This window comes from Nipponia nippon, unplaced genomic scaffold, assembly GCF_047370975.1.
Source record: "Nipponia nippon isolate SJK-2023a ecotype South Korea unplaced genomic scaffold, ASM4737097v1 scaffold_14, whole genome shotgun sequence".
Taxonomy (NCBI): Eukaryota; Metazoa; Chordata; class Aves; order Pelecaniformes; family Threskiornithidae; genus Nipponia; species Nipponia nippon.
In genome coordinates, this window is record NW_028262330.1 from 6,852,676 (window position 1) to 6,924,764 (window position 72,089).

Genomic DNA, 72,089 nt, shown 5'->3' on the forward strand with positions numbered 1-72,089 from the left:
TTACAGGATATTTGGCAATATTTTGAATTCAGGCTTCTTTTTTTTAGCTTCTCTGGTGCAAAGACGATTGGATTTATATTTAGTCTGTGTTTCTGTCCCTATTTTATAAACACAGGAGTTCTGAGACAAAATAATAATAGTGTGAAAATGGACCGACCGCAGTGATGGCAAATATATGGATAGACTTTTTAGTTTATAGTTACACAGAAAATGTTTTCTGAAGTGGTGGTCCCTAATGTAAGATTCACTTTTAATTACCCAGTACATTCAATATTTGAGTAAAAAAAATAAATAGATAATAGAGATAGAGAGAAGGATGTGAACTTCAGTGGTCATGAAATCATTGACTGGAAGACCTAAATGATGTATTTTATTAATTTAACTAAGGCTGTATAGCCATAGCTTTTCATTGCCAGTGTACTCATTTTGGAGTTTAAGCTTTTATCTTTCCACAGAATATTTCACGGCCTTAAAGCTGTGTGGTTTATTTGTCTAACTCTGCTAAATTTCTAACTGCAGTAGCAAATACTATTTACCAGTTTTAAAAGGGTTGTCAAAATTATTAGATATCAGATGAGTGTAATGAGTATAGGAAATAAAAAATATTTTCTTTTCCATGTCCAGTAAATAATAAATATTTTAGATTTCATCCGTTAACTGTTCATTTGACTTTCCAGTTGGAAGCATTACCACTGTATTAGTAAAGAGTCACTATAGGAAAAGACTAGATGTTAAATTACATTTTCAGCTATCTTGACATGCCATATTTGGCACAGCTTTCTCAGTGAACAAGCTAGTCTATATATTTCTGAGAAATTAAAACCATATGGCAACACCTTAAAAAAAAAAAAGCCCTTCTCTGGAAGCATCTTTGGAGTTTTCAAAATGTATATGAATTAAATATAGCCATATTTATTTAGAAAGGATCTGTTCCGATTAGACATAGACCCCTCATTTCTGCTCCAAGAATTAAACTGCCAATATATTTCTGCTCTAAGTCACAACAGGAGATTAACTTAATGATTGCATTTCTATTAATAGCTTCTTTGTCTCTAAGTTGAATAATGTATTTAATTTTGGCTAAACTCAGCTTTTGTGAAGACTATTAAATTAGGACATCGATTAGAGGATGAGAGCTTTCCTCTGCTAAGCCAGATAATTGGTGTGATAATATTGTCACTGGAAGGCGATTCCACTCTACACTGACATTTGAAAGACTTTGGAAGACTTTATATGAAGTTAAAAATTTGTGATAGATATTAGCTAGTGCTCTGCAAATCAGTACTGAAACTGGCTTTGAGCTTCCCTTTGCCTGCTGGCCTTAGGACAGCTGGCACGACCGGGAGGCAGGAGACCTCAGTGCCCTTGAGGCACAAAGCTCCTTGCAAAAAATCCCATTCGGGACACAGGGCCAGGGAGGTGGAGCACAAGTGGGCTCATGGACCTTGCCAACACATGCAGATATCCCTTCTGGCCAGATACTATCTTATTCCTCAATAAGCTCATCAGAGATTGTTTAATATGAATATTTAGAGAGTCTCTAATTTCCCCAAGGCAGCGAGGAGGAGCTGGGTCACAGTGCTGCCTTCTCCTCATGCGCTTGAGCTGGAAACAGGTGTTGGAAAAAGGTGCCTCTCTTCTTGAATTATCTGGTGACATTACAAGCTTTGACAAGAAGAGAAATCTCCTCCAACTCCTACCCAGCCCAATATGTGGTCAAATATATGACTTAAGCGGAAAGTATTTGATTAGATGAATGTAGGCATATAAAACCATTCAATTTGGTATAGATATTTTGATATAGAAAACATATTTTCAATTTTGTATTTTATGTCAGTGAGGAAGCATGTAAAAACTTTTCAGCAACATAATACCCTAAAAACTAAAGCCCTCAATTTTCCCCTGCCTCTGTTGCTATATACTTCTTGTATATTTGCACATTTGGATATGATGACAATTAGTTCTGTGCTACGGGACTGGATTGATTTCGGTTTCTGGGTCTCGTCCAGCTAAAACGTTACAGGTTCAAATACAGAAGCCTCTGGTTAATGAACTCCAGAAAGTGTAAAATACTGAGGCCCTGCAGTTACACGATCACCCTTCCGAACAGAAGCACTAATATCTAACAAGGCGAGCTACTGTTCTGCCCTTTAGAAGAAGCTCATAAAAAGTAGGTTTAATTTGTCTGGGAAAAATAGACTTTAAAAAACTGGTATAAGTTCCTTGGTGGAAAAACATGCTTCTATTATGAAGCCTTCCCACCAAATGTCTTGGAAATTAGGCAAAGTTAACATGTCCAGTTGGAGCCGAGCCAGGAAATGAACAGTGGATGTTCTCTTGTAAAAATCCTGAAAGCTGCAAGTAACCCATAAACAGTTTGCAGAGTGAGTCAAAATGGACCATTTTATGTTCCCTAATGGAAATACAGCTTATTTGTACATGGATTCAAAGTAACAATGTGATGTCATCAAATGATTTAAGGTCAGAAGCATAGCAAGAGTCAATATACAGTGGTGGATGGAAACATCCTATTCTTACTGAAGTATTTTGGAGGAACCACCAACACTAGGGTTTGTCTTGGCCCTTTGGAGCTGGTACAGGAAAACCTCAGCAGCTCTATTCCTGGAATTGCAAGGTGGGAAGTTTACTGTTACCATCAGTCTAAGGAGGGCTTTCAGGAATATTAGTAAAGTTTGCATTCAGTTCAGAAAACAGAGAAATTTCCTACAAAAAGCACGCCTTTGGCTGGTGTGGCCAAATAAACAATCTGTGTTCAGTATTATCTCCAGAACTGACACTGAGGTTCACAGATCACATTCAAAGCACAAACATCTTTGAATCAGGTAGTCCAATTCACAGATTTGCTGCAGAAAAAGTGCGCACCTGAAAAAGTGTCCCTTGAGGACCAAGCTTCCTCCAAAGTAAGGGGAGCCGGGATGTCCCTCAACCTTTGACTTACAGCCAGAGGCCCTTTCCTTGCATTCTGAAATGTGAGATTTGATCCCTTCTTTCACAATATGATTTTAATTTGTAAAGTGGTTTTGAGCCTGTGGCAGAAAAAACAGAAGGTTGAAGTGTTATCCAGCACTGATACACAGTTTTTCCAAAATTTTAGAACCAGATGAGCTAGGAACAGTCCTTCCATTTTTCTTTCAAAGGCAGAATACAGCAGTGGAAGGTTCAAATGAGGTGCTTGCAAACAGGTAACGAGGAAAATTTTTGCCCAGGTAATATAACTCCCAGAGATTACTGAGAGCAGCAAAAGCATCAGCAATTATCTGCAAGAAGGCTGAACAATCCTCAAAGCTCTTTTTTCCTGAAACTATCTTAATGAAAGAATGCTTCCTTAGCTCCCTGAGGTGAAGTTTGACAGTGACTCCTGAGTCATTTCTGTTATTTATCTCACGTCATTTTGTTCATTAGTCATACTTATTACTATGATAAGAAAACATACACATTTTGATGCGGGATGTCTTGCTTTGTGCTCAGTTCTAAGTGTTACCTTTTGTTTAGAAACTCAATACAAAGTGGTCAACCTCAATTGCTAACAGAAATAACTGATTCAGAATCAATCTCTAATTAAGGATGAGTTTTTGGAACCTAAACTGGTATTTGAACCACATGTCCTCGTCTCAGTAGGAATATTAAAAGCCTCATCAGAAATGGTCTAGCTGACAATAGGGGATAAATGGAGAATATAATTAATTAATATAAAAGACTCTAATTAAATAACAAAACTCAAGATACGTAGAAGGAGCACAAAGCTCACTCAGGTATCTCTCGAGGACACTGCATTGCTCTGTACAGACCCAGCTGGATTTCCTGTACAGATGTTTTCCTACATGGTTTGTGGAAGTGAGTAGGATGATCATGATTTTTACAGACATGCACAGGCACAGCAAAATTACATGAGATTATTGAGGTCAGCTGGAGGTAAACAGCAGAATACAGGAGATTTCTATTCCCTGACTTCCAGCTCATAGGTCTTTTCTTATTCCATGAATTGTATGGTCTGTTTTCTCTAAGAAAATTTCTGAAATAAGATGAGAGCTTACTCTCTGAACAACATGGGAAATCACCCGCCATTTATTGAGAAATTGTTGGGAAACAGTAACACTCATCATTTATTGTTAAAAACTAAACCTACGATTTTCTGGGGTTTATTCATTTTGAAGGAAACTTCTAAATCCGTTCTACTTATTGATATTTGCAAGCACTCATTTGTCTTCAGTTTTGGCAGTAGGTTAGCTGCAGATTCAGTGGAATAAGTCACTATTTAATCACCTTTCTGTATTTCATGGCAGCTGCCAATTAGAAGGTGGGAGAGAGGCATGGATAGGCTACAACCATATGGTGTACTCTAAAAGCAGATAATTTAGGAATGACATTTATTTGTATAAAAAATAGTGCCTTCTCTTACCTACCTGTTAGGCATGGCCCTTTCATGAATCTTGCCCACAGTTGCAAGAAAAGCAAATTGGAATAAAATGAGATGCCAAGAACAGCACTTGCTGGTTGGGAACATTACTGTTTTATTATAGGAAAATACCTGTATCACACTCATAAAGAAACTATTAAAAATGTAGGTAGGCTACCCTTTCTACCTACTTCCACATACCCACACCTACGCACAAAACCTCCCTTTCTTCTGAGCCCCAGTTTCAGCCAATTTCTTTATGAGGGTTGTGTCTAACTGAGCATCAGGAAAGTCACAAAGAAGGGTATGAGCGGGAGGAATCTTTCTGTTTCCATTATGGCTCCATAAAATTTCAGTCCAAAAGGTGTAGCTTGGGATGCAGCAAGGAGTTCACACAGACAAACTGAGTAGGAGATGGAGTTCCTACAGACCCAAATACACACAGCAGCACAGGTAGACTTGTATCCTTTGTACTTGTCCTGTAACAAGTAGATGTGATTTTGAAAGATTTAATTAGATACACACTCAAATGTTGCTGAGAAAGAGAAATTCAAGAGGAGAATTAACAAACTGCCTTCCTCTTCAGCCTTTCTGTTGAGCTGCATAGAGCTGGAGTTGAGCAGAAGCCACTAAATAAAGCAAGGAATTTAAATGCTGTTTTCTTGCAAGTTGACTGAAACCAAATATACTTGATAACAGGGCTAAGTCCTTGCAGGAGCTGAGCCGAGTCTTTCACACATTTCCTCAGGTAGGAAACCGCTGTGCAACATTTCAAAGCAATGTCCCTCCCATTTTTCTTAAAAGAGCTCTTTAGTGACTCCCTAGGTTGTGGTTTCCGAGTCCCACAGGCTGGACATGCCGCTGGTTCCTTATAGAACATGGTGTATGGGAGTCTCTCAGGAATGTATTTTCCCTCGTTTACAGATCCATACCCCCACCCTGTGGTATGACCTGGCCTGTAAAGCCAACAGCAGACAGAGCTCCCTCGCTCCAGCCAGGCTCAGAGCCTTGCTCTTGGGACACCCTCCTGCCTCCAAGCTTAGGAAAAAAGGAACAGAATAGGTCAGAGGAACTACACGGTGGAAAGAGGACACAATTCAAAACTGCTTTAGAGTAGCCCTGAGGACAGCGAGACACACAGCTTGAGTCCTCTCTATGTACAGTAAAAAATTGAAATTAAATTCACTGTACCAAGAAAGATCCTCTGGATTTCCATCAGAAGGGACAGAGGAATTTAATACCTGGAATTCAGCCAAAGGCTGAAAGATCTTATTCCTTTCATGTCTGCACTAGACTATTTCATTTCACTACAACATTTTCATTTCCAATTAGAATACACATGCACTCAAATTGCTATGCATATAACTTTCCTACGGCAGCCTCTCACAGAGGGTGAGCACAGCAGTTCTTGAGAACTATTATGTCTTCAGCTGACCATGGGTCCTCCACATCCAGATTCCCAATTTTTGTTATGCCATTGTAAATCTAGAGAAACTCCAGTGATTTCACTGAACTTGGTCTAGTGGAAAGCCAAAGTAAATACAATGAGTTGTCAAAGGAGTTATATCACATTGGCACTACTGTAACTGAAAGCATAATTTGCACTATTTTTTAATAATATGATGTCTTAGATCATTAGGAATGAGGTCCTGCAAACACATACGTGAGTAACTTTCTTCATGTGAGTAGCCCCTGTGCTATTTATGTGAAGAATGCTAATATGCCAGATGTTGGGACTTCATCAGAAACCATTTTGACTTACACCACCTAAAGCTCTGGTTTACTATGCTCATACAGAAAAATGTCTGCTGGATCAGGCCCTTCTGACAATGTCCCCATGAGCTGATAAAAAGAATAGCTGAGAAGCCTTGAAACAGGTTTATGGCAAAATCTGTAGAGTAGAAAATCTTGAAACTTAGGGGTGGTAGGTCTCGCAAAAGATTTAAAAATCAGACTGGCTTTGCATGACAGTCTGAGAGTCAGATGAGAGATGAAACTTTTGGCTCCTCTGAACTATTTGGCATTAAAATCATATGAAAGTTTGGAAGAAAGTTACAATTCTGAAAGAAATTCTTCATGTTCAGATAATCTTTGTGCTAGCAGAATCTCATCCCTCAGTCCTCCTTGTGAACCACCAATGAAGATAACTACTGTCACAGCCACTGCTGTTGCTACAGCAGAGCAGCAAAGCCTTCCCAGCCAGCTGTACCACACCACAGCAACAAACACTCATCACCACCTTGCTATTTCAGAAAAATAAAAGATGTTACATCCAGCCTAAAGAGTGTGCTGTTAGCTCCAGACTCACTGGGAACGCATGAGCAAAAGGAGAGCAACTGAAAGGAGGAATTGAAAGGTGAGATCCTGGTCCCACTGAATTCAGTGGCAACACTCACTGACTTCTAAGTTATTATGGTTTTGCCCCAAATTAGGTTCCAGTGACAAAATTTTCCACGGCAGCGCAGTATGATTGAGGTAAAGCATTGCATTCAGCTCCTTCAATGTAAACTACTTCTAGGGTATAGGAATGAGGAATGGAGTTTGTTGGGGGGGTTGTTTTCAATGAAAAGGTATTCCAATATACCTTTAAAAAATACGTTCCAGAGAAAACATAAGGAAATTAAGTTTGGGTATGGCTACACAGCCATTTCCCCCCTCCCCCATCCCAGATTCACTTAGAGACATAAAACATCTTGATATTTCATTTTGAAGGGTCCTTTCTTCAGCCTTTTAGAAACAAATTTTACCTTGCATATAGTTGTAAATAAAAAAGTAACAAAATCAATTCATCACGGACTTTTATGAAGTGAAGAGAAAGTTAACACACACCATTGGTTATAAATTGATTTCTGAAGGCATAAGGACCAATAAAGTGCATTTCTTATTTGCCCCTGTCTACTTGCGTGGAGTTTCCTACAGGTCAGAAGGCACACGAGCTAAGGTCAACCCCTAGGGTGTATAATTTGCAACACAGTGCCTTCATTGCAGAGCTTCCCTGCCACAAGGCACAAATATGTTTTCCTTGGCCAGAGGAACTGTATGAAATAAATTATTCTGCAGCCAGTCTGACAGAGCTGGGCATGGGGTACAGAGAACTGGACAATTTCCCAGTGGCCTCTTGCCTAGAATTTGTTCTGAATGCATGCAGCTGAGCAGGATTTGCAGAAGACAGATGTGGATAGTGCGTATTAATTCCCAATTCAAGTTTATCTCTTCACGTCACAAAAGGACAATGAGTTGCTTCAGCAAATCTCACTTAGCAGAACTCAGTGTGACTTCTACCAGAGCTGGAAAATGCAAATGTATCCATCTTAGCATGTTTAAGGTGGTTGCTCTCAAACCTTGTGTCTTATCACATATTTCATGGCTGTACAGAAAGACTCTTAGGTTAAATTAATTGCTGGTGTAACTCTATCAAAGCCACGTGTGCAGGTCTCTTGAAAATTGTGAGACAGTGTGAACCTTACAGCAATAGCAGTTATATGATCAAGGGGAAAAAAAAGACATACAATGTTTCTTTTGCTATCAAATACATGTTTCCATTTTGACCAGAAAAAAAAAAATCCCTTAGCTTTTCCAAAAGGATGTCTAAAAAGACATTAAAGATCAGATTAAAAAAACATTTTGGCACCTAATACCTATTGAACTCAAGGACAACCAATGTGAAAAAAAAACCCAGCAAGATGAACTTACAGTGTTTTGCTTTCAAAAATATGATTGTCTATGATCAGGTAAGTAAATATTATGTTCTCTTCTGTTCTATTTGACTCCAGTCATGTACCTGTCCTGCTCTCATTAGGATAGCATCTGATTTTGCTCCCTCATACCTGTGTGTCTCCAAAATCTTTAACATATTTAATGTTTACATGCACGCATTTAATGAAAGGAAGGAAGACAAGGTAGGAGCTTTGTACTTCTCTCTGTTCTGCAAACACATCAATGTGATTTTACTGAATCCACATTACTGGCTTTTGAATTGGCCAAAACAAGAAAACCTGCAGAATCTGTTGGTTAAGAAAGACACTCTGATTTTTACATTGAGAAAGCAGTCTGAGATCTCTCTTTCTCTGAGTTATTCCGCACATTTACTGAAAAGGAAAATGCTATCATATGGGAAAAATCACTTCCAGAAGTTGTTTCTTCACTAGGTCATACAGTAGCTGCTTGGAAGGACAAATCCAAATCAGAGGCAATGCAAGGTGGCAGTTTCAGACTGAAATTTTGACTGCATTGCTTATTAAGATTTTTCTCCTGCCTGAAAAGCAAACATTTTAAAACAACAGAATCCCACATTTTATATAGCAAAGTGGGAAATGTACTCCTTTCAATCTTTAAATTTGCACATCTGAGAACTAATACAGCAAAAGTTTATCAAATGTGATAAGGTAAAACCTACATTATTAAAAGTGAGAGGAAGGGAATTCTTTTACAGCGCTGGTGAATATTTGAGTGTTTTTTCAGAGTGTCTGACTGTTATTTCATCTTGAACATCCATTCAAAATAATTGGGAAGTCAAAGCACAGCAAATATCTCCTGCCGCTTGTTGGACATACCTGGTACGTTATTGGATAGTTAAGTGGATAATGGTGTGAAATAAGCCTATAAAAACCAACACACTTCATAGTTAATATTTTTTCAGAGTGTAGTTAAGTTACTATGACACATCTGTCATAACTCTTATGGGGAGCTTCATAATGTGTCTGATCTTATATACTCAGAGCTGTAATGTATCTCGTGAACTGCAGTAGACCTATGGAAACTGAATATCCACAGGTCAATGGCAATATACTTTATAGTGTCAATATAGTATACAGTTACAGTGGTAGCGTGTAATAATGCCAAGGTCTCATCTTGTTCTAAAGGATCTTCTTTTCCACCTGTGCACTGGCTTAGAAAGCTTTGCAGTTTGTTTTCCTGAGGAGACCAGCACCTAGGTGGGATTCTGGCACCATGCTGTGTGCTACTGTAGTACGGTGCTCTCAGCCTGATAAAAGTCACGATTCGTGCATGCATCAACCCTGCAAGAAACTCTGAAAATTCCTAGACAAGGAAAGGACAGCACTGCAGAGTCCTGTGAAGCTGATGAATGCTTTCACGTACCGGACTGAACAGTGAGGTAAGAATTTCCAGTCTGAAAGACAGTCCTACTATTACATTTTAGCTAAAAATGCTCAAACTGAAAAAAAAAAAAAAAAAGCACTAGTGTCTCATTTTCCACAGCTGAAAAAAAAGAAATAAAAAAATCTGTTGTGAACCTGCTTGAAGTCTTAGCTGGGGTGTCGAGTCCCAGCAGGCTGCACTGGGAGAGGTGAGCGAGGGAGGAAGCGGAGAAGCCCAAGGCAGGCTGCGCTGCTCCATGGTGTCCTGCCTTAGTGGGGACAACCTCTTCTCTGCTTGTGGCCTGAGATGAAAAGCATTGAGCAAAACCTCCCCACAGCCCTGCCTCTTCCTCACATACTGATAGACACTGATTTCATGTAATGCTGGCCTCCTACAGATGGTTATTACTCAACTCCTTGCCTTATATTAACACAGCATCTCTATTGCAGCTGAGAAACTGTGCGAGTGGAGAGAGAATGATGGTGAAACCTCCGCCTCTCTCCAAACCGAAGCACGAAAAGGAGCAGCTGTCAGCTTAGCATGCTGGGAAAAACAGACTACTTATTGAAGTTCCCAACTACAGACTGCAGAGCCTGACACAAATTGCAATTTAAAAAATTCTACCTCATGAATCTATTACATTTGGTTTTTAATACTTTATTGAGATGAAAAACACTTAATACTAAAAATCTGCTGAAAAGAAATTTGCATTATTACATTTCATTATAAACTAGTGGAGGCTCTAGAAAAAGTTGAAGAAATAGGACCCACGCATCAATTATAAACTTTATGATGTAGCTCATTATTCCAGGATGCTTAGAAAGCTGTTTTTGTGCTGAGTTCCTGGGCTGATTTATCTGAGCACTGGTATGATGGGAACTTCTGCTGTGTTAGGAAGAATCACTTTCCTCTGCATCACCCATCAGTGGCTTTTTCTAGAGTTCCTCTAAGCAAAACAGTAATTTCAGTCCAGTTTTGGAAGTGACAATTTTCTGTCCTCAAGCTGCTGTCCATGCTCTCAAACTAAGAGGAGCAGAGAAGCAAAGCGAGCGATTTGAGTGACGAGCAGGTCTGGTACATCTGGGCCTCAGACACCTAAAGCTATGGGATTCCCATTCAATACAGTGGAAAGTGTGAAATTTGGAAGTCTTAGTCCTCACTAGCAAACTATGGGTCTGGGCTGGCTTTGTGCTTTTTATCCACATAAAAGAAGAAAAATCTAATATAGCAGCCAGCTACTGAAATTATTCCTGTATTACAGGCAATGAAGGCTGAGTCTTGAAATGTGCTGGATTCCTACATACTTCAAGAACGAGTGGTACTTTATGGGTACCTGTGATTAACTCCTGTAGTTTTAAGTCAAGTTGTCTCACAGACACTAAGCTCTGCTTCATGTTAAGTGTTGACTTCCAGGATTTTGGCTGAGCTCAGCGAGGAGATGGGAATCATTTCCAAGGAACAGACCTAGCTCTAGATTCTGCTTTCAAAGAAACCCGAGGGTGTCCGCACTCAGAATATTTCTTCAAAACCAAACCATTCTCCCTGGCTTGGACAAAAAACAAAACCCAATTCCTATTTGCTCAAACGGTTTGCAAGACAGAGGGAAAGAAGCTGAGTTGAATTCTGAATTCTCAATAATGGTTTTCAGCTTTGAAATATCTCCTGGTGTTCCCTTTTAATAGAGATATTTAACACTATCAAATGATTTGAGGGAGTACTTAAAACGTGGAGCAGACATCTAATCATATGGCTACAGGGAAAATTTTTCAGCTCTGACATTCAGCATCTCTCTCTGCACAAAAGCAGGTAACTCAAGAGCCTCTCCTTCAGATGACTGGGGTATAAACTTTATATACAGCACAAAGTTTCTAGCTAAAAGGGTTAATGACAGAGTGGGTTTCCACCTAGAGGCTCTTCTTTAAAAATGAAATGAAATGAAGTGATATCAAATTAAATCAAATAAAATCCTCCATTCTATCCTTCTGATAGAGTGGTGCTAAAAGGTTAACTTACAAAATGGTATTGCTCTCGGGCTGATCCTGTGGTGGCTCTGTGGTTTCCGCCTATATAAATTTGATAATATTTTACAAATGCAGTATATGAAATATATTCTTAACATGTGTTTAATACATTTACAATCTATTAAAATGAAAAACAGAATATGCTTCAAATACTGCTTGGGTATTTGCTTAATGCAGTATGTCTGGAACATGTTAAACATTATTTTAGAGGTAATTGAAACATTTCACACACATTCACCCTGAGTACTGTATGTGTGTACTGCATGCGCTTTGGGGCCAAATCTTGCCCCAAGCACACAGCCTGAATATCCAGGCTGAGGACTGAGAGGTTCTGTCAGCCTGGCATTTCCCTGCCTGCAGTGCTGCTCTGGTCCCCGTGGCTCTCCGAAGGAAGCGTAATTCCTCTCTTCCTTCAACCCCACTGGCACGTGACCGGGGGGTCTTCGTAGCGTAGGTCTCTCTGCATCTCTCAGCTTCATTTTTGCTAAATAAATTAGATCCAAATTTACTCTGGGCAACTGGTTACCGAGTTACAGGGTATTATTTCAGCTCACTTCAGCACATAGCCTGTCAAAGCAGCCATTAAATACTTCTCAAATGAATATTTATGTAAATACACATGGTACGGGAATATTCTTATGTAAGTATTTGCTTAGTTTCACAACATGTTCCTCTCACTCATGCCAATGTTCCCAAAAAGTGAACAAGGTGTATACAATAATGATGGAGAAAAGTCCTCGTTCTTACTCAAATAAATGGCCACAAAGACTTGATTATAGTAGTTTCTTCATTATCTCTATATAACCATTTCATGTCCCAGGGCAAGGCAGGAGGATTAATAAATTATACATACCTATTTAAGTTGATAGAGTGGCTATCATTGCTCCAGAGAAGCAGTACAGTTTAATGAAGAAGAGTGAAAAATGTATTCATTTCCAACTTAGAAACAAAACTGTGATGTGTCCCCAGCATTTGACTTCTCTATGCCATTTCCTTTTCATTATTCAACTGTGCACAGTATACACTTTTCAGACTAGGAATCTAAGCTTAACTTGCCATAGAGCTTTATGTTTTCCCATTCTTTAAACCTAAATCAACAAATTCTGTAATAAATATTGAAGGAGATAGTAGTTACACTTCTAGCTGGCTGTCAGAAAAGCTGTACTTTGTGCTGAGAGATTTGCTGCTTGGAAGAAGGCCATTTGTGTACAATGTAAACTCCTAAAGCTAAAAAGTCAGGGTTTTCTTCACTTGCATGTGGATATTTTGCTTAGTACTTGGGATCCAACCTCTTTGGAGCTAGGAAAGCAAATTAATTTTGGAAAAAAACATGAGAGATGAAAAGGGAGAAGATCTCTATGCTCATGAAAATGAGATAACAGCAATACTCAGCGGTTTTCCGTCTCACTTAGTTGGCAGTCTCATACAATATGGACCTTGATATCTCAACTTCTTTTTCCCAGCGGAGCCTTTACTTCATCTACTGCCTCCTCCTAACTTTTTTAATCCTTCTAAAATCCTTTCCCTCTGCCAAGTAATGTGGGCAGCTATAAATTTGTCCTGGTGGTGGTAGACTACAAGCTATTTATCATTTCAACTTTGGTTGAGACACAAATTTTAGCTGGGAGCCATTAGAAGAAAAAAAAGTTAATCAAAGCTTAAAATAGACTAAATTAGGTCTCATTAGAGTGGTTTGCGGATGTTTAATAATTTCTGTGTGATCCTTTTTCTATAGCTCCTTCGGTAAGTTATCTTAGTCCACACATTCAGCTAAGATGCCTCTTAAAATGAATTCATAGGAGAAAGCAGAACAACCATTTTCCAAGGACAACTCAAGCCAGAGAGCATAATTTTAATGTTATTACTGCCCCTCTTTGCATTTGGGTTGTATCTCAGGCAAGCAGCTAATGGAAAGGAGAGGCTGTACTCTGTATTCCACCTTCTTCAAAGGTAATAACTTTTTTTCCAATGAAAGGTTGTGCCATGTAATTATTTTTTTAAAATAAGAATTATTCCACATTATTTATTCATAAATAAATAAAACCCCCTCTCCTTTACAGTTGTATTAATGTGCTCTATTCATGCAGTCAGACGCTTCAAGACGTTTTGTACAAAATTCACCTGCAAGAGGGTTGCAGGCACGTAATACACATTATGAAAGGTTCTTGCTAAAAGGAGATTACTAATTTTAGTCATAACTGTCCCATGTACCTCACCAAGACTCGAAAGACCATCTTGATGGCAAGGGCACCTCTACCAGATTCTGAACACCCCCATAAAGCTCTTTTTGAAGATGTCTTTCATGTTCATGGCAGACCTTAAATGCAAATGTTGCCATTGACACCAGCCTGTGATCTGAATAAACCAATAAATAAATAAATAAATAAATCATACTGAGTTGAAAGAGGCCAACACGGCAAAAGCCACAATACTGAATTTCATTGAGCAACACAGCGGGTGAGACAAACATTTGTCCAGAGATACAGAAGCAAAGATTACACATTTGGTGTATCAGAGAACTGGAGCAGCTGTATTGCTCAAATTTACAGTGACTGTTTCTGTACTTTTTACTAATACAAGCCAAAATCTGAAATAGGCTTCAGCTGTTTCCTAGAAGGGTTTAGGAATAATTTCTAGTCCCCTGGATAATGCATATTATTAACTCTTTCTGCTTGGGTTACAGACTATTTTTGTAATCTCTGATTCTCCGAAAAGTTTTCCTGAGCATTTTTCAACATTCTCCGAGGGGCAAAGAAGGGCAAAATCTACCTAATTTAATTTTCTTCTCATTTTAAAATACTCACTGTTCACACCACTGTGAAATGGAGACATGACCAGCAAAGAACTTTAGTTTATGTACCTTACATTTTTGGCAAGTCAGGTTTTATTCCTTGCCTCCTCCCTTTCCTTTCATCTCTTCTTCCCCTCCTTCAACCCACTCCATCCAAACCCAACGTGCCCTTTTCAGCCTAGGAGCCTAAAGGAAAGTTTGTAGATTACAAATTTGAATAAACTTCATTTCAACAGTAAACAAGCAAAAAATGACCACATTGGTGTCAGGTTCCTGATAAATATTAGGCCTGACGTAGGTTGGGGTTTTTCCTTGGACTTCTGCTTGCTGTTTGTGTTCCAGGAATCCATTTTTTATAGTAGGTCTTTTTCCTTTTTCTTTTTTTTTTTTTTTTTAATGAGTTGAAAATTTGATGTCGTTTTCCACCCTGTAATCACGGAGTGCAATGTACTCGCTACTAAATGACACGGTCAGAAGCAGAAACCTGGCTGGTCTGTCTGAAACCATGTCTTGAACATACAAATCTCTCTATCTCAAGATATTTATTTTTCATAATAGAAGGAGAGGTGTCAACATAGTGGCAGCTAATTTTATAGAAAATAATATACCTAGGCATTTTATTATTTTATTTTAATTTATTTTATTTTATTTTATTTTATTTTATTTTATTTTATTTTATTTTATTTTATTTTATTTTTTCAACAATTTGTCCTGTAGAGTTCTCAAAAAGTAGAGTTTGTGTCTGAATAACAACCAGACATGCATCTACTTTGCAAAGCAATGAAGAAATTTCCACATGAAAAGTAATGAAAGCTGCCAGTGCAGGAATTATGTAGCTCAAGCAGAACTTACTAACCACAAGACATTTCTGAAATATCAACCAGATTCTTTGCCCCATCCTATGCTGAGTTTTAGCTTCATATATGAATCAGCCTAAGCAATTTTTAAAACAAAGATTGGCAAAAGAGGGACAAGAGGCAGGAGTCATCATGTGAAAGAAATGGGCAAAGATTGATTTTACATAAGGTACAGAAAGGGCCGTAAAATAAAAGACTCAGGGAAAATGATAGTTCTTCAAAAAGAGGTGAGATTAGAACAAATTGCACTTTCCAGGTCTAAGAAGCCTCAGGTTTTTTTCAGAGCAGTGTTTCAAATATAGGAGTGGCTGAACCGCAAAGAAATCTGACTGCCCACATTTTCCAGTGAATGTCTTTTTGAAAACAGGTGACTTTGCTGGTGTGGAATGAGAGGCTTTAAAAATCTATTCAGTTGCTGAATCTAAAATAAAGTTTAATCAGGACATGGGAGTCCTGAATACCTTCCTCTACTCAGAGGTTCAGCTTCTGAAATCTTTATGCAATACAATTAATTTCAGCAGACCCTGAATAAAACTGTTAGGGTAGAATCCGAATAAATTAGGATTTATGAGCCTAATCCTGCACATTCCACTGAAAATGTCTGCTTGGGCCAGTGGTCCCATCTACTGTCAGAGAGCTCCTGCCTCATGTGCCTAGTCCAGAGCTCACTGAAGAATATATAATATTTTTCTTTAACTTGAGGGGGACAGGATCAGTTCATAGGTGGATTAAAACCACTCAGAGGAGTAAAAGAGCAGCTCACTGCTGCTGAGTTCACTGTATTGTGGGACCAGCTGAAAATAACAGGCAGTGCTGAGCAACCAACCCGGAATTTGAGAGATTTGGCAACGCATCCCCGAGGAGACTTGCCATATCTTCAGCCCTGACACAGCATCCTTGTTACATTTGAACTATGATTATTTTTAAAGTCCTGGACAATTTCTGCAAAACGTGCTTTTGTGAATATTCGATTGATTCTCTCAGATTGAAAAGTATCTGAGGCAGGGTCCATCTCTGATTCTGTGTTTAGCACAGTAGTGCCTGTCTGAGATCTCCACATACTGGTAAATAGCAGTAAAGCTGATGGTGGTGTTTCAATAGCATTCATATCTTATTTGTGACTATTTCTGAAAATATTGCAGTAGCTGAATTTATGATAATACCTAGTCATGGCAAGTGAGTTCTGAACTGATAAATACCAGAAGACTGAATAAGCACTGCAGTCATGTTGTCAGGCAGTAAGTCCATTCATTTGATCTCTGTGGCCAGTGAAAATAAACAAGCAATGCTGAGTGCTAAATACACTTAATCAACTGATCAAAAATAATGTATACTTGTTTCAGGATTTACTTCTTCCAATTATTCAGAAATATTTGCCTTAAGTTTTTTTTTGCTGCTGTATGTCTCTTCCCAGCATTGCATTATCTTTAAGAAACCTGCAGCCGCTCCACCTAAGGCTGTGGTCTAAGATGGGCTGGTTATGTTTATTTGTACTTAGACTGGAAACCTCCAAAAATAAATTAAAGACCAGGTGTATCGAGAAGTGATGCTAAGTGACTCAAGAGGTGGCATCTAGCCCATTGAGTCAATACTGCACTGAAGATCTGGCACTGAGTGAGGACACAATGTCTTCTTGCTGGTGCCTTCCACAAGACAAAGCATAAAACTTTCAGTTGTTCATACATAATATAGCATATTGTTTTCTTTTACTTTTCTTAGGTTCCACTCTGTAAGCTTGTACTTGTGAAAATGAATCTTGGTTTTCTCAATAACAGAGGCGGCCTGATGGGAGAAGAAAATATGAGTTGCCCTCAACCCTTAGCGACTCAACATTTTGTCAGAGAGCCCAAGAAGATGGTAGTGCTGGAACATCTCAACCTGGGTGTTGCCTACTTCCAGGCAGCCTTAAATCTTGAGGACTTGACTGGACTTTTAAGCCTGGATTCGCTTTTCCCTGATGAATAGCAGCAGCACGAACTGTCTCTGTCCTTCCCAGTAGGATGCATTTCCCTTCCAGCATTACAGCCCTTGCTGGTGGAGGGAACAGAAATTGCATATGTTCTGCAGCTACCAAGATGAGTCACGACGATTGCCAATAGTGTTTGTTGTACAAATATTGCTCAGACAAAATAAACAAAATAATCACTGGTTGGCAGTCTCCCTTAGCCACCGCAGAAATGGAAGTGTCATCTATTTTGGTGGTCAAGCTGCGAATGGGCAAATGTGATCTCAGCTTAACCCTGATATTGACAGTGACACCACACACTACGGCAGCCAGGAACAGAAACGTCAGGGGGCCAGGCCAACACTGATTTTACATCCAAAACCTAAAGGAAAGCAGATTGCAATACATGCTGTGAGAGCAGCTTTGGCGTTTATGTTTCCTGAATGAACCAGTCTTTCAAGGTGGTTGTCTCGCCCAAATCGATAGGGCAGGGACGCGGTGACAGTCATGCTATTGCAAAATGGACAGCCACTGGTGTGGCTGAAGGCAAACACCTCCCGCTGTGACAGAGATGCTTCACGGCAGCCCAGCTACACGACTCTATGAACCTATTGTTGCTGACTTGCCATTACATAATTTGCACCAGCATAAATCAACGTGTGTTCAGAGATCAAATTTGGTTGGCAGGGTCCTAGTCCTTTCCAAGTTTCATGGCTAGTTAGCACCATATTAATTCCCCAAATGCTCCTATCTTTACACTTCTAGAAAATATCCACTGCTCCTAAAGAAGTTTCCAGTCTCATTCTAAATGACTTATTCCTTTTTTAATTTTTTTTTTTTCTCAAGAAAGTAAAATCTGTGTGCTTTCTTATTAAGCCACTTTATTCTTGGCAGGCTTTGAAAAAAGCCCTACTTCAGCAACTTAAGCTTTTCTTCCTGGAGGCACAATACTCAGACATGAGGAAAAGTAAGTCAAGAAGACAAAATAAACATATTTTTCAGGAAGACTCTAAGCCAACTGGAACTTTCAATGAATGATTGAGAGACTAGCTGCTTTTGATATGCGCAAATACATCCCAGTAATGCATACCCCATGCCGGCACACACCACATTGCTAGATACTGCGGAGTTGTAGAGGCAGAAGGGCAAAACTATAATAGATATTGTAGTTTGTCCCCCACAATGGCTTTGAAATACGTATACAGTTCAGTAAAGGCTGTACAAGTTCATGACTCATGAAATTGAATTCGTATTGCCCAGACAAAAAGGAGGAAGGGAAAGAATCACTGTTTTTCAGTTGTTCATAAAATGCTCCAGAATAACCTAGGATCGAGTGTTTTACAAAATCCTAAAGCTTGTATTTACTTTCTACTCTCCATTTATTTGCTTAAATAAGAGGAGATAAAGATGACTGGATTTATATCGTGGTCCTATTCACACCAGATTTATTAAAAATTAAGGCAGATTCATAGGTGGTACTAACTTCTGTTCTTTAAGGAGGTTAGAGGTGCTGACTGCTGAATACCAACCAGGTCCGTGGCTCTTTACAATAATTATGGCCTTATCTGTAAGCTTTAAATTAGTATATTCAGGATCTTTAGTAGTATATTGCACTCCCCTGTCTTCTTCAAACTGAAGCATTTTTATCCAGCAAAGGGAATCCAAATGCCTATTTGGAAGACTGTGTCAAAATAAATGGTGGGAAATCAATGGGAAAGTGATTCACACAGAAAAATACAAAAAATAATCATAACAAAACTTGCCAAAGAGTGCTGGACATATAAGAAATCACTGCCATGAAATGTCCCCGGGACCCTTGAGCTGAAGACACCCACATATCTATCATATGTCTTAGAACTGTTGTTCAAATTGACTCATGAATTTGCTCATGGATTTCAAGGCAGCTTCTTGCTCCCAACTACTTCTTTTATTGACAACAAAAAAGCAAAACCTCCCACATGGGGGTGGAAAAAAGTGCATTTCACCCATGACACTGTCTGACTGTACAAGGTTTGTGTATCTAGCACAACTTCAGGACTTCACCCTTGAGGTGACGAGGGAGGACAGTTTGGGTAAGGGGAATTCTGGAACTGCTCCAGGCAAGTTCAGACTAGTTTTGTTCGTAGAATCATAGAATTGTTAAGGTTGGAAAAGACCCTTAAGATCATCAAGTCCAACCATTAATCTAACACTGCCAAGTCCACCACTAAACCATGTCCTCAAGCACCACGTCTACGCGTCTTTTAAATACCTCCAGGGATGGAGACTCAACCACTTCCCTGGGCAGCCTGTTGCAATGCCTGACTGCTCTTTCAGTGAAGAAGTTTTTCCTAATATCCAACCTAATGGTGATGAAGAAAACTAGGGATTTAAAACAAACTCCGAAATCTTGGACTCTCAAAACCAACTCAGTGCCAAGAGTCCATTCTCTTACTATCCCCTAGGAAGCAGTTTAAGTCACAACAGTGGCAGAATCACAAGAAAGCAAACCATGATAAGACGGAATGGAAACTTGTGCCACCAGTATTAGTTAGTTTGGTTGCAAATATCACCTTCTGTGTGCTTAATATCTTTGAAATTTATTCCATGATCAGGTGACTAATACGGGAGAGAGAAATACAGTTCAAGCCCAGTTCAACATGACCCGTGAAACCTTCTCTATTCAGATGGCCTTATAAACGAACAGAAAAAGAAATCTAGCTCTGCATCACTTCTACTCCACTATAACTGAAATTGAATTTGAAGTTCAGGTTATGCAACAACATAGCATTGTCTCATTTTATTAAGGCCACCAGCTTCTGGAGGTCTTCGGCATGTTATTGTTCTCAATTAACACACTTCTCCTCTTTCTCTCTGGAATCTTTCCCGCTGGTTTGCATTGTAATAATACCTCCAACTCATAGCCTCCAAGACAGATTTCAATTTGTGAGGCCAGTTTCACTTCATAACCCACTAAAGACTATTCACAGTCTCCATTCTAACATGCTGCATTAATTAGGATGAAATTCGCAGAAACAAACAAACAAACAACAATTTCTTTGCTTTTTTCTTAATAGGTTGCTTTTGCATGTGGAATAAATCTTTACATTAGAAAAAATACTCAGCAAATGAAGCCAGACAGTAGCTGTGTCTTTTGGCAATGGGAATAATCTAATAAAACATCACCTTTCAAAGACAAAAAGAAAAAAAAAAAGTTTCTCTGGACACTCAGTAACGTCACCTCGGCACGAAATATATTCCACTCTTCGTTTGTGTGTTTTGGACCAATGCAGCTTAGGATGGTTGTTATCCCAAGACCATGCCACCAGAGTTGGAATTAATAATATAAACGGTGAGCCCAAGCTCTGATTGACAGATCTGATTCTGTTAATACCTTCTAGTTGGTCTTCTACTACGGTCAGAAGTTAAAATTTATTTTGACAAGCTTTCTGCTGGTTATGGAGGCTAGAAGCTTTATACTGGGGTATCCACTGATTAAATATCTGGCATAGATTATCAAAAACTATAGGGAAAGGCAAGGAAGGCCTCTTGATGACAAACTAGATCCTGCAGTGCATAGAACTTGGTTTTAATTAAGTTATTACCTTCCTTAATAGGAAGTAGCTGTTCCTTTGTTCTTTTGCAAGTCAGCAGACAGTAACTGAGCGTGGAATGTAAGCAACTCAATTAAGGAAAGGCTGCCTTGACGGATGCTTGCATGTACACGGAGGTCGCCCTGCTAAAGTACCTGCTGGTTTCTGTTTCACCCAGTGGCAACTGCCTCTCCAATGAACAGCACGGGATTTCTGGGGTGACGGTGTCATGGCTCAGGCATATAAACTCTGCGAGGGTCAAAATGAGTAATTCAGGATTAAGAGGAGAGCTCCTGGGCTTAATCAGTGGATTCATAGTAATTAAAGGCAGAAAGCTCTATGAGTCAACCCATTTATTTCCCAAGGCAGTGGCTGGATTGTCTCCGTAGTTAATTTTCCATGATGCTTCAGTGTACTGGATGAGTATTTCAAAGATGTTTTGTAAAACAGACCTCTTATTATCTTTTTTATCACCTGTACCTATAACATTCAATATCAATAAAAGGGAAGACAAGAAAAGCCTATTTTTTGTTTCACTTCCACTCATGGCAGACACTAGAGCTCAAAATATCATTATGATTGAATCCAGTTCAGATTTCAGTGATAGGAATTTCAGCTCACAGAAAGTCAGTAACATCAGCATTAAGAGCAAAACCAGACCCCTTAATTTTCACCTTTAATCTTACAAAAATTACTCTAGTTGCACCAGAAAAGATCTGAGGTGCCAAGTCTGCAAGCAGAATTGAAGTCAGTAGAAAAGTACCGCACATCTCACAGAGGGATGCCCAAAATGCCCCATTTTTTATCCTTTACCCTTCTGGAACATCTTCCCTGGGAATGAAATATTCCCTGTGGAGTAAAATGTGATACCAAACTCACTCCAGTGAGTCACACCTTATAGAGTAATATCATTTGATGTAGGGTAAGATTATAAAAGCCTCACAGAATACTCTAAAAGAATGCTATGTAGACCATTCTTGTACAAAATCAATCAACAGCAGCAAACATCCCATACCATACCCTGCTGGTGACGGTTTGTATGAAAGTGCAGTCAAGCACAGATGCTACATATGGTCACGAGAATCTCTCGTATAGCAGGACTAGCCACCCAAAGCTAACTTCAGACTATACACTTTACAAAGATGCAAGCTCCGTGAAGGGTTTATTAGGAAAAAAGAGACAGAAAGAGTTTAAAAAAAAAAAAAAAAAAGAGAACAAGGCTATTTTCAAAAGTCTAAACTTTTTTGGTCAGAGGCTACATGTGAAGCTGTCAGTCATTGCTCTCACTCTTTATGGATTACTGAACTTGTGTGCCAAGCTAGTAAAACTGTTGCAATGTTTAAGCAATGGGTATTTAATGTCTTTAAATAGTGAGAATGGCAAAACTCATTTCAATACCAAAGGAATACTGAAGAAATGCACAATCCTTTCTATGCTGTCTGATAATCTCTGATGCCCTACTACACTAAAGACTGCTCAGCGTGCCCTGCCCTGCACGTGTAGCTGATATGAGAAGAGGTATTGAACTGACATCTCACTTAAGATAGAGATATGGGCTATAAGGATACCACAGTACCCAGCAGATCTCCCAGTCAAAAGTGGGAAAATTACTAGAAGGCCAAGGGAAGGAAAAATTAGAAGTCTTATTTGCTAAGAGGGAATGGGAATAATTACTACAATAAAAGTGTAATTTTAATATAATGTTATTACAGGCATAATAAGAATAATGTAATTATTACTACATTCCATTATAACAATACTCATCATTGTAAGAACTGATGTAGACAAGATGAACACCAGTATGTGTGCAAATCTTTTGTCTGCACACGAACTGTCCTTGCTGCTTAGAAGAAAGATATTCTGAAACCAGTTGATTATGCATCTGTACCTGAAGGATGAGGGCTTTTTTTCAGTGAACTTGTAAGAATTCGGGGGACCTCAACTCTTCAGTCCAAAGTATCTCCACTCTGGAATAAAGGACACATTTTATTTAGGAGCAACAACTGATTCATCTGGAGGAGAAGTAACAGAAAATCAGATCAGAGAGATATGGCATTGGGGAAGCTCCTGCAAGGTTGGGGTCCCCATTAAATAGCCTAGTCAATAAGAGCTAGAGCTTGCTTTGAGAAAGCATTCAGAGAAAGCAATAAATGTAGAACAGCTGCTCTTGTGCTAAGCTAGCGTGTTCCCAAATTGAGATATGGGAGATATGATTGCATAAAACACTGGCTGCATGTAAATCAGGAATGCTCCTGTGAGGCAAACCTCATGCTGACATATCAAGTATCACTGAAGAAAAAGCTAATCTCATGTTGGAGGATGATCTGGTTGAACAGTCTTCATCATCTTGGATAGCACGAGATACAATGGTATAAAGGGTAACTGAGATTTAAAATATAAACGTTTGCTCCTTGAGAAGAGCCTTAACTAATAGATGGTTCGAGATTACTCCCAAATTCCTTGTAGCAACAGGCACAAAATGTTTTAGCAGTTTTCACTTGTTAATGGACACCATCAGATTAAATTGGCATGTAAGGATCAGGAAAAATCCTACCCTGGTGACATATTATGGATTATTTTATTTCTGCATTATGCTTTTTTGTTTCATCAATGCACTGGGGCCATTTCAAAGGGGCAGCAAATGATGTAGTTCCAGTTTTCAGCATGGAAGACATGCTCTTTCATGAAAGTAATTCCCCAAAATTCTTGCATATTGACCTAGCCAAATATATTTCATTTCAAATTAGTTCAGCATGAAACTACATCTTCTCATGGTGCCTTCTGAGAGTTATTGTGCTAGAAACGTCAATCCCCACCAGTTATCCACGTAGTTCCTCCTGATGTGCTCCCCAGCCATCCTCTCTACAATGCCACGTCACTCTGGACTGATGTGTGCAGTTAATCCTGGGAATTCTAAAAGTCCAGGTACATCATGGGAGACGTTCGGGGAGGATGGGTATCCAGCAGGAATTTTCCCACATGGACTTTCCTGCAGACTCATATTCATCAAATAATAGTTTCTCTGCATAGTTTCTTCTGCACACTACTCTCTGGTTTTTCTTCAGATCCTATAAACCTTTTGTCCTTTACAAACAATTTCCACGGAGAGAAACTAATGAGTTTCATCACTTATTGGTACAGGACTCCCAGCACAGCTAACATTAAGCGATTTTTTTTTTTTTTTCAGGCACTGTACTTGATATTTTACTTAGAGGTTGGTTAATATCCAGGCATCCTTTAGACAATTATGAAGCTTTTGTATAGGAAATGAACACCTAATCCGTAGATCCCATGAGACTATGCACCCTTATAGAAGGAATATGTTTTTTAAGAAAAGCCTTTGCCCTTTGCTTTAAGAAAATCCTCTGCTCTAAGTCTCATAAAACAAAGCAGCTTAGGGATCCTTGCAATAGCAGGGCTGAACTAAACACACTTAACAAAGTTTCCCTTTGTCAAGAGCATTTTGGTGAGGTTCCCTCCTGCAGGATGAGTGTCAGGCTTCAGACTAATCTCTGTAATTCTTTAACTAGAGATTTGCACATTATTAAGTGGTAGTTTTCTCAGTGGGTGGAAAGCTATCATGCAGTGGAACATTTCTCCTGATGGAAAGCTCAAATGCTCCATTCTTCACTTAAAAGGCCAGTGATGTGTGTCTCAGCTGAAGGACAAAAATGGCAAATGAAATCAGAATAAAATCCCTATTGAAATACTTCTATTCACCACATCTACCCATAGGCTGTGGGCAAGCAGAGATTTCTTAAGTTAGCCCCAACTTCTTTGCTAACCATTACTTAGTCTCTACAGGTAATTACAGATCTTGAAACAATCACTGATGTGCATGGTCAGCAATCCACCCTCAGTATCCTCAAGAAAGATTCTTTTACTGTCATTTCAGCTGAATCCTGATTCTCTTCTACTGGGAGACATGTCACACAGCCTTTAAAATATAGTAAACTTGGTACATTAGAGATCTTTTAGATTTTGGCTAATACTGTCCTTTTATAGACAGTGATAAAAATACATTCACTTTTTGACATAGGGTACCAAACACTTAAAGGTAAGCTACCCTTATGCCTGACATACAGTCCCTACTTAGAACAAGCCAGGTCCATGCATGGCACGCCAGCACTGTACCAGTACACACAGTGGCAAAAGTGAGAAACGTGCAGGGAGTCGCACATTCAGCTCTATGAGAATTTGCAAGGTGGGAAATCAGAAGGAAATTCTCCATGGTTCATTGAAGACTCATTCTGGTGAATAACCCACCCGGCCTTTGGCAAACCAGGGTGACTTCTCTGAGACAATCTATCCCATTGTAATTTATTTTTAAGAACGCTTCCACATCCAACTTTCACCTCCTTCCCTTAACAAACATAGGGCCAAACTCCCCTGAGGTCTTTACAATGGCTTTACTGGGTCCCTGTGCAGGCAAACTCCTGTTGGCACCCGAGATTTGATCCTCAAGCTTCATCTTGAATTCATTTGCGTGTGGCATTTGCATGCTGATTTCTTTGACGCCCTAATGGTTCAATTTCAAAGCACATCTTTTCCCTTTTATCTCTAGCTGAATAAGATGTCTCAATAAGCGCCAGATAAAGACGGAAGTCTTTTGTCTGAAATCACACAGGCATGGCCAGCTGTGATGAAAACTGGCTGAAGTTTCACAGGCTGCTTGTCTGCCTTCAAACTGGAGTTCCAGCTCCTTTCAGTCTGGAGGAACAGAGCGGGGGAAAAGGCCTTTCTTGCACACATGGTTGCCAAAACAGCTGAGTGTCTTCCAGTGTTTATTTTTCCTTCCAGAAGTTATTTTTGATAAAGGGGCTGGGGGGAGCAAAAGGGAAGAGATCAAGAGGGAAGAAAGAAAGAAAAAGAGAGCAGACACAGTAACAGTTAAATCTATGATTTGCATCATGTGGGTTATTAGGTGGCAGACTATCTTTATACTGAGAGTAGACATCACCTTTTGCATTTGAGCCTCTGAGTCAGACATTATTCAGTTGTGTAACAGTGGGATGCCCTTGTGCTATTTCTCTGATTTTAAAAAGACTTGCTTCTGTGCTTTTGGGTTAGTTGACTTGTTGAATACAAACAGTCTGGCACTGAAAAGTAAAGGCTATTTTTTCAGCCAGTTAATAGTGAGCAAAATTTTGTCTATCTTAAAAAACTGTCAGTCTTAAAAAATTGTCAGTAGGCCTACAGGATGGCATAATTAATACAAAATCCTAACAATAGGAGTAAGGAGTGCATTTTGAATAATATGTTTAAGGGCCTTAAGAGGTCTACCAAATATGAAACCTCCTGCACAGTATTCAACATTGGTTACATACCAGTCAGATTTGCTCAGGGTGGTGCATTCGAAATTGGAAAGATCTAATTCTACTGCCTATGCCAAAAAAATCTAGATGGTGAGCTTGTTCCCCAAATGATCTGCCCTGAAGCTAAAGCAAGCTCATGCATTTTTCATGGAGTTATTGAAAACATACTGAGTTTAAGCTCAAGAGGTCCTGACACATGGAGAACAGTTTAAAACCTGCAAGGCCATGATGCTTGTTAGGATTATACATGGTGGAGGCTGACTAGCAATTGCTGATTTTGGTCTCATTACAGCCTGTAATGCGGTTTGTGCAGACTGTAGCTTGGCACAAGCCGCTCTCCATAAAACCAAGGAGTGAGAGCCACTGGCGCATCTTTGACCACACTTTGCACAAAGACTTGGGTGTCAACCTGAACTCTAACAATCCTGCCAAACCAGCGCCATTTTATTAGGCTTTCAGTAGAATGACAAGGAAATGTAGCTTCCCCATAGGAGCTCCAAGGGGTTAAATTCCCTTGGAGAAAGGAAAGTCAGATGGGCTAGTCTCAAATAAGCTACCCATCTGGGAAATGTCAAGTTTTCTCACAATGTTTTTAAGGGTTTGTAATGTGGCTGATCGTTTGCATGCATGAAAACAGCATGGGAATGCAATATTTCCTACTATATGTGTGGTGGAGCCCTCCAGTCCAGCTGTATTTTGCTTGTCATGTTCTTGAATTCTGACACCATTTAGAACATGCCAGTTACTACCGTAGAAAATGCATTTTCATTCTGTTCCCTGGATGAAAAGCACATTAAGGCAGAAGAGAAAAACCAGCAGATTCTGGAGCTATCAGTGAGGTCTCTTTTATTTATTTATTTGTTTTCTAATAACATGTTATTTCATCGGGGGGTTGAGTGGGTGGGGGTAAAACTCAGTTTGACACTGTCCTAAAACTGAGAATGTGAAAGTCTGGGCTTGATGCCACAGAGGAAGAGAGAGAATGATGACAACATTACTGTCACTATATTACCACACGCTGTAAATTAAAGTTAGTGGTAAGCAGTTTAAGCACTATTCCTGTCTGATTCATTAAAAAAATACAGTAGCTATATGGGCACAAAAGTCTGGTTCTTCATGTATCTGATATATGATTGGAAAGTCACATTATGTCCTGTCTTGAGGAGAGGCATGTATTTTCAGTGTCCCAAGTGGAACAGCAGATGTGTAGCCGTTGACTTCTGTGGATAGGACCCCGTGTCTGATGTGCTGGCTATGTCTGAGGAGAATTGTCGTTGGAATATGTGAGCCAGACCCTCCATAGGTGTAAACTGGCAAATCCCTATTAAAGTTAATGATTTACTGATTTAGTCCAGCTGAGGTCTGGCACTCTGTGTGTGAGTGTCAAGAAGAGGAACTATTTATTCCTAAGTGAACCATTAACTTTGGGTCCTTTATGTTCATCTCTGCAGTTAAAATTCCTACTGCATTTCTTCAAAAGAAAAAGGGGTGATATATACATGAATCATATGTCCACATACCATGCACCATGACCAGCAGAAGCTGTAATTAGTACTTCTCAATAGAGCTATATAAGTAACTGGCTTTTCCTTTTACTGCCAAGTCAAGTATAGACCTTTTGAATCAAATCATTACAAAAATATTTAAATGCAAATTGATACAACAAAACATATTTCTTGGGGGTAAAGCAATGCTCAGAATTTCATTCTCATTCAGGCTTGCTTAGTTATATTTTAAATAGAATTACAGGCAACTTTGAAAAGCACAGGTCACGTCAGGGAGAAAAGTAAAAATATTTAACTGTCAAATATCAAACCTAAGTTTTCTGAATACTCCCTATATAGACACATACACACACATATATAGCAATCCAATGAATAATTCATCAAAATCAAGGTGAGTACCTAATCTAGAGGTATCTCTAAAACTCTGCATTTTTCACCAAAATATGTTTTGTCAGAACATTTTCACCCAGCTCAATTACTTTCTGCAGAAAGGTCTAGAAGAAAACATTTACTTTCTAGGATAACATTATCTACGCTGGGTGGTGTTTGTACTACCTTGTCTGTCTACTTATCCATTCATCTAGCCAGGACAGTATTTACAGACAAGACCAAAGGCGATTGAGGTCTGCACATGATCACAACTGGTACAGTAGGTTCTTTTGTAGTGAAGGTTGGGTTATCCATCCACACAGGTAGCAGAGATGGATGCATTGCTCTCTGCTTCGTTTGCAGACAACCATGATACTGTCTGAGCCCACAGGGTTTGATACCAGCATGCCTTTTATTCTGTTTTCCTAAATCTAAACCTCCTACATGTCTGTGTGACTACAACACACAGGACTAATGGAGCTGTTGAAAGGAAAAAGAGTAACGAAGCTGAGAGCTGTTGGCTCAGCCTTGTTTCTGTTCCTGTAATTTATGCACTGATGGTTGCTGCTTCGTTTTTACCATGTGTGAAGCTAAGAAGATTAAGAAATGGAAAGGAAAGCAAACTATAGAAAACATTATTATTTTACTTGTTTAATGATAAGAAATGCACTCCATTGGTGCCCACTTCTAACTCTTTAATATTTCTTGTTCTGCTCAGAGTGGAGGAGAAATCTCATTTGACAGCAATGTTTTGCAGTTCAGGTTAGAAAGTACTTGGCTTTTCCCTCCAAGGTAGCAGTAGCAGACCATAACGTGCAGAACTCTGTGCCTTACGGCCTGCTTCTGCAGTCAGCTGGGGCTCATACTGGGACCAGAGCAAGCTGCATTGACAGGCGTGGGAGAAGTGAGCTCTGCAGAGAGTAGCTCTCACTGTTTGATGCATGCTGGCCATGCAGAGATTGCTGAAGAAAGCAACTTCATTGAATAAAAATGGACAAAACCCAAGGAAACAGACCTCCCCTCTTTAATATGACCAACATACGCTGACTTCTGTTCCTTGTTGCAATGATGAAACAGCAGGTTTCTACCAGATGAGCTACATGAGAACATAATTTGTCTCACTGCCTTATTTTGTGGTTGAGATGGGCAATTAAAAAGCCATACACACGCAATACTTAAGTCCCAGACTCACACCTAATAACTGTACTGTACATCATCATGGCTTCAGACAAAACAAATCCATGCAAAAGCAGTAAGACAGACCTATTACTAATCCCACCAAAGATTTGCACAACCAGATACTTCCAAGAAATAGGACCATATTTCCTGAAGTGTCTTACAGTTAGTTATCATTAACATGTTATATGAGATTTTCCAAATACACTCTGGCTGGAATATCATTCTTGGTGACTTCCAGTTCTTGATGAGTCACCTCTTAACAATCACGCCAGAACAATGAGATTGTAACTGATCTCAGTGGGCCAAAATTTTAATCTGAGAAGACTTCTTTATTGAAAGAGGACTTTGTTGCTGATTTCAGTGACACAGATGAAAACAAAAGTCTTTGCTCTTACCACCTTTAGTCCTAATGATATAGGAATGCCTGGTGGCTTGAGCCAATATTATTCCTTAGAACTTTCATCCAAAAAATATCATTTTAGGTCAGCCAAAACTATTTGCAAATGTGAGTCAATCAGAAAGATAAAAAATATTAAAAAGCCAGTATTTTTATCTTGATGCTTAAATGACCAAAGGGATGCAAACAATATGAGCTTTAAAATGTTATTTAAAGCAGAAAATATTTCCCCCTGTTGTGGATATTGGAACACCTCTTATTTCATTCTGCTGGTTTGGTTTCTTTATTGCTTTGGTGCTTACAGGCAGAGCAGACCGGGTTGGAAAGCAACCTAGGTACAAGCTGTGAACACTCCCCTCACTTAAGATCCATTTTAACATTTCAAAACTTCAGATAAGCTTCTAGCTACCTGAAAAAAAACGGAGATAGGAATTATGAAAAAGATTATTTTTTATTGCTGGAAGATCTCTAACTCTTTGCTATGCTGATGATCAATTTTGTCCAGAGAAACCAAAGTCACTGTCACTGGATATGAATTTTTCTTCCTTTATCTTTTGTGTGTGTATATTGATATCGCTATGAAGACAACCATACGTGTCCATGCACACTGCAAATACGAACCATGCAAACAGTGGCACAAGACTGAGCAGCAATTTGAAGCAGAATATTCTGGTGAAGCTAAAATTAGAAAATGATTACTCAAAGCTTGCACTAGTTCCAGCTCTTAAAGCTGATTCTGCTCAGAACTGTGCTGTTATGAACACTTGGCCAGGATTAATAAATCAGCTATTTTTCTGAGATTTGATTTCATCAAATGTCATTTGACAAACTCCTATGGAATGTTTAACATGACATTGCTCTTATCTAGCTGCCCAGCGTGGGACTGCTTTTTGGAATCATCTGATACATTTATTAAAAGCCTTCAGAAGGTCACTCACACTGCAAACTAAGGTCAGCTATAATAATGTCTGTATTTAGATGGATGAACTGCTCTGGGCTCCCCCACCTGCTGAAGGGTCTAATGAGCCAGCTGAGAGTTCCTGTCATAGCAAACATACCCCTTCTCAATTATAACCTGTAGAGCGGGTTTGAAAATGCGTGAGCATGTAGAGCTTTAGGAGTAGGCATTTGATGGCGATGAAAGAAATAAAAACAGGCCCAGAGAGAACACTGACACGCAGCTGAAAAAAAAGTTCGCCTATACTATGGCGAAAGATATAATGCGTTTCACTCTGAACTCTGGGCACGGATCTTATTTATGTCTCTTTTAAACCAGATTGCTAGTGAGTGATACGGTTTGTTTCTACAAGAATCCTGCGGTAATAGTCACAGAGAGTGAAACAGCCTCAGGTGCAGACAGGCCACCGTAAAGCCTTCCACACCGCTCAGCCTCTTCCAAGACTTCGTGTTACCGCGCAGACAGCCCATCCATTACGTCCTGTAAGAGGAGCCCATAGGGATACTGGGCTCGGGGAAGGATTCTGCTTCGTTTCCTGGGGAAAGGAGCCTAAATTCAGTATAGAATACATGCACTGTTACCCCATCTGTTTCAGACCACCTTGCCCGTCTACCAGAGTAACCTAACAGGGAGCATTTAGGGAAGGATGTTTAGGAGCCAGCACGACATTTATCCAATGATGATGGAAGGGTATGGCTGCAGTGTCCACCGATGTCAACGGCTTTCCCTGTGCCACAGAGATCTCACGCCACAGTGACCAGCCTCATGTCAGCTGCCATGTGGTAAAACACAGGCACACGTTATTCTAAAAGCAGAAACAGAGTGAAAGAAAGGAGATTTGGTGTATGGAGCTGTGGTGGGCAGGCCAGTGGCCTACAGGCTCCCTCGCAGGCCAGCAGTGCAGATGCCAGAGAGGTGCCCGTGTAAAACCCGAGGCCACCCTCGCTGCACACAGCGGGGGAAAGCGGCCGACCAGGCCCCGCGGAGCCAGGCTCGCAGAGCCCCAGGGGCCGCGGAGCCCGCAGCCCCCGCCCGGGCCCAGCACCGGCAGCCTCGGGAAGGCCGCCAGCCCCGCGCCTTCCCTCAAGGCACCTGGCCCCGCGGGAGCAGCGCTCCCCGCTGACAGGAGCGTGGTTCGCTCTCTCCCTCCCTCCAATCGATGAAAACCGTTCGAAATTAAAGCTTAAATATTTATTTATATAAACGTGAGCGCCAGGTAAAATCTGGCTCTGCCGCTGAGGCAGAAAACGCCAAGGACCCCGCCGCGCTCGCAGCAGCGGCCTGCCGCTGCCATCTGGAGGGCGGAGCTGGAACCGCCGCCCCGGCCCTGCCGCAGCGCCCCGCGGGCCGGGCCGGGGAGCGGGGGGACCGGCCGGGCAGGGCAGGCCGCGACAGGCCGGGGCGGGCAGGGCCGGCCAGAGACACGCAGAGACAGGCGGGGACGGGCTGAGACAGGGGCTGGCAGAGACGGGCCGGCAGGGCAGGGCCGGCCCCAGCAGGCAGGCAGAACGGGTGGGGCGGTTGGTGCCTGTGGGAGCGGGCCTGGGCCGTTGTGGAGCAGGCCGTGGCCCTGATGAAGTGCTCCGTTGCCGTTACTGGATTGGAAGTACTTCTGTTCATTTGAACAGGGACAGCTGTGGGTGTCTTCTGTGCTCCAGAACACAAGAGAGTTGTAGAATAAAATAGAAGAAAACAGTTCAGTGGGAAGGGGCCTACAATGATCATCTAGTCCAACAGCAACACCCTGGAGTAAGAAGACAGGCCAGAGTTAAACTCTAGTGCAATGATAGAATCATACTAAGAAGTTACTTGAATATCTGTGACTTATCCGGCATCGTGCTGAACTCACCAGTGGGAAACTCGGGCAAAAAGTGGTTTATTCAGGACAGAAAGATAGGGAAATTTTTCAAAAATTTTCTAGGTATGGGAGACCCTACCTAAAGACAGGACATTTTGGTACAATTTTGATCACAAATGCATTACTGCCCTTCATCCAGTATGAACAGCCAAGTCTCTCTCCTTCTGTGATCTGTTAGGAGTACTTTGATTATCCTTTCCTATGATTAGTCCCATTCCCTGCTCTCTGATGAGGCTTAGCACTGATTTCTGCAGATGACATGATGATGTGATAGAGCAAAGGTGCCTCTGAAGCTCAGACAGTAAAAAGCAATCAATTTGCAACCTACTAACTATCCATAGATTACTGCAGAGAAATGAATGACATAGCAGCTAGTCTCTATTCACAGTGCAGTCAACCCCAGTCATGACAAATTACAAAAAAAGCGAGGTATCATATTGTATCTTAGTGAAGACTCAGCTTTCAGTTTCAGGCATCTGAGAAGTTTTATGAGAAATGTGCAGAAATATTTGAACTTAGAAACAAAGAAGCATAAAGTATCCCTTAGAAGTTAATAATTGTTTGAGGCAGATATATTTTATTTATTCCACTGGAGCTGTTATAAACGGAAAACTACCTTTCTTCTGAAGGTGGACAGCCTATGGGTCAGGTTTAGCACAATAGCTGGGTTTTAGGCAAAGATCTGTACAGCCTTGGTGCCTTGGCTTTGCTATTGTAAACTGTCTGCTTAGCTTCATTTCAAAACACTGTGCTTTGAAATCAATCATAGTTTTCTTTTGGTTGATACTTGTTTGCTCTACTTCTCAGCTTTTAATACTTCACGGCACCGACTCAGAAGTCTGTGCCAAGAACTGCATCACATTGATATGTACAAAACTCTTGCAAATTCAAGCTGGGCCTCAAAATCCATTAGTGCCCTAGGAAATTCGGGAGTTGGAACCGTCGCAATAGAAAGGTATAGATTTGGTTTACATATGTTGACATGAGGATCTCAGTTGCACCCGTTATGAGAGTAACCGCGCTTGGTGATGAGTGAGTGGGTTCTCCAAGGGGGAATGGAAAAATCAGAAATGGACCCTGTGTGGGAGCAATACACTAAGGTGCTGACAGCTTAATGAATAACTTGACTGTTATGACAGTAGGACACCTTGCAGTTCCAAGAGCAAATATTTGAAATCATATGCAATGCAGGAAATGTATATATGTACGTAGAGAATACATGGCTTACCCGTATCACTAACAGATGGTCTATGTTTTCACTTCAGAGGTTTTCTTCTGCACAATCATGAGTTACTGGGGGTGAGAGTGAATCCATAGCTTGCAACTGATGACATAAAATGGAACAGTGTATTAAAGTCCCCTTTTTATGGTGGCCATATGGCTCAGAGGTTTTGGTAACAGCTAATTAAGATATTTGCCTGTAGGCCCCCCGTATAAACCTAACTCTTCTACTACTGCTCCAAAAGCTCTAGCTAGCCTATATGGTTAAAAAAGGTGGTAGGTAGAAGATGGTTCTTTAAGGATATAGGTACATTTTAAAAAAAAAAAAAAAAAAAAAAAAAAGAAGAAAAAGATTCTGGTCTTCTACCTTTTGTGTAAGTGTTGTGCCTAAAGCAAGGGGTGCACATTAAAGAGGTGAATCTGTGAGGATCTGGAAATACCAGTTTCTGCCATCTGTCAATTTTGGGGACCTGAAGACTCTCTCTTCCAGATTTACTCATCTTGAGCCTTTCTTACACCATCATTCCCTGACACAAGTAAAACCAGGCAGCCCTCTTCTATAGACGTTCTATACAGTTGATCCGATCAAGATTTTTTTTTAATTCTCTCTTGAGAATGGATGGGAATTCTTGAAATCCATGGGGTTTATGATTTTCCTAGGTTATTCATGGGTGATTATTAACTTTGCACACTGCTCAGATTTTGAACACCATTTTTTCCTTAAAAGTAACGTCTTGCTATGTAAAGAAGCTGTTGTGATATTTTTGTTAAGAAATTCATGCTCTCATCAGCATCCTGTTCAAGAAAATTATGTTTATTTTTATTTTAATAATTTGTACTGAGTATTAGGAATATGATATTTTCTGTTTCCAGTAAATAGGTTTTTATGGGTGCTTTGTTAATGTTATCTACAAAAAAAACCACCACCCAACCAATCCAAAGACTTTGGAAGCTGAACACGGATGATTATTTAAAGCAGCGGAAAGAATAGGGTGATGGACAGCAGAAAAGTAAAATGATGGAACTCCTATAAAAGTCCAGGTGCTCCTACAGGACTAGTGGGAAGAAAAGACAGTTACTGCTTGTAGACATAATACTGAAGGAATTTAGTATTGATGCAATTGAAAAATTTTGGGGAATAGATTTTCATTATGAAGTGTAATTCAGAAAAAATTTATACTGGCTGCTAATACAGAAAATTAGTGCATAAGGTTTCCTTAAAGCAAGCAGATCTTTCCATGCTCACTACTGTTTTAGCTTTAATTTTCTGATTCTTGCACAAATCTGAGTTCATCTTCTGGGAGTCAGCTTTCCAGTCCCACATACAAGATTTGGTAGGGCTCAGTCCTTGGGGAAAGAACAGTCCAACACAAGCATTTCATGTGAGCCTGGCAAGGTAATTGTCTCCTGCAGCTGTCAGGACTAATCACTCAATGGAAACCAGGCCCCAGCATTTGTGGTAGCCTGAGGGCAAGCAAAATATCAATTGGGCTACAAATCAAGAGTGCAGCATCCTCTTGCACCATGAATCAGTGAAATGAGACAAGCAATTCAAGTGCTAAGTCAACATGGTCTGTATAAACAGGAGTTTGGGAACTGCATTTCAGTGATTTGCTTCACCTTATTTTTTAAAGGCAGCTAAAACAGAGAGAGAACATGAATAAACTGCTTGGGTTGGACAAACTAATTTGGATAAAATAACTACAATCCTGATGTCTTCACAGAAATTCCAGCTCAATATATAATCTATTTTGGTTGGAAAAGGTTATCAATTTAAAAAAAAAAAAACCTCCATTCTTGTTCATTTAATTGCAGACCTGAAGCAGAAGTGTATACTATAGATATAATACATATATATTACACACTAGATGCCACTTGAAATCTATTCTCATTCATCTGCAAGCAAACATTGGGTATCCTTGTGCACTTGTGATTTGCAGATTGATTTGCAGACTAAAGAAACTGGAATCAGCTTTGCAAAGAAGAGCCTTCTAAGTAGGAAAATCCTTATGACAATAAGCTGACAGATGAAACTTGGCAATTGTGCCTGAATTTTTCCCTTCATCCCAAATTCACATTTAAGGATGTGAATCCAAACCAGAAGAAAGTTGCAACATAAATCCTGGGAATTACTAATAGCAGGATGGTGATGACTACATGACTGTTGTTTTGTACAAAGGCAGCAGTGAAGAATTCCCAGCAGGTTCAATGGACTTTACTGGTCATAAAAACAATAAAAGACGAGGCAAAATGGGCAATATCAAAATCAGCTGCAGCAATCTCCCGTCTGAGTACACATGCCTCCTGAGATGTGGTTACACATACCCTCATCCGGACACTTTGCAGATGATTCTTGAGGCAGTGATGTGATCAGGAGGAGGAAAGCATGGGATATGCCATGTTTACTGCTGCTTTAGAGGAAGCCCTTTCAGTCCAGCATAAACAGTCATGGCTGAGTAGAATTTCAGCTCTGAACACAGAATTAGAGGACAAAGACCCAAAGGTAAAAAAAAAAAAAAAAATATCAGGCCAAAAATGACATTATATGTATAAGTGGCTTTCTGTTTAGACTAGGACACCACTGAGCTGGGGATGAGGTATAATGGTGGGCTGATAAGGGGTGGCTCCTGCCCGAGTCTCCTCCCACAGTCTCCGTCTGAACCAAATCATTCACATCTACCGTCTGTCTGGCATCATTGGTTTTCTTTCAAGGTAAATATTTTCCTTCATGAACAGGTCCAGTAATGGGAACCTAGCCCATTTGCACCATCTTAAGTAGGTGATATCTATGTGTTTCTATAATATACATTTGTAACACACATCAGTACTCAAAACGCATTCTCCTCTCACTTACACTGCTTCTGCACTGATGTAACTCCAATACCTCTGCTAATCCTTTTTTACACTAAGGAGAGAATAAGAGTCCTAGTGTTTCTAAATATGACGCTACCAACATATTACAGACCCTTGATTGTAAGCACTAGCTGTGTAGAGCACAGCCTTGGACACCAGGTTTGATTCATCAGATGTGGATTTAAATAATCGTAACATCCACATCTCATTTGCAACCAAAGATGGAAGAGAGTTCAAAATGATGGAATAAATAAATGAGGTTTAGGGGAGTGAGAGGATTGTACCTAGTCCTACCTGGAGAACAGGCTCAAAGTTAAGCATTACTCTAAAATCACAATAAATGAATATTTCTGTTTTCAACAGGAAGAAAAGAAAATGAAAATATTGTGGCGTAGAAATGAATAAAGATATTGACTGATATATCTTTGGAATTGAATCAATCTTTAAGAGTATAGGGAAGTACCTGACATGTTGTTGTCAGGGTGCCTAGATCTGGCTAAAACAAAAAAAGCTTTTAATATGTACTTTTATGAAAACAAACAAACAAACAAACAAACAAAAAACAAACAGTGTCATGCTTTTCAGTGGAATTAAATAAATCAAGCTCTTACTTCTCTAATTTTTTTTCCTTTCATTTCTCTGGCCTTTGCAGGGAGACAAAGTTACCAGAATTTGTACATGTCCGAAATGCCTATATTCACTTCCAAAAGCAAGGATTTCACGTGGAAGAGAGCATTCTGCTAATGTTTCCTATGAAGCATGCTTGCACTCGCTTCCGCTGTAAAATATATGGCACCTTGAAAAAAAAAAAAAAGGAGGAAGTCTATCTGTGTGCTTTGCATCATCCACACAAGCAGAAATCCTATACGAAGATCATCTGTCAGGTCTTGAAAATGCAAAACCAATGCAAGTATATCAGCCTCTGCTGTCACAGAATGGGATGGAAGAAGATGTCAAGCAAACATCTTTATCAGAAGGGAGGGGAACTATGAGGTTATTGCTTGCAACTTGCTCAAAGCTCTGGGAAAGGGGTAAGGCTTGTTAGAGCCGGATATCTGTGCCGACTTCCCTCTCCCCCCGACTGCCACTTGATTCTAGACGTGAAGAACAGACAAAAACTTATCATTGCCAGTGTCTTTAAAGATGCCCACACATGTTCCCTGCAGACCAGAGAGAGGGAAAAAAAGTCCATTTTGTCTGGACAGGTATCAGTTTTAAGCTTGTCTTATCTTCGCACACCCACCAACCTCCCCATGTGGGAGCAGGACTATCGCTGTACAGTGTGCAGGGGGAACTCCAGCTCTCCCTTCTGAGAACTGATAAGAAGGGATGCATGAATTGCCCTTTTCAGCCAAGCTCACGGTGTGCAGCCAATCTTTATCTCCAGTCTTAAGGAAGGAAAAGCAGAAACCAGCTAAAAGCCTTTCTTTCCTCTATTCTCTGATATTCTATAAGTCACATTGGGAGATTAATATTGCAACCCGTCCCCCCTCCTCCTCCTCCCCCTACCCCAAAAAATCCCTGTTGCGACTAAGCAGGCTGATAAACTTCAAAATAAAAACAGATGTGGCAGGAAGAATGATTTATGGACTCCCCCACGCACTTCAGTTTCTACATAATGCCAGGGTTTGGGGCTTTTTTATTTTATTGTCCACCTAGTATTATTAGGCCCATTTCTACTTCCAAATTTGGACAGGAGGGGAGGTGGGAACAATACCCAGACCTAGAAACACCAACATGAGAAGAAGAGCTAAGCACTACTGCTACGTGATGGAAACTGCCAGAGATCTAAACTGATGGCTGCAGTTCACAGATGCAAAAGAGGAGGGGAAAAAAGTTATATGCAAAGGAAGGAAGGGAAAGGAAGAAACAAATTTCCTCCCTTTCCCTAGTGGAAAGTCAACAAAAGGAAAAAAGTGCAATAAGTAGACTCTTTATTGGTCAATAAGCAGAAAGTGAAAAGAAACGGGATAAGTGGAAACGAGGGCAATAAATGTAGGGGAAAAAAATTAAAAATTGGAGATGTGAAGGGAAGATAAGAAATGCTCAAATGCCCTCTGAAGAACAGTGAATGCCTCTGAAGTGCATTCCAGGATCTTCCAGCTATTCCCAATCAGAGATGAAGGAGACAGATGAAGACATATATAAATGCATCCATTTGGAGAAGCTTGGAGCACAAGCTCCGATAGCAGGGAAGTGTGGTTCAGTGGCATAGATTCATTTTTACAGCATGTGTTATTATTATTATGAGTGACTGGCAGTCTTGGGATACTTGTAGTTTTGCAAGTTTAGCTTCGGATGCCTTAAATGGGAGCTGATAATACTAATTACTGATATTTGATCATTAAAATCTCCATTGAATAACTAGGTCAGCAAATGAGGACATGCAAATTGTCTTACTGCTGCATTGCTGCACTCAAGGCCTTGTGGTAACAGAGAAATCTGTTGAATTTTTTTAATTTTTATTTCATTTCATATTAAGTGTCCCCAAAGACACATGCAAATGTCCCTATCAGTGTATAGGTAAATCACCAATAAAATATATGTACAAAAATAGACTTTGCTTGACAACATCCAGGAGAGGAGGTGCTTGAACTTGAGGCAATTGCTTGGCATTAGTTGCTGGTATCTGTGTGCTGGCTCAGATCACACGCTATCTAGATTTCTTTGCTGGCTTTCTAGCATTTCATGCCTGTTTTCACTCAAGTGTTTATTTCTATAAACAGACCTAACCTTAGAAAACAATATAATGACATCCTTCCTGGGGGAGAAGGGGGAGAGAAGTTTCCTCAAATTACTCAGGAGGGTTTCCGCTGGCTTTTTATTTTCAATAATCCAAGAGGTAAATGGCCACTTTTGAACTCTGCCCTCTGCCCTTTTTATTTTGCAACTTGGGCAAAGATCAAGCCCAGAGTCAAAAGTGTCAGCAAAAATGGCTGTGATATGCGTGTGCTTTCCTTTATGAAAGTCCTCGTGATTATGTTTACAGAATTCATTATAAACTCAGGGTCCAGATTAAAAGCAAATGTTTAAGTGTCCTGTGGGGAATTGCAGAGCTGAGGATGCAGCTTCTAAGAGATGCGTGGGATCGGTAGGGGGTTATGAGCATTACCAGAGAAAAGGGAGCAGAGTCATGCTAAAGGTGAAATGTGGACATGGAGGCCACCAAGAGGACTAGAGGTAAAGGTGGGGAAGAAAAAAAAAAAAAATAGTCAGAAAATCAAAGTACTTCACCACATCAAAAACAAGACAAAACAGTACAGAACATATCTGTTCAAAGTGGATACACAGTTCTAGCAATATCCGATCATGGCAGAATCCCTGATTAAAAAAAAAAAATCTATTCAGGCAAAACTGAAACAGTCCAAGACAGAGAGAGTTCATCAGACCATGTTGAAAACAGCACTCGTTATCAAAATCTGGACTGCTAGGCTCCTTCTGAACATGTAAGAGAGGCATTTGATAGCATGAGCTGCAGAGAAAGGCAGCATATATGAGGGCAAGACAACTATATGCCTATTTATTCACTGATCATACTGCTCCATCCTAACCAGCGTATGAATGTTGACATCCCATCTTCTGTTACTTACTGTGTCAAGGCCTCTGTGCCACAGACCCAAGGGATAATAAAGCCCTTGGCTAAAATAGATGGTGTAACAGTGACATGTCCTTTTAGATTATTGAATGGCATTTTTCATTTTGAAGAAGGATCTGGGAACACCGGAGAGGCAAATAAACTAAATAGGTCCCTTTTCTTCTGAAAGAGCTTCATGGTAATTGCTGCTGACAGGTCTCCTCTACAGCGATGAGGTCTCAGGAAGAACTGGAAACCATCTTAGAGCTGATTAACGCGAGGTGTTATCCCTGACCCCTGTCACAGAGAGACCCTCTCTACGTCCAGCATCAGTGATAGGGAAGTAGTGGATATTGGTTGATTTGGGATAGGATTGGGAGGAAGTGGATGAAAAGTAAATTGTTTTCAGTTAGTTCCCAAAATGACTGTAGATAACTTGCTTGCTTTTTTTGTTATAACTATTTTGAGGCTGTCAGTGCAACTGTTCAGAGAGTCATTTGTGACAGGGCTCAGAGAAGCAAATGTTCTTTAGACTTTTACTCCGGTTAGCAGGAATTGTCAGTGGTGAAGGTGGGGCTATCCACAGCGCTTGGAGTCCTCCAGAACAAAACTGCTTTGGATACCCCTGCCTTCTCTGCACCCAGGCAAATATGAGCCTGACACAGGGAACCTCCTGAAGAATCTCTTGGAATTGACTTAATTACTAATATGCCTAAGACGACAACAAAAATAATGCTGCACTACAGTGTGTTTACATTCTTCTACACACCAACTAGTAGGCAATGTTAACTGGGGGGGAATTGAAGTACCATCTTGCAACAGATGATCTGGATTTTTCAGTTGTGCTAAAAGTCTCTTCCCATTTTATACAATTTAGCAACTGTAGCATAACCTACACAGCTTTAAACATATTTGATTTCATTTAAGTAAAATGAGCAACTGTATAGCCCCAAGAGCCTCTTTAATGGGTCACTCATCCATCAGGTTAGTGGGCAATGGGCTGCTTGTCCTTTGTGGATTGTTTGTTCTCTTACAGCACAGCATCCCTCCAGATCTCCCAAGAGCCCCTTTGAAATGGCCAACATTTACCAAGGATATATTCAGGTTTCACTTTATCCTGGCTGTCAAACTTTGTGTATTTTTCCAATGTCAAACAGATTTTAAGATAGAAGAAGGAGATAATATGATGATAAAAAGACTTGACCAATTTAAAGGTAGCTTTTAAAATATTATATAGAGTACAGGACAATTTACTTTTTCCCCAGAATTTCAGCTGAGTAGTAATGGAACATGTATACATAGAGCAGGCCAGAAGCAGACTTTCATAAAGAAAATATATGTTGCATGTCCTTACTCATGCGCGCATGTGCACATGCATGCACACAATCAACCATGTGGTGCTGGATTTTTTTTTTCTCTAAGGCATATTTTTAACTTTCTTTTCTATCAGCTTGTAAAACATGATTTTTATTCTTCCTTTAATGGCCTGGGCTAATTACTCACAATGACCTTTGACCTTCAAGTGCCTTCATTTATGGTAGCACATTCCTTTCAACAGAAACATATTGGCTTGCTTTTACAGAGTGCTGATGTCTGGCCTGGCAGCCCAAGCCTCAACAGTCCTACCACCACCTACAGTGCAGCCTGATTTCGGGAGTCAAAAGCATCATCCTTTCGTAGGGCAAGTTTCTTGTAAATACTGTGAAAGTTTCACCTGAGCAGAAATAACAAGATTTGCTTTCGATATTAAGATTCTGCCACTGAAATTTATCTCAGGGAAAATTGGGTAAATCAGTATACATTTGGAAAAATGTGAAGACCTTGGTGTGCAAATACCTTAGCTAAATTAGGGAATGAAGCAAAGTTTAATCATACTGGTAGAAAGCTCCACCTGGTTTAACGCACCTGACTTCTCGGGAGGGCTGAGCACTGCAGCACCGTACAGAGATGGCTGTAGTGGTTCAGCTACGTAATACACCTCCAGCAACTCTTGGTGAGGTAGCACTAGAGTATTTCCACTAATTAACGTACCACATGGAAGACTTTCTTAGTGCTCATCTTTTCCAAGAACAGAATTCTCCTCGGGATTTAACAGTAAAGTACAGGCAGCAAAGAAATCCAGGCATATCACAAGGTTAATTCCAAAACTGTTGCTAGAATTCAGCAAGAACACTCTGTTGAAAATGTCACAAAAGAGAATTCTACCAAATACAGGGAAGTTACAGAAAATAAAAGATCCAAGATCCTGGCATATCTATTACCAGCATCAGCAGGATCGCATGCAAGCAAGGAGTTAGGTGTGGTCTCATGGTTGGGGCAATTGGTCAGGTTTTAAAAGATACGCCTGCCATGTTAACTTCTCCCTCGTCTTTGACAAATTGACTAAAATTTGAAACGGGAGGTTGCTGAACCTTCTGGCCTAAGTTCAGAAAAATCACAAAAGCCCCATATTAACATAAAATTTAAGAGCAAGCCCAACTTTGTTCAGAAAGATACTTAAGCACATGGCTGAATTCTTGAACAGGGAGGGCAAGCTGAAATGGATTTTCTATCCCAGCTTTTTGTATGTAAAAGAACTCACACCTTGTGATGAGGAGCAATAACATTAAATATATTAAAGCTACTCAAATGCTATTGCAATGATAGGAATACCTAATTAAACAATATATGTGGATATTGTGCAGTGCAAAAAAGAGAAATAGTTCTTTGTCAATCCCTGTTTACCTAAAACAGCAAGGCAAACCAGAAAAAAAAATTATAGAAGGAGATGCACTCTACTGAGATCGGTTGCTAGAGAAAGAAGAGGAAGAGTCATGCCGAAAATGAATGTCTTCGTAGGTGTTTTGCAGTAGTTATAGTTTTCATGATAAGCCTTTAAGCTTTTGGGTTATTTTTCTTGGGTCTTTCAGATTTTTTTTCCTTCCTCAGCCTCCTCTGCACTAATACAGACTCTCATTTACTTGCTCTGTTGTCAACGCATCTGGACATCTTGTCAAAACAATATAATTTTACTTTGTAACTTTTTGACACTGGTATTTATTGCACCTGTCTTTAGTCATGATTTATGACTTGTCTGGTGAGTATTACTCTACAGCTCCAAGTTTACAATACCAGATAAGTGAAGCATTTGAAGTCCCGAATGGGCTACAGATTTATAGATGTATATTTCTCTCCCCTCATCCAAAAAGGGAAATTAAGATGAGCACTTTCTGCCATTTTTCTGGGTGGTAGAAATCAAGATAATCAAAAGTTCTTTGGAAAGGGGGGGAGAAGAAAAAAAAAAAAAAAAAAGGAGAATAATGGTATCTGCTGCTGTCTCTATTAGGAGGAACACGGTCAAAAGATCTTTGTTAGGGGAGCGCTTTGCAGTCAGAGTGAGGGTTTGTTTTAATTAATCGATAGCTGGCTATCTGTACAGCATTTTAACACCCAGAACTATGTGTCAGTGATGGGGATATTAGCATCATGCAAGTTGTAGCATTCGGAAGTATACATCAGTTTGACATTCTGAATTACTAGGTTTGTAACGCACTTTCTAAGATAATACTAGCTCGTACTTAACATTGAAACATTAAGACCAAATATGTAAAATCTAAACTTTACCTACCTGAGTAACCTCACTGAACAAAATGGGTTTATTCACACACAATGTTAACTCTGTCTATGAAAAGCTGTTACAGAACGTGAGTCTAAATATTTTATAAAAGTAACAATCTTATATTGTAAAAAACCCAATTTTTCTTTTCTTCTTTCATTTTAGAAAACCTAAATTTGGGGCCTAAATCAACTTGACAGTATCCCTTAAATATATAGCATGCTTGAAAGGTATTTATTATTCTACTGCTGTTAAAGCGGGTCTTTCAAATTTGCCAGACTTTAAAACAAATCCGGGCTTCCTTCCTAGTCAAGGTTCTTTTCAAATCTGATCCGGTATTGCAGATGTAACACAAGACTGTTGACACAGTTTGGTTGTTGTAATGTAAGTATCCTTCCAGTGTATCTCTCATCTAAGTCAAAGCAACATGTGAACGTGTGAATGTCAGATAAAATTGTTTTGTAAACATATGGCCACTTTCATTTGTCAAAATTTCATTAAATTATAAAGGTACTTGACAGGGTTTGCTATTGTAATCCCCTAGGGATATATGTATCAGTGAGATTCCCCATACTGATCCTTTGATAGAAGTTGGGTGGAAATCACGGACTGTAAGCCCTGGCGATCTCTAGAAGGAAAACCTGAGATTTCTTTTCCAAGTATTTTTCAGTGTTCAAGTAAACAACAAACCCAAAAAACCCTCTTTACAAAGGATACATGATGAACAACTGTAAGAGAAGGCAAAGACAACCCTCACTGAGCAAGCCGTTGTCTCAAATACAGCCAGTGACTTCCCATAACAAAGCAACATGGGACCTGGTATCTGGAGGCAGCGCGGATTGCCTCTCTTGCCCCAAACTTTGCACATTCTCGAATGCTTTGATGGACTGCCAATGAAAATATTGGGCAGGCATCAACTGTGCGGTTGCCACGGAGATCTAGTAAGCCAGGGCAGTGGGAGCACAGATTTCCATCAACAGGACTTTAACAAAAGCCTTGATTCAGTGGCAGGCTCTTAGGTTAGATGCTTCTGGGCTTTAGCAGAATACACAGAAAACGGTGAATTTACTACTGAGCTTGCTAAGCAATTGCAAATCTTGATTCCTTCAGGGAAGAAAGCAAAGCCCTACTTTTCCCTCTGATTCAAGATTGACCTTTTTAATTCTTCCTTGCCCTTTAGAATGAGAAATAATGAGGCTGGCTCTGTAACAGTCAAATGTAATTCATTGCCATTTGGAGATATCTACATTACAGATTTTGGGGCCATAGAATCATACCATCAGTTCGGATACATGCTCTCATCTCACAGAAATTATAACTTGCTGCTTTGAAAAGGCAGCAAAAATACCTCACATTGTGACAGTGGCTATCTTGGAGGACATAAAACCTGTCTGTACCTAAAGCTGATTAACCCTATATTTGTCACAGATAAAACTATAATGTATTTTTATCATTAGAGAGCCTGTTGGCAATTTGTGCTTGAAAGGGCTGAAATACAGAAGATCTTGACTGAGTAGATAGCAGACAGAAATAGCAAAGTGACATATTTCCAAAATCTCATTTCAGCTGTTGTACACAGAATTGTGCATGGATTCATATTTGAATTTGGATGTTAATACATTCAATCAAAGCAATATTAAACTCATTGAATGTGCTTTTCAGATTTTTTCAGTAACAACCAGCAAGTTTGTGGGACAATTTATTGTCTATAAGCTGACGTGAATTTGTACTTGCAAGTCAGAAGTAGCTGCTTTAAAAACAGACCTTCGGAATTTTGTGACTGAACTTTCCTTAAAAGTGGTGCGCACAGGACTGTTGCATTTAGAAAGAAAAACTAACATTTTATTATCTTATGAAGCCCTAAAGGCAGAATGAAAATAATGTTAAAATAAGAAACTCGATTGTTTACAGATTTCCATCTAACTAGAAATATATTTTCAGGTACTTAGAGCAATTAAATTATACATCTTGATAAGCAAGCACAAATTAGGTGAAATTTTATACAAAGTTTAAATGAAACTCAGATCTTTTAAAGATTGTCTTAGGAGAATTTGTGAAGCATGAAACACTAGCAATTGCTTATGTTCTAAAAATTAACCTACTGGTGTTCTTTCCAAAAGTCACAAAGAGATTGGGGTTTAGGTTCAATGACAGCAAAGATGAGACAAAAATAGTCAACCTCTATTCACTGTCATTTGACTGAGCGCTGTTGGGCGGTAGGAGACACCATTTCTGACATTCAGGAAGGAAGAACACTCAGAGGAAACAATCGTTTCAAACAGATGTCAAGGTGGCAATAACAACTAACATTCGCAAAGGACAGCAAGCTTCTGCTTCAGTCGTTAATAGAGTCTCCAGCAGAGATCAGACTGTGACCTTCTATATGGACAAGTTGTTCCACAGTTCCGCACCCTATGGAAGTCCTTAATCCTCCCTCGCGACTGCCAGTGGATACTGTCAGTCAAAAACCACTGGCAGATAAGCTCTGGCTCCAGTTTACCATATTCTTTTACATTATCACTGAGATGGGGAAAGAATTTCAATCCAGAATGCTCATTGCATTAAGTTATATGGAATTTTGCTGTTATCCTCAGTGTGACTGGACTTAATCCAGTGTACAAGTCTTGATCAGGCTTTCACTGGAATCAAACCAGAGCATCCAGGACACATCTGGAATTGGCAGTTGCTTCTGACGTGCCTGAAACACACTTAACCAAGCTAGCCAGTTAAAAACAACTGTTTTGTTAAGGACCTGAGAAATCAGGATTAAACCTGTAAGGGAGAACATTTTGAAAGTCCAAGACACTTTGGTCTGGCTCTAGTTTGTTGATGAGCTGGCTCTAAATGAATTACGGTTCTGTTAACACCACCATCCTACAGGTAGGATAAATTATGCAAGTGCACAGTCCTTCCATTTCTTCTATAGATAATAAGCACAAGTGAATTCTTTTGTTAGAAATTGGGAGAAAATTGCATTGCTACTCATGCTTAACCAACTCAACCAGTGAGTTGCCAAGCCTGTGACATCATCACTGGCAACATACAAGCTTCAGATTAGAAGTAGCCTGATGACATCACCCTTCTAGTTTCTATCTAACAGATGGTTTCTGTATATTGTGTAATTTTAGATCATTATTCATGGTTTTGGTCAGTATAATTCAGGAAGTGAAAAAACTGCCAAGAAAAATTGACCTGGAACTAGTTCAAAGAGACTAAATTATTTTATTGATTAGACTCCTTAGCTTTCATTTTCCAGCAGAGCCATCATGAATCATTGATACACAATAATATCTGAGTAATTTCTGTGTGAGCTGAATTAAGTGCTCCAAAACAAGGTAAGCTTTGAAGGATTAGGCCTTCAAGCTGTTTGAAAACAAGATAGCTAAGAAGATTTGCTGGGCAGTCCTGAAAGGGGGCCAGAAGCTATTTACTGAGGCAAGTGGTTTGTTTGAACTGGATTTTTATTTATTTTCATATTATACTTGTTGACTTCATATCCGCCTTCAGCTCAGCTCAAAGGCTCGGGAGAGGCATGTTTTTCACCAACACGAACATGGGCCAGAAAGGAAGGGCCTTCTGAGAGGCCTCATCAGGCACAGCCCCAGCATTGATATAAAGCACTACAAGCCTGCAGGAGGAAGGGAGAAAAAATAGAGAGGGAAGGGGGTAAGAAAGGCTGAGGATTCTTTTTATTACAGAGGTTTACAAGAGAGCGCAGCCATGCAGAAGCCTTCACGTAAGAAGCATGCAGAGGGCAGCGATGAGTGAAATTCTGCATCATTTGTCTAGTATAAATACATCTGTCAGATGTACGTATGGCACTGAGCGCACAGGTTTACTGTTGGAACATGCCATGGTAGCAAGTTTCCTTTCTGACTGATCCACACCAGCGTGCAGGATCCACCCCAAAATCAGCGGTCTTGGCTCAAATCAGAAATAGAGGGGAACGAGAGAGCACTTTTCTGTCAAGGTGCTCCAACAACACTAACTTTCAGGTAACTTCTGCCTCCGAGACAAGTCATGAGAATGGGTATGGGGATACTAGAATGCAGTTTCCTTGTAGCGGTTCCCTAAACACCTATTTAGTAAATGTCTCAAACCTGTATTATCAGAGTGTTAAACAGTACTAAAGCAGGACATGAGGATTTTGGGTGGGAAGAGAGATCAAGTCCAGATCACAATGGAGGAACTGAAAGCAGCTCAGCCCCTTTCCAGTCATTAGTAAGGGCACAACCAAATCATGAGCAAGTATCTCCCAGCCTTACCCAAGGAGTATGTGAAGAAAATATTGAGATCTTGGCAGCAGTTTCCTATTATTAGTCTGCTGATGCCCAGTTAACTGTGTCTGTGAAAGTGTCATGTGCATTTACAGAAACCAAATGAGCTTGAAAACAGTCCAGCAGCACTAGCAGCCTCCAGATGCACCCCATGGACTGTGCTGACCTGCCACCCCACGTGCAGTGGCTTGGCACAGCAGAAGGAAGGTAGTTTTGAGACCTTCTTTTCAGAACAACAGTAAAATAGGAGACTTTGAGGGTAGCCTGATCTTTCCCAATTACTCTGTGGGCTGACTTGGTTCTCTGGCACAGCTTGCACCAAGTATCCTGGCAGCTGCGGAGATGCCAGCTGGGTCTTGGAGAAGGAGCAAAAGAAACAATTGAAAGAAAATCCAATTTCAGTTTTTAGACCTTGTTCCCCATCATAAATGATACCTGAATATTGCTCCTGTACAACTCTGAAGTCCTTTGAAAATGGAAAAAAGATACAATAAATGCAGAGTTTGTCATTTAGTTTCCTAGTATTTTTCTTTTCATAGAACAGAAGGGACTACTGCATTGCAAACAAGGCACCTTAATTGGCCTGTTTTCAAAATGACATATTTAAGATCCTTACTATCAGTAGTCAAGCTCTTCTGTAAACTGAATATATTCTTGCCTTAGATTTTTATTAACATCAACAAAACACCTTACCCTGGCCGAGTATCTGTTACCTTTACAATAACTACAGTTTTCTTATGTCTCTGGTGAGATCATTTCATCATTTATTCCCCAGGAGAAGAATCTTCAGTTTTATGAGAATTTAACCTGAGAGTACCACATGGAAGAAAAACAGCGAAATCTGGGCTAACCACCTTTCAGTTCTCTGCTGCACATCAGAAGAAAGTGCAAGAGCTTCTCTACAGGCATTTTTCCTCTCTTTTCCTGTTATGTTTAAATAAAAAAGCATTAAGATTTAATTATGTAAAATGCTTTTAGCCCAGGCTCAGCAGGCATGCAGCTTTAAAACAGTCACTATTTTCATATATTTCTGTACAGAAAACCTACTTGTGGGAAGATGCAGAAGTATAACTTTAAGCGTGGCAAGTTCCACGTATTACTGTACATGTTAACTTCACCATGATTTTTAGAATAAAGTTCTGGAGATTATTAGATTCTATGTTACTAAATGTCCTCTTACCAAAATATTCTGGTTCGCCAATTCTAAATATTTAGGGAAGACATCCTAGTTTAATTAAAATCTTTACAGGGAAAAAATTCTGGCCATGCCTTTCCAGTCAGAGAAATAAAAATATGGCATTTAAAAGCTGTCTCTTTCCATCCCAAAACATATGGTTTGACACCATTCTATTTTGTGAGAATATTTTACAAGTTTGGGTTTTGTTCTAACATAAAATTAAAACAAACTTTAAAGCCTTGGGGTTGGCTGCAAAGTAGGAAGTGTTGTTCAAATGCCAAATTTAACACCTAGTTTTTGTTACTTGAGTTTCAGGTGCTGAGGTTGCAAAAGCTAGGAGAAACTCATTTTTAGCGGGTTTTTAAAATTTGAGACTCGCTTTTGTGCTTAATGCAGACACCTTGTATTTGGCATACTGCAAACAACTTGTCACCATTAATACAGCTGTATATGCAACCTGGTGTCATCTGTACAACCTGGTTTTGGTGGGAGACATGTCTATGCTGTGTACTGGGATTATAAGTGGAAGGGTTGTGCATGGAGCATTTCTTCAGGTAGAGTGAAAGAGTCTGCAATACATGCACAGAGAACATCATTCTTCACTGCAGGAAGAGCATGTCTTCCTCCAAAGCAAATACCTACTTAACTACCATCTTTATTCATTCCTTCATTTTATGCTTGTTTGCCAGCGTAGAAGCCTACTTGTAAGACAATTTTATGGTAGTAACATCACATTTTATCAGTCTTTCCAAGCTGATAACAACCTTTTCCTAAAGCTGCCTTAGCAGAGATTATCAGCCATGATAAACTGCTTTGCACTCTTATTTCCAACTAATAGCACCCAAAACCTGAATGAAAAGCCAAAATATTTTTTCCGTTGTAGAAACTCAGAACATCCAAGAAAGCCCAATCACAAAGCTCAGGTGTGTCAACAATGATAAAATGATTCAAAATGACCTGTCTTAACCTGAGAGATGGTTAAACTATAAAATCTAACTTATTCTTTGGATGATTTTATTACCCACATTTTCAGGAAGACTAATCATAATAGCCATAAATATGTTCTGAGAAGATATTCCCTCTATATATGTATATCCTATAGGAGAAATAGCATAAAGATTTTCTCTAAAATTAGTATTTTTATTTAGAGCTAGTATTTGTAACTGGGAACCACTTTTAACCCTCTGGTTATTTGGGGATTTTGTTTGCCAGCTGTTCCCAAATAAGAAAAAACCCTTTCCTCCTTCCTGATTTCAGTAGCCAAATGAAAATCAGTGTGGTGATCAAGATGTAATTCTATTTTCTTTCAAAGCTCATGCATTAAGTACTTTCCTCAAGCATTTCCAGACTGGATAGCATCCCTTTCTGAACATCCCACTTCAGGAAGGGGAAAAAAACCCAACAAAACCCACTGACATTTTCCTTATCAGTTGTGTGAGGATCAGCTCAGGATTTTTGCAGTATTTAACACACCACATGGAGGAGACAGCATGGATTTGGGGGAGGATGTCTACAGATAAGACATTTCCCTTGGCTATGTTTGCCAGACCACATAACATGCTGATGACTATTTGCTTTATCCTATTTCAGTATGTTTTGTCTTCGTTTTCATGCTCTTAAAGGAGAAAATCATGCTTGAAAAAAAATGGAGAGAGAGTATTATATATGCTTTATATGTCCACGTATTTGCTATTACCTACGTAATCTAGTGAAATATTGGCCAGCTGGAACAGGGGAGATGATGTTGCATAGTTCTCCAACAGTGACCCTTGAGGACTGGAACAGAGATGTATTAGTTATAGCCAGGAGGGAGCACTTTGTCTCCTAAATCCCTTTGAGTAAGTTGGTTTTTCTTGCCAGTCTGCGATTGATTGAGTCATCACAGGTCAGTGATGACTGTGGATAAATATTTCCTTTGAAGACGTCAGACGTTAAAAAACAGTACAATAAATTCCCACACGTTGGGCTGAGTCAAATTAGCAGGACTTCAGCAGTCACAGCTGGTGTGAAAGGAGTATTTGTGGGACCTAAACTGACACCACCACTTGGAGACATAGGCAAAGTGCGTCAGACTCATGTTGTTTTCAAATGATGTTCTTCTGAGGCATATGAAACAGTTTTGTGTAATTTTTTATTTTTCACCCTGGGCTTTCCCTCTCCCCATGTATCCTTTCCCAAGTAGTCAGAGTCCATGCAAACAGTACCTCAATGTCCGAAACATTCAAGAATCAGCTTCATCTGTTCAGGAGGGTCAAGGTGGAGACCACCAACCTTCTGACTGGACTAAAACAGGTATACAGGGAAGAAAAGATGGTATTCAAACCTCCCCACAGATCTTCACCTTCAGCAATATCATGATGCCTAATGAAAGGATTTCGCTATATCCTGTCAAGTAAACATGCAGCATTCCCAGCGAAAGCCTACTGATTTCACTAACAATATTACAATGACCAGTGAAATGTAGAATCCATTGATGTGGGCTGAGGGAATATATTCCTATGAAGGGAGGTGTCATTCATGGTTGGGGAGCCAAAAGGTTTGGAAGACGATTCCTCCTTTAATTTCTTTAAATTAAAATTCAATATCAAGGCTAGTTACAAAAAAAAATATGAAATGTTGTTTTGCTAGACCTATTTATTTTGCTTGTTAATGGATTAAAATAGTTCCCAGCTGTGCAAAGTTCTCATTATGCTCATTACTTATAATGCACCTCACAATGAGATGATTAATTCAGCACACTTGCAGGTCCTTCATTGAATGCTGTTGATTAAGCAATTATGTTAATCCACTTGTGTTTGTTTTCTCACTGCTCTGATGATGGCTGGGACTAATTTCTTTGCTGAATTATTCCATGTACATGCTAGAAGTTTTACTAACATTTGCAAAGGCCAGATCTACCATTCACAAACAACACGAAGGTGAAAATTGCAGATTATTTCTCTAGTGTATTTTGGATTGCTAAGAAAAGTGCTGGACTTCATTTTCATTCCTTCTGTTTTGGACCTGCTCCTGAAGAGGAGTAACATGGATTTTCTATGTCTGCTTTAACACTGAAATGGTAATTTCAGGCCAAGCAGAGATGAATCCTTTAATTTCATTTGTGTGTTTTGTATTGATTATATTCAGTAGTTTATTTGATCTTTTATTTCCATGAGACTGGTAACAAACTGGTTTTTAGAAATGTTGTACAGATAGATAAGCAAGTAACCCAGATACACCATTCAGAGTCAGCAGCCTGATGTTTGCAGGAGAAATTTGACAACCTCTCAACATGACCAGCACCATGAAAAATGGACCTTTATTCCCCTTACTTGTTTTCGATTTAATCTCTAATTTAATATAAAGCAGGAGATGATTAGAAAAAGGAAGGATATTCTCCTACTTTTAAATGAAAATATTTTTTTCAGTAGCAAAAATGGAAAGGGAAATACTGTGGTAGGAGAAATATGTAATAAATTTTAACAATCTTTGCTCAGCTTAGTTGGATGGGGCAGTAGTTCTTTAAGTATATTTGTCAGTTACCTACAAAGACATGTGATGGAAATATTTCCAAGAAGCCAGAAACATCCTGCCCCATTCAGTATACTCAACTCTCTGGGTGTCCGAGGAACCACCAGCGATCATTTGTAATCGTTGTCGTTTACCGTTCCGCCAGCTTAGCCGGCCACGATGGCCAGCTTCAGTGGAAAGGAAAGGAAAGACGGATCCTAGTTATACCTCAATAGACTAAACAGTAGCCCCACAGCAGTGCCCAAGCTTTAGGTTGGCCGAATCGTTGGCAGATCTCATGAATAATAGATACATGAAAAATGCTAACAGACTTCCCACCCATCAGAGGAGCCAAAACCAAAATGCAAAACATCAACACAAGCCAAACCTGCACAAAACTAGCTATCCCAAAACATCTTTGATAACATTCAAGTTCCCTCTTTGGAAAAAAAATGATAAAGCAGCAGCTTATAGACACAAAGCAGCAAGGTTTAGTCATACCCTCCCCCAAGGCTGTCTATTTTTGCCATTCTCTTCCTTAGCTATTGTATTTAAGTGTATATTTGTAACAGCTCCACCAATATTTTCTGAATATAGACCATCAGTGATCACAGCTTTTATTTCGGGAGGTCCATTTCCGTAGCAACAGCTCATAAAAGATACTAAATAAAGCTTAGATCTTTGCAGCTCAGGTTGATATATTATATATTAGTCACTGCAGTGTGCTGACGGCTTTTCCGCAACGTGGCCTGTGTCTTTTTTATTATGTACATTCGTGGTGAGTGTTGGGGAGATTGATCCCATTCTGGTATCCAGATTTTAAAACAGATGTGTGGGAAAAAAGCTACAGAGGGTGCAGGAAAGAGGTGCAAAAAAATCCAGAGACCCTGAGAAGAAGCCTTGCAGGGGGACCTCTTTAGGTCTGTCAAAGAGGACTGAAGTAGCATAACAACACTGTAAAAATACCTTCACAAACAGAAAGCACCAGTTGCTAAATAAGCCTAAATCTAGTAGAGAAAGATTAGTGTGATTAGCAAAGGGAACTACTAAGGAAGCAATAAGTTCTCAAGGTCTTGTCTTCAGGTCAAGAGCAGATACCTTTTTAGTACTGATGTTTTAGCTAGATAGAGATTATTGGTCTTGGTAGGAGGCTACAGGGTGAAATTTAGTCTTCTTGATGTCAAAATACACAACCAGGCATTGCCTTCTAGATTTAAATTATATTAGTCTATCAAGGAAGTGTCACTGAGATTGGGGGGTTTAATTAAAAGCTAGCCTTCTTTCCATATAATGCATTGAGAGGAAGCATTTATTTTTTCATAAACATTCTGTTGGGAATTAAAAAAAAATCAAATAAAAGAGCCTGAAGGACAGTTGGCAGCCATCAGAAAATCTTTAACATTACTCTAATGAATGCTTTTCTTTGTTCTTTCCAGTTCCTCCAAAACACAGCATTATCTGGTCTTTTACAGTAGCATCATAACTTAAAGGTAAATCACAGAACAGAATCACTTCTCTGGCATCCAATACCTTGATTTCTTTCATCTTTCGCCCCCCCGCCATGAGATGAGGATTCTGTAATTGTGGTTATGTTGGGTTTTTTTACAACTGCTTCAAGGAACTGAAGGCACCTAGTACTTTACAAGGCAGTTAAGCACAGTGTGGAATTTGCTCTTAATATTCATCCACATGTTTTATGAATTTCCATGTTTGAGTTTAAGCCTGGATTTTAAAGCCAGACTTGTTTTAATTCATTTATGTCTTAAACTCAATACCAGTTTCTATGTTCTCCTATTTTGGGAAACCTGAGTTGAATTGCTTCGCAGAGGAAAAAAATGGATCAGAACTCTTTCTCCCTAAAAACTGTGCTAAAATTGTGTAGCCAGCTGTTACTCTGAGACCAAACTCCCATCAAGTTCAGCAGGAGCTTGCCATAATGTAACATTAGGAATCATGAAAATCCCAACAGGCAGAAGAAGGTGTTGAAGGGGGGTCAAGGAGCACGATAGACATGAAAAGGCTTTTTTGCAGCTGGTTCCCTTCTCCTATCAACTGTACAAAGGCAGGCAAGGGAGAGGGAGGGCAGCAGAGAAGTGAAGCTGGATTATGAAAGGGACACACTTTCCATCCATGTTCAGGAAAACGGTGAGACAAAAGGCACACAGCAGCAGCCACATGGCAAGGGGGCTTCAGAAAACAGGCTGCTTCCTCTGTTGTTTCCTCAGAAGCCCGGGATCCATCACTTAGTTTGTTTTTCCAAGGAAATAATTAAAGATGTGGATAAAAAAATTTAACAAAAGACTGACCCTTCCTTCCCCCCCCCTTCTTTTTTCTGCCTGCCCACTTTAAGGGAAATCATTTTCATACCCTCTTCCGCTCTCCATACACAATGACAGCCCTGACACTGGAGCAGAGATTGGTTTACATCCCAGTAGAAGGGAATACTTAAGGAAACCTTTGGCAGCATTATGGATTGAAGTGCAAGGAGATGGTTTTATCGGGAGGCTTCAAGGCTATTATTGTCCAAATAAACACTTGCTTTGCCAGACATGATCTACAGCTGCTGCGCAGAGACCCTTGAATTTCATCTGAATTTCAATCTCCCTGTCCTTGTTGCCTTTCCTATTTCACTGTTTTCAGACCTGAATAGCCTACTGTACTGGATTACTTCATTTTTTCCATCTTAATAGGCTTCAGTAGGCTCTGACTCCTGACTTCCTGCCCACGACTCTAGTCCCCACTTCATCTAGATTTAGGAAGCTTTAACACGTCCTGATTTTTTTTTTTTTTTCCAGTTGCCAGTGGACAGGATGCTCCACCAGACTTTGCTATCATGATGCAGCATTTCACTACTGACCAGAACAGTGCTATTTCAGCACAGCAGAAACCCATGCTGACACACATCTCCTCACATGCATTAAAGACAGACAAATTGCTTGAATAAAGTGAGAAGCAGTTGAGCCAAGCTTTCCAAGAAAATTGTTAAATCCTTATCATTTTCCACTTTCCTATATCCACACTGTTCTCTGGTCTCACAAACAGACCCTCAAGTGACAAAGTACAGGAGGAGAAGATATTTCTGCAACATCACTACAGCATCAATTAAAAAAGTGGACCGAAGCAGTTTCACAGCAGCAATGAGTGTTTCTAGCTAGATTTGTATTTGTTTTTTTTTTTTTTTTTTTTTTTTTTTTTTTTTCTGGAAAGACTATTTCAGAAACAAATCATACCAGTGAATTGGCTAGGAATATAAAATTCTTCATATACCACCATCAAGAATTATCATCTGCTTAGTCATTGTCATTTTTTTCTTCTCTTACACCTCTTCCTCTTGGTTTAGAAGCTTTCTCAGGTTTAAATATCCAAACTACACTCATGGCTTCAGGCACTTTAGCATGAAACATCCTCACTACCAAGGCCACTGAAAATCTGGATATTTCAATACCCTCATAGTGAATTTAGACCAGCACTTACCTGAGCACCTCCTCTTTGGACCCAAGTACTAACAGTTCCCAGGGACAAACTCTCTCCAGGCTTGCTTGAGGCTTATTATTTAACTTGACCATAGCACAGAGCAGGGACTCTGCTGCAAGCAGTTCTCCAAGGAGGCAAAGCCAAGCAGAACCCCAGAAGAGAGTGATATTGGGGATTTGCTTTGTAGTGCAATTGCTCACACCTGGGTGCTCAGGCCCCCATGCTCATCTGGCCATGAACCAGCTCCAGCTGTGACCCGTCTTCACTTACTGGTTTGGCCTGTGAGTAAAATACTCTGAGGCTTGCTTGTAGCATTGTTTGACATTCTAATTAATTTCCTTGCTTTAATTACACTATTTTTGCCAGATACATAAACTGTTTTCTATAATAAACACAGGAAAACCAGCTTTCCAGTAAGGGGAATCTTTCTTTGAACCTCCTAAGAATTACACTAGTAATAGCACACACATTGATACTTTAAATGCACTATTAATGCTGTTCTAAAGTAGTTAATACCCTCATAATGATTAGAGATGCAGAAAAATATCTGGAAAGTTGAGATCGCAGGTTTTAATCCCTATCACAAATTCAGAAATATTTGTTTCTAGTATTTAATCTTGACAGCTACCAAGCTTGAACTGCAAATTGTGTAGTCATAGTCCAGGACTTCTGAACTTTGTCCCTAAACTCAGTATCTTTTTTTACTCTGGGTACTAATCTGAGTGTTTTCCTTCTCCGACCAAGAGGGTTCAGACCTGTGGCCTTGCTAGAGTACAAAAAAAGAAGAGCTAAACCACGAGGTTCCTGCTTACTTCACTTTAGAGAACAGATAACATATCCATTTCTGCCCAACTCTCAGTAAAACCTTGTCCCTGATTCTTATGCACACTGACAAAGACAGGATGTTTTAGGTACTGGTTATTGCAGGTGTCATTTTGGAGAGCAACTGTGTGGCTTATAGCAAACAAGCCAAGCTTTAAAGGAGAATTGGATTTTATCCAGTACTTTGGTTTGTTCATGTGCAGCTAAAGAGTTAATAAACTGGGGTTTCTGTTCTTTGCATTTCCAGCCATTATCCTTCTTTCTGAGTTTTGTGAAAGCAAATTTTGTATCCCCACTACATGTCTGGGCCAGCAGTGGTTTCTGTAGCTCCCCCATTAGGATGCAGATAGGGATTTTGCATGGGTATAGTACATAGAGACATCCTCAGATGATCAGCTCTTGGGTTGTAGTATGGCTCACTGCTGCAGGAGGCGGTCAGGTCTGAGCTCTCTGAGTGTGCAGGTTTTGTTTGTTTTTTATGCCTGAAAAGCAAGACTTCATAAGTTTTGCCTTTCAAGCCTTAATCTTTAAGTTCTTCACTTTCCGCCACCTACTCAAAAACTGAATGCAACATTTCTAAACCACTTCAACTTGATATACCCCATTTAGCTTGCTAAATCTAAAGAAGCCTTTCACAGTTCTCCTGGTGATGGGCATCAGCACTAAATGTAGCATGTGGGAGCCCCTTGCTTTGAATTTCCTTGGGGCATAGACAAGCCATGTTGTTCCTACACCTTGATGAAGTGATGAGACAAGAAGGAACCTTGTCTAACTTAGCCGACTTTGGGTCTGGGCTTCAAAAGCTGCTGTCAGCCAGGAAGGGGTAGATGTTTAGACCATTAAAATTTTCTTCTTGATTGGTCTGGAAAAATAGAGAGCCTTCCTTTCATGCTAGCAAATGCAATATACATATGCAAAATAAATACAAGTTTAGTTTCTTTCTACACTGCACTATACTACAAATAAACAGACCTGTCCTTCATAGACACACCAGCAGGATTCCTCCAAATGTAGCACGACTTACAGAACTGTAGGACAGTTGTTACAGTCCTTGATTATGTCGTCAGCACATCTCTATCTGTTTTCCCATGAAATTGAAGTAATTACTGGCTTAATGCATGCCTGTAGTTGAACCACGATCCTACAGATATGATAATAATACTGTCAGGATTTTTTATTTGTGTGTCTGTTTCCATTTAAAAAAAATATATTCCTGAAATTCAACTATGTGCATGACTTTTATGTCACCTTGTAAGAGGTCAGTTTTCAGTCTTTCTGTTAAAAATAATAATTTAGATCACTACAAGCAAAGATAAATGCATAATCAACTTCCAACCAGAAATGCGATTTATTTCTTTTCTTGCAGGTCCCTCTGTTAGGGGGTCGTAAGTCATTTGTCTTTGCTTGTTTTTTGGCAAGTACCCATAGTAGGATGCTCCTGATGATATTCATTAATTCCATAAACTATTGGTTTCCAATAAAATAAGGAAAGATCCTGAAAAGGTTTTCATTCCTATTATGGTTTCTCAATCTCTTTGAAATAATCTCAGTGTAGGGCTGAAGCAGGGTACAGTTTTTCACTTTTGAACATTGTTTAGGTAGATACTCTCATCACTGCATCTTTTGTAATATCATCTTGACTCTTTCTCACTCCATTTTGGGAGCGCTACCATCATGAAAACATCGGACTTGACCTGAAACCAACAGTAAGCTACATCTGATAACGAGTCTCCATGTACCTGTGTGGTCTGATGTCAGAGAAATAGCTTGGAAATGGGAAATCAGATGAAATTACATGATTCTTATCTTTTTACCCTATAGAGGGCATGAGCTGCTGATTTAGGAGTTGCTTGAAGTGAAGGGAAACTGGAAAAAAGGATTTTTCACTAAGTTTTCAGGACTTGTAGCAGATATTAGCAAGGGGCCCTAATGTAGTTATTAGCTATGCAAGACTATTGTTTATTTTTACACAGGAACTAAAGAAGAAAGTATCTATGCTTATTTTTCTTTACTTAGCTAAAGAAATTGTATAGCTTTTTGAAAGGGTTAAATAATTTCCTCCTTTCCTGCACTCCTAAGGCTTTTCGTGCGTGTGTGTGTGTGCACGCGTGAGGTTCCCCACTAACCACAGCTCTGTTTTCCAAAAGGAAATTAAAATGAAATACATCAGGCATGCTGGGACTTCACACTTCAGAGACTTATAAAGCAATATCGCCTGTTTAAATTGATTGTCACTTTAACTGCCCACAGCTACTCTTCAGGAAGGGAGCTTAAGGTTTTACTGTTCTTAATGGGACAATATCTCTCTTCCAATGACTTAATTCAGGTTGTGCTGAAACTCCTATTAAAAGCAAGACCATTAATATTTCATTAAAAATGCCTGTGATGTCAGGGGTAGCACCAGAAAGTTACCTGCCAATCTACAGGAAAACCATCTTCTTCCCCTGGGCATGTGCTAGCATCCCATAGTAGGATGGGAAAAAGTGCATGAAGAATTATATGTACTCTTCAGTGCTGAGTCCCTTTGTCTCTTCAAGGTTTGCAGCTTTTCTTGCTGTTTTCATTGTTTGTGCTTATACAATTATTACTTTCATGATAACAAACTACAAGTAATGAAAAAGCTAGTAACTCAAGTATTGCAAATATTAAAAGTGACAATGTTTATTGGCCAGAGAGGACATGTGAGCAGGGAATTAAGACATGCTCATTTCTACAGTGCTCATTCCTGGATCTCTTGTTCCTCCTGAAATGCAGGAGAACAATGGGCAGGGAAATGTGAAGACATATAACAAAGAAGCAGTGGTAGCTTTAACAGACAAATAGCTCCAGTCTTACAGATACACCATAAGTTTGAATGTGTATGAACATTGTACGGCACGTCTTCAGCCAGTGTAAGCTTTTGTACTTCCCTGATTGCAAACTCTGAGGAGTTACGACATCGGACAGCACAAGAGGTTGTGTTTCCAGAGTTTACCTTTAAAATCAGGGGACTTTCTTGGGTAACAGGAGAATTCTTATTATGAGCTTAGCAAATTAAACTATTTGTTTCTCCACCACAAGAAAAAAAAAGAAAACAGCAAAAAACCAAAACGCATGTTTGACCATCAGGTTCCACAGCGCACCAGGCTCTGGCACCAAAATACTAGGCAGCCAACCTGGTAAACTGCAGACTGCAGCAGTAGTAACAGGAACCTGAACCAAGCTGGGGAACCAAGGCTCCTGACTCCCATCCAAGTGCCCCAGGAATATTATTTCTTAAAGACCCCATCTTACTTATAGCAAAATGGAAAAAAAAATGAACAGAAAAAATACCTGTAGATAAATGTTAAAATGTTCATAAAATGCACTCAGCAGTCAGATACGGGTGGGAGGCAGTGCCAGGACGGGCGCTGGAGCGCAGCCCCTGTGAGTGCTGGAGCCACCAGCTGAAGAGGAGAGGCAGAGCAACAATGAGCACATTGTCCTGCCGCAGGCGAGGGACGGGATGCTCCTCATGCAGGACCGTGTAGCCTGCTACCAGTAGAGTGAAATATGACTATTTTGAAATATCTTGTTGAATGTTAGATGCTTTAGGGACTGCTGAAACCCTAAGGACTCTAAGTTAGACCCGGCAGTTAGCTTTTTATTATTATGGAAGGATATTTTCCAATTTTGAAGTTGTCAGCATTCATTTCTCTTTGTGGGTTTGACGCACACATCATCTTAGGAATTTATTTGACTGACAAATGCTATCCAACCCAAACTAAGCCACGCACATAGATCTCACTGACTATGAGATTGCGAGTTGACTTGCAGTGCTGCAGGATAAGATTTGCATGTTAAAATGAAATGAGTAAAGTACCTTTCAAAGAAACTTGAAGCGAGCATTCACTGTATTTTGACACAAAATATTTGGTCCCTTGAAACTTGTTTCTATGGTTATTAAGTCTAACTTTTGGGCCTAAACTTGTGTTCATTACAGTATCAAATATAAATCAATTAGAAAGTTCCCCTTTTCATAGTAATATCTACATTTTTTATTATTAGATATGGCTATTAGTCATCATCAGGCTTGCATTTCCTGCATGTCGAAAAAACCACATCCAAATACGAACATTGAAAAAAGATACTTTCAAATTTTAGAAGCAAAGGCTTTAAGTGATAATTTGTGGGTTGGATGAGGGGTAATATATTGACAGAGAAAGGCTGCAATATTGCAAGCCTTATTATCCTGAAGTCTCATTTCAAAATTTGGGAACACAGTTCTAGTTTATGAGTACAGGGCAGAGGGTACCTAGTTATAAAACAGCATTAATATAAATCACAGTTCTTACAGAAATCGAAAGCGGGTTATGTTTAAGGTATTTCTAAGCCTCTAGCTTTAGAGAAATAGGAAATGACATACATATATATATATACACACGGAGATTCCAGAAGAAAAATACAATGCCCACTTAAGTGTCAAGGAAGAACGCTGGATACATATTGATATACTGCAAAAGTGAAATTTGTGTGGCGAAGCCATTTGGAAGGAAGCTAGGCTCATGGGCTACTTAATTTCCCTGGTTGTTCCCCACTTCTCTTCCTGGATAATCCACTAAGAAATCAAACTCCAAGAAGCTGTTACCAGCACAGCGCTGGAGTACAATAGCGTTTATGGCACTTTGCCCTTGCCAGGGACTCATGCAGTGGAAATCTCAGCACTCTCTATATGGCCTGCCAGCAAAATGAGATGAAGATTGACCAGACAAACCTCTTAGAATAATGGGATAAGTGGAAAGGATTTATCCAAACAGGAAACATTCATTTTCCACTTGTGTGGCTGCTCTTCTTGTCCATTGCTCACACACTCCAAAGCATATTTACCAGCAGTTCTGAAGCTTCCAGCTCTCCTCTGCTCAATTCCTGCTCTCAGTGTCATTACTGGGCAGATACTGTTGTCTCTCTTCCCACCACTTGCCTCGGGAAGGATCTCTAATGTACCTTCTGGCAAAAGTGTGTTGTGCTGGAGCGGGGACGATGGGATTGAGCATGCTTTTTGGGAATACCTCATAAAAATCATAACTAGACTTCAATACTTGAACACTTGCAATATTGTGTATCTGGAGTTGGCAGCATATTTATATGATTGTGAACAGACATATGTATACATTATGCTTATAAGTGTATATATATATATAGTCATGTATGTGAGCATATTTCCTTTTCTCCCTGCTGAAATCAGCAAAAATAACATCAGTATTATCTTTTACCTGAAAGAAAATTTCTAGTTCGCATGGCAGAAAAGGAAATGTCGAAGTTTGAAAGCGTGACAGAAATATATGAAAACCCAAATCTAGAAGGTGAATCAGAACTATCCTAGGGTTTTTTTATTTAAATCAAACAGGCTACCAAACAACTTCTGAAGGCAATCTCATAAGCGAGGGGATTCATCCTCTTATTTTCATAGTCAAATACTGGATTTAAATTTGAAACTTATGGTAGTCCCCAGTTTTGTGGCCCCTTAAGTTTTAGTTCTAGGCAAGCAAGGTGCTGTAATCGGTATGCTTCACTCAGAATCTGGTCTGAAAGACTGAGCCAACAGTGCTGCAGAGACAATGTTCTCTGAAGTCTTCATCGAATTCTCAAGATACTGTGTCTTTGGACTGCAGGGGAATAGCAAATAACGAAGGGTTGAGAGAGATCAGGGACAAAAAGGATGGTTCTCCGTAGGGAATCTGCCTTTGCTGTAAACTGTCCTCTGTCCTCCCTTTCAAGAAAGAGAAGTAGAATACATCGGTAGCATTAAAAAAAAATGCTACTCTCTATTCTACATTATTGCAGAAAAGTAATTAAAATCCTAGCTGCTGACTCTTTCCCCTGGGATCAAATTTTTACTGGAAACGAAAAGGAAAGGTGGTTGAACTGTGGAAACATTTACCAGCTGCAGGTATAATACTGTGTCTGTTGTCAGAGTGAACATTTCATTGGTTTATTTCTGGAGGATTATTTAGAGGGTTGTGGTCTTACGTCCAGGTCTCAAGAAAAAAAAATATAGCCTATGAGGTGTGCCTTCTTTCTACAGAATAGTGATTTGTTATGTGTTTGTCTGAGTTAAATATAGCAGCCAGTCATTCTGCACAGCTCGATATTTTATCCTGCTAACTTTTAAAAAAGAAAAAAAAAATATTCTTGTTTGGATAGATGAAAAAGTCAGCAGAAAAGCCTCAGTTCCTAGGTTTGTTTCCAGGCCAGTTCAGGTGCTTAGTGTTGTAAAATTCAATAATCAGTCAATATGATCAGACAGTTTCAGCCCTATTTCGATGCTCTCTGTTGACTGTTTTCTTGCCAGTGGTGATTCCTGCTCCAGTGAGGTGCCCAGCTTTGGAAGTGACCTGCGGTACTTCTTGAGTTCAGTCACCTGAACATGGGAGAAGTTGTATCAGGGCAGCTGATGGCTCCATTTAGTGTCTGTCAGGGATCAATACCAGATGCCATGGGAAGAATGTAAAAGCAGCACAAGCATACAGTGAAAGTTTGCCGGCACAGTCGTTATCTGCAGCTCTGAGGTGGTTTCTGTATGTGTAACTGGTCTGTGCCTCTGAGGCGACCTGGTGGGCACCACAGAGGGGAATTGAATCTTTAAGGGAAAAGAATAGTTGTGTATCATTGAACCCACCTTAATTTCATGGGTGGGAGGAGAAAAATGCAGATGACCAAACTAATGTTTACTTGTCCTAACAGAAGGTCCTGTGTCACACCCCTGGTGCTGCTGCTTGAGGTGGACAGCTGTGGGCATCCTGCAGATTTCCTGGGTCAGGATGAAAGAAATAATAGAAGTGTTATACTGCACTGGTAATTGAACAAGTTTTGAGGATGAAGCAACTTAACAAGTCCTGTAGATGGCGCTTTCTTGTTTTTAGCAAAATTTGGGGTATTTCTTTAGATACCTTTTTTCATTCTTGAACATAGATTCAGTTTTCTATAGCTACGAGTAGTCGCTGCTACTGCAGGAGGCTTCAGTTGTGATTACAAGCTTCACCGGGAAATACCAGCTTAATAGCAGTATCTCTGAATGACATCCAGTAGAGATATTTATTTTTCCTCAACAAGATTTATTTGGCTCCCATCCAGGGCTCAGCCTTTTCCTTGTACTCCTTGAATTTTCCTGGAGTTGCCCACTTTTCTTGACTGCCTGCATTCACAGCTCTGGCTTGAGCAGCCTGCAGCCAAATACATCTCTCTGCACAAAGTGGCCTGCCATTCATTTCATATGATTTTGCTTAATGAACTAGGTTTTGTATTGTTTCATACTATGCAACACCTACTGGCATACTGAGGTTTCTTAGATATACTTTCTGCTATCATCCTTTACATTCTCATTACACTCTATAATGGAATAAAGACACTTATAGAAAAATACTGCCGACTTTGGGCATGAGACTATTTACTTAAGCTAGCTGAGTTACATATTTTGGTTTAATAATTACAACCCTTTTCCCTTGCAACAATTTAGTGAACCCTACTATTTTGTCCCACTGAAGCCCAAAAAAGTATTTACACAGCTCAGCGCTCCTCAGGCTAAACACTGATGTGATACTCTAATAATGGGAATCAGTGCAGAGATCATTGATTGACTTCCTTTTTTCCAATGATCTTTGAATCAAGAGTATGCAGAGAAGACAGAGAGACATTGTGGAAGGTGCGAGGAAAGTAGAGATGTTTCCTGTCTTTAAGGTGCAGAAATGTACTTCACTTCTGTTAAGTGGAAATGATACTGAATGGGGCAATAAGTGAATTCAAAATATTTTCTTGGGTGTGAGTAGACTCTAGAAATGCATTTGTATCTATATCAAGATGGAATACTGTCAAGAGAGCTTCTGGCAAAACGGGCAGCTCCTGTGGATGGCTGCAGATGAATGTGCTATTTCCTCTGTTTCTTGTCTGGGGAATCATGTCACACGGAATGCTAAAGAGCATTTAGGATAGGAGAGGCTATGCTGAACCCAGGAGGATCTCCAGAAACTGCTTCTGCAGAAGCAGATAACCTTAAAGCAAACAGATAGACCTCACCAACATCCCTGAAGCCCTTGGTATTACTGTTAGCTTTGGTGAAGATATTATTTTCTCATAGCTGAGAAAAGAATTTAGGTCTATTTGTTGAATTTCACTGGAATAAGGAGGATAAGAGTTTCATGGCATCTGCAACTTTCCTTCTGGTTCCAGACAGATGTGGCAATGGAAAAGGAACAGGGAGAAAAAAAAAAAGTTATCTGAACATGGCCTGTCAGGTGTGATTTCTACACCGAGGGAACTATTTTTGTTGGTTTGCACTTTCAGCACCAGTTTTCCTTTCCCTACTTAGAGCAGATCAAGAAGGGCCACATTATGGGCCTGGTGTTTGTGATTATGGTATTCTGGCTACCTAAGTCAAGTTAGAGTGAGTAAGCTTTTCTGTCTTTATCATTTATGATTTAAAGTTGTGCTGAATCTCTTGCTTAATCCAGGGGAAAGTACCATAAGTAGGAACATACTTTGGTTTGCAGTTTATTTTTCTCTGCTTTCCCTTCCCTAATTCAAACAAACCAACATTTTCTTTGATTGGTGCTACTAAATCGAAGGATGGCATTTCTCTGGAGTCTCCCTGCTACTCCTGGTGGGTTGGATGTGGGTTGTTACAATAAACATAATGAGATGCTGGAAATAGCTGGAGTGATACCAAGTTGCGGGCTACTTATTTCTTAATCAGGCTTGTTAAATAAACAAAACATCAAGGCTGAAAAGTGAAAATTTAATTATCTGTTCATTACTAGAGCTGCTATTGAATCATGAACTGTGAAAATGGAAAGAAAAAATCATACAATTTAATTTAAAAATGCGGTGTATTAGTTTTGGAAAAAGAATCTACTGATGTGGCTTGAAGGTAGCAGTGTGTGAATCCAGAGATATCCTGGCTTAATGCTATTCTAAAATCTAGATTCCAAAACATAATTATGGCTCCTTTCCTCTTTCACTTGCTAGTAATTTTCCATAGGTTATGTCTTGTTCCATTCTGGAAATGTCTGTGCTGTTAAGGGCAATCCATGACTTGAATTTCACATGACGGACTGCAACTCTGAAGAAGCCTTTACGTACCCATCACTCTGGAAGTCATGATAGTGCTTAAATGAGAGGATTTAAGCTTTTTGATTACCTGTGCTGATGTTAATAGTCATGAGTTGCTGGTGATAAAACTGTTAAAAAACCAAATTAGTAGAAGTACCCTCCACAGATATTTTTTTTTTTCTTTTTAACCTTTATTGATTTTATAAAGCTGGTGAGGGCATTCCTGTCTCTTAACCAGGGAACAGACAGGCAGTCACATGTGCTCTATGTGGTTATCTGAAATAATAATCCCTTATAAGCGTGCTCATCTGATACCAGGTACAATAAAAACAGTGGTTTACATTAAGTCAGTGATACATATTTCTTCATGTGGGTTTTTTCTTTAAATTAGATAATTTATCAATGCAACTTTTAGATGACAACAATAATCAAACCTTTAGAGAAGACTGCAAAATTAATGCCATGCAGCTTTCTTAGAGTGCCAAGTCCAGAGTTAAAGCATGAAAACTGTCAATTAAATATTTCAGCATAATTTTTCCTTTGCCTCTCATTAACACTCAGTCACAAGAGGAGGTCTTTTCAACCCACCTTCTGCCCAGTCCATTAAAGGGTTTGTCAGAAGCTCACTTCATACTTAGGCAAGGAGGATAGCAAGAAGTTTGCATTTTTGGATGCTTTTTCTCTGATGCAGTCTTAGCGCTACGCCTGACTCCTCCAGACACAGCTGTACTCAATAGTATCTCTCAAAGTTTCTTTGTCAGCTTATTCCCTGATGTTTGCTGATTGTTGGCTTGGGTGTCCAGTTTGTGGGTCAAAACTAATCACTTACTGGCTGTAAAATACAACCTGTGTAATTCAGATGATTGACAGGACATCAACAGGGTGGGTAAACCTCTTCCAGCAGCCCTAGGGTCTGTTATTTCCTTTTGATACAATGCCATAGTGAACAGAAACGTTGGTGTTTTTTATTCTCTTCCACAAAAATGGAATGATTTGATGGGGCAGGGGAGAGTGCTTCACATTTAGGAGCGTTTTTCCCTCTTCTGTGGTAAGCATTTACATTTATATATGTATATACATGCACACACATATACATAAACATATAAATACATATTGTTTTTGCCCAGCTCTTAAAAATGTTCTGCATCTGGTGCACAAAGCCACATTTACCACTAGCTGGAGAAAAAACATATTAATATGAAATCAAATATTTGGCTTGTTGAATGCAAGATGTAATTACATTCACTTGAACGCACTTACACCCGGGAAAGAAACCATACTTCTGGGAAAAAAATAATTTTCAAAGGTGTTTTCATGTCTATCCTGGGAGAGAGAAAAAGTGGGGGTGACTTTGCTCTAAATATAATAATCTGCTTCTTTTTAAAAAAAATATATCTGAAATTTTTTATGCCACAGCTCAAATCCTATAATTATAAAGTATCCTTTGAAAAGAAGTTTTTCACCTAATTAATACATGTTGGGTTCATGGAGAAACTTTTTCACTAAGGATTTAAAAAACTTTTTAGAGAAAACATCCAAAAATAGAGGACTAAAGATTTTGGCTGCTCTCTGATCCCTGGCAGACCCCACCTCTTTACTTGTATTTGTTCATAAACAATTTTAACCGCTTTCCAGACATGTAAGCTGAACCTTGCTAAGGACAGGGTGGTGGTTCTTTCCTGGGAGAGCCATATGCATGGACAAGTGAGATAGCAGCTGCTAAAATGCACAACCCATGAAATGAGGAGAACTGACCACAGTCAAAAAGTGTATGGAAAAAGTCCATTCCCAAATAAATTTGGTAAAAAATAGTAATTACTATTTTTCTGGGAGCCTGGTCTGATAAACTGCTTAGGCACATGCTTTAGTATAAGCAGTCTGGTAGTTTGTTTAATATTGATAGAGTTTCCCACTTTCCCAAAAACTAAGTGCACACTTAATTACCTTGCTGGACTGAAGCCTGAGATAGGTGAGATGAAATACAGCAGTGAGAGCCGATATTTGCCTTTCTAGGTAGATTATTCACTCCATATTGCTTTCCCTTAGACCTCAATATTTCAGTTGGATTTCTGGCTGTAATAATCTTTGATATGACACGGAAGGAGGAAAGGTTTTTATTTTCCAACATTTTTGGCCAAAGTTTGCCACCTTAAAAGCTACAACTGCATCCCTAGCGTAACCTTGTTCAAAGCAAAGGAGATTTTAATCAGGTCTAAATTTGTCCCTGAAGATTCAGATAAGTTTCAAACAAGCCTTAGAGATGGTGTAACTCAATCTTTTGCAAAATGAAAAATCTATTACATTTTTTTTCATTTGCTTCTCTTCTAGCCTAAATAAATGACTGGACTTCAAGAATTACCCTGTTATTGTTTGCATATCTGATAAGCCGCGGTGGAAGCTCCAGGGTTCCAATAGAAAAGGAAATAGTGCCTGGAAGTTGTCAGTGATTCTTAACTTCTTTTGTTTTTTTTACAGGCAAATCCACTTAAAACCAGTCCTAAAATTGGATGAGACTGCCTCTTTGTTTGTATACACATAATTTAAGTGTTGTTTTCTAAGACTGCATAATATTCAGAAAGGGAGCAGGACAAAAGTTAGTATTAACTTCACTCGTGAGTGCCACTGATTGACAATTAGCCAGCTCCTATGCTTGAAACATTTGGTTCTCTAATTGCAAGAGAGTCAAAGGAACCTCATCTCCATCGTTCAGTCTCATTACACTGTAGTGTAATTTAGTCTTTAGTCAAAAAGCAGAGCTTCCAGACTTCTTTTGGACATGTCCCTTCTCTGATCAGGGCAATTTCTGTGGCACAAAGGAAAATTCAGCCTTATAGTAACATCCTGGATCTGTTGCTTTCGAGGTAGTCTGTTTTTTCTTCCCTGCGAGTTAAATGGGATGTTCAAAGCCTTGGAAGAAGGACTAAAATAATCAGCAATTTATCTGACAGCTGAGAGTACACTTTTGTAGCTGTCAGTCAGCTTCTGGAAAGGCACAGACTATAAGACTGAGGCAATGTGCAAAATGAGGCACATGTGCAAGAAACACTGTCCCAAAGTGTTTTCAAAATGTGAGCATTGCCCAATACACTCAGTATTCACTGTTCATAAATAAGCTTCCGTTCCTAACTTGTTTTAGGTTTCCTAGCAGCTCGAGTAACTCCTGACCATTTCATAAATGACAATCACATAGACTTCCATAGCTTTTTTATTTAGGGTTCTCAAAAAAATTTGATGCATGCTAATTATCTAAGTTTACAATCCCCCCCTAAGGGCAAGGGACTATTATCCCCACCCAGGGATGGAGATAGTATCTTTATGGCTATTTTTATGGCTCTATGTTTATGACTTCAAGGCCCATCTTTTTTCCAGCATTTCAGGGGGTAGGGGAGATGAAGCCTCGGTAAAACTGGAAACTGTGACAGCTGGTAGATTTATTTCTTCTCATTCTTGGTTTGTTGAAATTATTTTCAGGGGTAATTCTGAATTTTGAGACTGAAAGGGAAATGTTCTATTTTTATGGATTCATATCAAAACACTCTGAAGTTTGGTGCCAGTGCTGTGAACTTTGCTTATTTTAAAGTTGATATTGAAGGGAGGTATTTCAGTGTAGCTGAAACAAAGCTCATCCTGCCTTCCCATTCCCGCCAATCATTCCCTTCTCCAAATTAGAAGCTGCCAGGGAAAATTTTGAATTCTTCTTTCCAAATCAGCATAAAAATGAAAAGAAACTCTGAAAATGTCCAGGCTCCCTGGAAACCAGGTCCAGCCTCAGACTGGTCCTGCTCTGGACCCCAATGTCTCAGCTCTGTATCCTGCGGTACGGTCAGTGCTCAGGTCCCCACTGAGATGGCATGCAGCTGTGAAGGAGCTGGAATAGTTAATGTTTAACTCTGCCCTGAGGATTTCTCTTTGCTGTACCAGTCTGTACCATAGGATTGCAAGCTCCAAGTCCTTGGCAGTGTCCCCAGGGTGTTCCTGAGCTTGCTGGGTCACTCGGAGGTGTTCCATTGCTGCCTGGCCAGTGATCCCGCCATGCCCTGAGGCTCAACAACTGCAGGAACTGAAGGTTTCTCTTCATACAAATAAAGCAGCCCAAGTGGGACCTAAAGGAGGAAAACTTTAGTCTTGACATGTCATTCACCTGCAGGCTCTTGGTGCTAAAATAAGCCACAGCCATTTTTTGATTTTCTCTATTTGTTTTTTTTGTTTTTTCCCTTTGGCAGTTCAAGCACTGAAGGTGGTTCCCTTCACTTGCCAGTGTTTGCTAAGGTCAGCCCCATCTTGCAATTTCTATTCTTTGTTTTCTTTGCATCTCGTTGCTTTTGATATTGAGCCAAGTTCTCTGCTAAAGCAACCTGAGTCTCTCCCGCTGGTCCCACTGAGCTGGTCCTACTGCATCCTTGTGCACAGCCCAGAGACCCAGCCCTCGGTCTCACAGTCTGCCCAGGTTTTATTTTAAAACAGAACTGTCTGAGACAGCATTGGAAAATACCAAAACCCCATGGAGGACTTGTTTAAAAACCCTGCAAAAATAATTGCAGCTTATTGAAAACACTAAAAAGTGGTTTGAAAAGTGCATATGCATGTTTGGAGATTGGACAGTCTATAATCAAGCAAAGTTTCAATGAAATTTTACCTCAGGCTAATATATTTTGTCAACCTTTTTATTTTTTAAACTGTGTCTGTGGCTATTTCCCGCTGTCCAAAATACCTCGCATCCTTCTTCATCACGGTGATGGTTACTGAAAGGTACATGGCACAGCACTGCGGCTACTGCCGCGGCCAGCAAGCAAGCCTGGCCTTTTTGCCTAGTTTTTTCTGTGGCAACACATTCCTCATGATTTGCAGTCATATTTATTACGTGTTATAGAGCATTTCCAGCTTAGACCCAGCGGGTGCGGGAGGAACCCACAGTTGTTGTGTTGGCGTTTGGAGAGGGAATCTCCTCACCTGGATTTTAAGGCCACAGGATTTCACACACTTGTGCCTGTAATGAAGCCAATAAGTTGTGTTTAGCTAACATCTATCATCCAAGACGCGGCTTAAATTAGATCAGAGACTTCAAGAGAGGGAGAATCCACCCATTCCTCAGGTCCTTCCTATAAAAAGTCAATTATTCTCCCTGCTGAAAATGGATGCCTTATTTTTATCTTCATTTTGGCTTTAGTTAGCTGGTTTTATGCCTTTCTTCAGTAGACTGCAAAGCCTCTCTTACCAGATATTTTGTTCCCTTTACGTATGGCAGCAGCACAAGTGTGCTTACCTGCATGGGTTTTAATCTAGCTAGTCTGGCTAACAATGATAAAAGAAATCTGCTGCTAAATTCAACAACCTTAATGCACAGAAGCATCCCACATTGACTTTTATTACCTACATGACAGTTATTGTGATATAATCAAGTCTTGAGCTTCTGTTTGGCAAACTACAGAAATTCAACACCCTAAATTTTTCACTAGACGTTTTTCTTTTCCAAGTTGCAAATCTTCTTATGCCTTTCTTTAGCCCCCCTCTAATTTTTTAACTTTTTATAATGTCTTACATCACATAGCTCTGCTTTCAGAACATTAAATATTTTCAATTAATGCATCCTTTATGTATTTTAGATATACCTGGTTACAGTAACCATTACTGTGCCCTGTCCTCAAGTTACATATTTAAAAAACTCCTCTCAACAAGAAGGTAAAAAAAACCTTCCACCAAAATAACTTCTTTTGGCATGATGTTCACCATTTCCATATTAGAGATTCAGGAAGGTTTCACGATTCTCCTTTAATTGTACCTTTATTATTTATTAGTTTCCATTTTTCAGCTGTTTGTTATGTTGGGAGAAACTCATCTCTTCATCCAGGAGAGAAAACCTTCTGGATTCTTACTTTGGGGCATTGGTATATCATTTACACAAAAAGTGTTTGACCTTTAATCCACACAGAAATGGCTAAAATTAAGATAACTCGTGTCTGCAAGTGCTCTCCTTAGATTTTCTGTCTTGATTCATCCATAGATAAAATGACTTTAACTGCTTGCTAGTTTCACTCCTTCCCCCCCAGTTTTGTAAGGCTTCACTCATTAATTTTTAAAAACATTTATTCATACAAGTAAGAGTCTTTCATTACACTGCGATCTGGCCTTTTGCACATTTTCTCACTTGGTAATTTTTGCAGTCAAGTCATAATGTGAAGTATATTATTATAGCAAGATCCAAAGCTCCATCTGTCTTGCTAGGTGCTTCTTCAGATTTTGTTTCTACCCTAAAGATAAAA

General features: G+C 39.7%; 1 long non-coding RNA gene across 1 annotated transcript; it reads right to left on the minus strand.

Annotated features, from left to right (window-relative positions):
• Positions 1-31,857: 31,857 nt before the first annotated feature.
• LOC148056437 (uncharacterized) lies at positions 31,858-56,069 on the minus strand. The gene is made up of 3 exons (XR_015703142.1): positions 55,945-56,069; positions 33,513-33,608; positions 31,858-32,170 (listed from the first exon to the last, which is right to left on the minus strand). It is a non-coding gene; the product is annotated as an uncharacterized LOC148056437 (long non-coding RNA).
• Positions 56,070-72,089: the final 16,020 nt, after the last annotated feature.